General features: G+C 35.0%; 1 pseudogene; it reads right to left on the minus strand.

Moving 5' to 3' along the window:
- Positions 1-37695: 37695 nt before the first annotated feature.
- LOC118543685 (small ribosomal subunit protein uS17-like) lies at positions 37696-45343 on the minus strand (annotated as a pseudogene).
- Between the last annotated feature and the right edge of the window lie 26746 nt (positions 45344-72089).

Below are 72089 nucleotides of genomic sequence, written 5' to 3' on the forward strand. Positions count from 1 at the left end.
ATATATATACATGACTCCATTAATAAAGACATTTTTCCCACATCAAAATTCTAGCTCTAGAACTTTTTTAAGCAATCCAATCAACTAGAGGAAAAAAAATCTTCAGTCCTGCAAGGAAGTCAAGATAAGTAATAATTACCATCAATTATTACTATTGAAAGTTATCCCTAACTTTCTGTTTACAGTACTTGAAGGTTTTATTTTCCTCAACTAATGGTTTTAGTTACTAAAATGCATCGGCTGACGCTGAAAACATTCCTCTAACATGTTGCTTAAAGAAATCATGTGCAATCTCCAGATAAATGCCCATTTTATGTCTAGACAAATGAAAAATACAGATGGATGGATATAACGTTTATCACACAGGGGCCATGCCGAACATTTATAAGGGGCTTTGAGTTCAGACTTTGGATCAAGCAGCTCCTTTATGCTATACATCCTTTTTCAAGGATAAACACAGAATTGAAAGAAGCTCTTCATTATGAAGCTTTCCATTTAAAATCTAAATGATCAGACTGCCTGTGTGCACCATGAATTCACAATTTTATACATCCTGATACCATAGTTAATGTATATACACTGTCTTCTATATCTTTTTGTGTTAAACATATTTGATATATGTATATAAACATTTCAAATATGTTTGGTAATTGTCTTTTTTTCAGTTCTTCATTTTTCTAACATACCTGAAGCCTCTATAAACAAAAGTAACTCAGAAACTGTCAGTCTCTGAGAACCTCAGGTTGATATACACACAAGGAAGAATTCTCGGTCCCATTTAAACTACTAAGAATCTATGAGGCCAGTGAAAAATAAACATGATTTGGGAAGTTACGGCAGCATAAAATCAATAAGCCAATATTGGGGTTAAAATGTGGTTTTAGTGTCCTGTTATTATTTGTCTAGTTTACATATTTTTTCATAACTTGATATCATTTATTCAAGGATAATTGATAGATAAAAGATATATATCTAGCTTCAAATTCACTTCAATAACAAGTTTCTGTTTTTTGAGACAAATTAAAGGAGAAATAAATGATAATATACATTTGATTAGATTCATTGAATCTGAAAAGAAAAAGATGTAGTGGGGGGAAAAAGGAAAGCTCCATTAGAATAAAACTGTTAAACCTTAATCTGAGTCCGTAAAGTCATAAAATCACTAAACAACCAGCCAAATTTACCTGGATTCTAGAGCAGCATTCACAGTCAGGAGTGTGTGTGTGTGTGTGTGTGTGTGTGTTGCACTGTTGCAAACATTACAACAGATATAAAGTTACAGCTGTAATAGAGTTTAATTTTAAGGAAGCCTAAATACAAGTGATTGCTTTCTATTTCAAATTATTGTTATTTCATGAATACAGCCTCCATCCAAATTTTTATTCTCCCATATATTCTGTTTATCAGAGATCTTTCTTTCATTTTTTTTCTAATAGAAAATTCTTCTGTTTCCAGTTGTATTAAGTTCCAACAATGAGCAGCCATTTCACTTCTTTCTTATCTATACCCTTTACAACGTGACTTTGCAGTTCCTCCCCCTGAGAGGTGGAATTTGGTACTCTTCCCCTTAAATCTGGTATGTCCTTGTGATTTTCTTTGTCTAATGGAATGTAGCAGAAATAATGGTGTTCCAGTTCTAAGCCTGCTTTGCTTCCACTCTGCATCTTTGGAGTTCTGACTCCCATGTGAGATTCCTGGGCTAGCCTGCTATATATAAAATGAGAGCCTGATCACAAGAACCACATTGTCCCAATTAACGCAGCTAAGGCTCAAGAAATGTAAGACAGAGGAGTTAAAATCAGTAAAGCCAACCCACAACTGATATGCATCTGACAACAGATAAATGAGAAAAATCCAGCCTCAGCCAGAAAAACCACCAAGCTGAACCCAGCCAGAAAATTCACAGAATCATAACCTAAATAAATCATTAGCTATTAAATTTTGAAATGCTATGTAGTAACAAACTTACACCAAAACCCATATTGAAATGTGTTGACTCAAACGAAAGAATATTCTGCAAATTAATTTTTAATTAGTAAAGTTGAGTATCTTTTCATTTTACTTCAGGGAAGGTAGATAAGATAGGTACAGTTAGAAAATCTGCAAATTATCTCATTTTCCTTGTATTATTACTTCTAGCATTTTTATTTTTACATGATGTTTATATTTACAAAAAATATTCTTATTGTATGCTTAAGCATGAAATGATTCCATTACTTTAGATATAAACCATTGACTATTTTATACAAATTAAGTGAACAAAATATTATTTCATATAAATATTAAAACATTTATATTTATTTTGCATATTTATCATAAAATTCCATTAGTTATATAATTTACCTTTGCTTAGTTGCAAATGGGATTTACAAATAAATGGTATAAATTTAATAAAGCTACATTAAAAATTCAACTGTTGCAAATTGATGCATACATTGTACAATTATTAAGTAACTAACTCCTGTAATGATGTATTGTTTGCTCTAGAAGTGAAATACACTAAAATATAGTTAAAATATAACTTCAGATATAAGGTATTACTCCATTAATCTGTACTACTTTGGAAAACCTAAAATCTAACAAAATAAAACTTACACAACTGAATGAAGTGGCTCTTGTTCTGAAAACTTGGATTTTCTTTCAGAACTTATTTCAGTTACATGAATGTTGGGTAGAACTCACATTATTTAAGTTACCTATGTCATATAAATTATCATATTTTAAATTTTTACTGAGAAACTCTTATTATAGTATATAGATACATAAGTATTGGATTGTATGCATACCTAACTATATGTACACTGAGTTTTTATGTGCAATTTTTAAAAAGAATGGGATATATGATGTTTACAACCTATTCTCTTTAAAATTGCATAGAAACACTGAACTTCATATACTTCCTATAAAAGCAATTTAATTTGGTGTTACATTCATAAATCATCTGGTGTCAAGTATGTAAAAATGTAATGGATTCAAATAATATGGAGAGATATTTGCTTATATTTCAACTTACGCTAAAATTCCTGACCATAGATACTCTTTGAGTGGAGAGATTTCATCATATGTATCCTTTATATTATTGTTTACCTTTTGAAATAGTTTCCTGATTTATAATGTGCATTTCAATTTGTGAAATATTTAATGTCACAAGATGGTGCTTGATTTAGCATGAAGAGGGATATTATAGCATAGAATGAAATCCATAGATCTCTGGGTTTTCAGCCTATACTTTTAAAAAGTTGTGTCCATTTTAAAAATAAACTGAAATCCACTTCGCTATAAGACAGAACATATTTTGTGACTAACATAATGACTTTAACATAAGGACTTTTAGGTTCTATGTGTAATTTTTTGAAAATTAGTATTTTTATTGTATTACACAAATAAAGATATAATGATGGGGTGATAGATAACAATGGAACAATATCACAAAGACTTGTTTTAATCTGAATAAAACCAGAAAATCTGGGAGGGGCGGAGCAAGATGGCGGAGGAGTAGGAGACCTGGATTTCCTCTCCTCTCAGGAATTCAGCTGGATAGGGATCAAGCCATTCTGAACACCTACAAACTCAACAGGAGATCGAAGAAAAGAATAGCAACAACTCTCTGAACAGAAAAGCGACCACTTTCTGGAAGGTAGGACGTGCGGAGAAGTGAATCCGAGGCGATATTCGGGAGGATAGACGGCGGGGGAGGGGCCTCCGTCGGCCGCTTCTGGCAAGTGATAGAGCCGCGGAGCACAAAATCGGAACTTTTAGAAGTCTGCTCCGCTGAGGGACGTCACTCTGGTGGCGAAGTGGGGGGTGGAACCCTCGCGGGACAGTGTGGTCTCAGGACCCTCGGGGTCACAGAAAGACCGGGGATGCCTGAGTGCGGCAGAGCTCCCAGGGATCGGAGCGGGGAAGCCGGCTGCAGAGACGGAGCCCAGGCGCGGGCTCTCAGCTCGGGGTTGTCATAGACCGTGATCCGCGGCACAGTCGGGCCACTGCTCCTCCAGCAGGGACCCAACAAGCGGCAGATCCGGGGAGACTCCCCTTCTTCCCCCGGGAGGAGAGGTGCGGGAGCGCACCGCGGGGATCTGCTGGGTTTGGAGACTCCACCCGGGGTCGGGGGCCAGAGATAGAAAGGCGCGGTCACAGGCCGGGTGAGCACGGAGTGCGGCCGGAGACCGGGGAGACGGGAGTGACTGACGGCTTTTCTCTGGGGGTGCACTGAGGAGCGGGACCCCGAGTTCTCGGCTCCTCCGGGGCGGAGACTGGGAGGCCGCCATTTTCACTCTCAGCCTCCAAAGCTGTACGGAAAGCTGGCAGGGAACAAAAGCTCCGGAGAGCAAACCCGAGCAGATTACTTAGCCCGGACCGGCAAGGGCGGGGCAATTCCGCCTCCGGCAAAGACATTTGGGAACCACGGCAACAGGCCCCTCCCCCAGAAGATCAGCGAGAACAGCCAGCCAAGACCAGGTTTACCGATCAATGAGAACGGCAGAACTCCAGCGCTAGGGGAATACTGCACATAGAATTCATGGCTTTTTTACCATGATTCTTTAGTCTTTCAAAGTTAATTTTTTTTTTTTGAATTTTTCTTTTTCCCTTTTTCAACCAACATCTTATCATCCATTTTTAAAAAACATTCTTATTTTTCTTTTTAAGAGTCATATTCTATCCCTTCAAAGTAGCTACCCTTATTTTTGGTGTATATATATAAGTTGTTCTCTCTTTAAAATTTTGGGATACAGTTTCTTCTAACAGATCAAAATATACCCCAAATCTCTAGTGTATGGCTTTGTTTTAGTCTACTGCCTGATCACATTCTCTCCCTTTTTTTTTCTTTATTTTCTTTTTTAAATCCTCTTCTTTCTTTTTTCAAACAACTTCTTATCAATTCCTTTTATAAAATCTTTTATAATTTTCATCTTTACAGTCATATTCCATCCCTTCATTGTATCAACGCTTATATTTGTACATATATAAGTTTTTCTTTCTTTAAAATTTTGGGAGGCACTTTCTTCTAACAGACCAAAATACACCCAAAATCTAGTGTGTGGCACTGATCTATGTACCAGCCTGATCATATTTGACCATATTCTGTTTTTTTTTTTTGTTTTGTTCTGTTTTTGTTTGTTTTTATCTTTTTCTTTTCTTTTTTTTTTCTTTTTTTTCTTTCTTTCCCTTTCTTTTCCCCTGGTTTCAGGTCTTTTCTGATTTGTTTAGAGTATATTTTCTGGGGACGTTGGTATCCTGTTAGCATTTTGTGCTCTCATTCATCTATTCTCCTCTGGACAAAATGACAAGATGGAAAAAATCACCTCAACAAAAAGAACAAGAGGTAGTACCGACTGCCAGGGACCCACTCAATACGGACAATAGTATGATGTTGGACCTAGAGTTTAGAGTCATGCCTTTAAAGATATTAGCTGGGCTTGAAAAAAAGCATGGAAGTTATTAGAGAAACCCTTTCTGGAGAAATTAAAGAACTAAAATCTAACCAAGTCGAAATCAAAAAGGCTATTAATGAGGTGCAATCAAAAATGGGGGCGCTAACTGGTAGGATAAATGAGGCAGAAGAAAGAATCAGTGATATAGACCAAATGATGGAAAATAAAGAAGCTGAGAGAAAGAGAGATGAACAACTACTGGATCACGAGGGCAGAATTCGAGAGATAAGCGATACCATAAGATGAAACAACATTAAAATAATTGGGATCCCAGAAGAAGAAGAAAGAGAGAAAGAGGCAGAAGGCATATTGGAGCAAATTATAGGAGAGAACTTCCCTAATTTGGAGAAGGAAACAGGCATCAAAATCCAGGAGGCACAGAGAACCCCTCTCAAAATCAACAAACAGGTCAACACCCCGACATCTAATAGTAAAACTTACGAGTCTCAGAGACAAAGAGAAAATCCTGAAAGCAGCTCAGGAGAAGAGCTCTGTAACCTACAATGGTAGAAACATTAGATTGGCAACAGACTTATCCACAGAGACCTGGCAGGCCAGAAAGGACTGGCAGGATATATTCAGAGCACTAAATGAGAAAAATATGCAGCCAAGAATACTAGATCCAGCTAGTCTGTCATTGAAAATAGAAGGAGAGATAAAAAGCTTCCAGGACAAACAAAAACTATAGGAATTTGCAAACACAAAACCAGCCCGACAAGAAATCTTGAAAGGGGTCCTCTAAGCAAAGAGAGAGCCTAAAAGTAACATAGACCAGAAAGGAACACAGACAATATACAGTAACAGTCACCTTACAGGCAATACAATGGCACTAAATTCCTATCTTTCAATAGTTACCTTGAATGTAAATGGGCTAAGTGCCCCAATCAAAAGACACAGGCTATCAGATTGGATTAAAAAACAAGACCCATTGATATGCTGTCCGCAAGAGACTCATTTTAGACCCAAAGATACCCCCAAATTGAAAGTGAGGGGGTAGAAAACCATTTACCATGCTAATGGACACCAAAAGAAAGCTGGGTTGGCAATCCTTATATCAGACAAATTAGATTTTAAACCAAAGACTGTAATAAGAGATGAGGAAGGACACTATATCCTACTTAGAGGGTCTATCCAACAAGAAGATCTAACAATTGTAAATATCTATGTCCCTAACATGGGAGCAGCCAATTATATAAGGCAATTAATAACAAAAGCAAAGAAACACATTGACAACAATACAATAATAGTGGGGGACTTTAACACCCCCCTCACTGAAATGGACAGATCGTCTAAGCAAAAGATCAACAAGGAAATAAGACTTTAAATGACACACTGGACCAAATGGACTTCACAGACATATTCAGAACATTCCATCCCAAAGCAACAGAATACACATTGTTCTCTAGTGCCCATGGAACATTCTTCAGAATAGATCACATCCTAGGTCATAAATCAGGTCTCAACTGGTACCAAAAGATTGGGATCATTCCCTGCCTAGTTTCAGAACACAATGCTTTGAAACTAGAACTCAATCACAAGAGGAAAGTCAGAAAGAATTCAAATACATGGGGGCTAGAGAGCATCCTATTGAAGAATGAATGGGTCAACCAGGAAATTAAAGAAGAATTTAAAAAATTCATGGAAACCAATGACAATGAAAACACAACTATTCAAAATCTTTGGGATACAGCAAAGGCAGTCCGAAGAGGAAAGTATATAGCAATACAAGCCTTTCTCAAGAAACAAGAAAGGTCTCAAGTACACAACCTAACCCTACACCTAAAGGAGCTGGAGAAAGAACAGCAAATAAAGCCTAAACCCAGCAGGAGAAGAGAAATAATAAAGATCAGAGCAGAAATCAGTGAAATAGAAACTAAAAGAACAGTAGAACAGATCAATGAAACTAGGAGCTGGTTCTTTGAAAGAATTAACAAGATTGATAAACCCCTGGCCAGACTTATCAAAAAGAAAAGAGAAATGACCCAAATCAACAAAATCATGAATGAAAGAGGAGAGATCACAACCAACACCAAAGGAATACAAACAATTATAAGAACATATTATGAGCAACTCTATGCCAGCAAATTAGATAATCTGGAAGAAATGGATGCATTCCTAGACATGTATCAAGGACCAAAACTGAACCAGGAAGAAATAGAAAACCTGAACAGACCTATAACCACTAAGGGAATTGAAGCAATCATCAAAAATCTCCCAAAAAACAAAAGCCCAGGGCCAGATGGCTTCCCAGGGGAATTCTACCAAACATTTCAAGAAGAATTAATACCTATTCTTCTGAAACTGTTCCAAAAAATAGAAATGGAAGGAAAACTTCCAAACTCGTTTTATGAGGCCACCATTACTTGATCCCCAAACCAGACAAAGAGCCCATCAAAAAGGAGAATTACAGACCAATATCCTTGATGAACATGGATGCAAAATTTCTCACCAAAATACTAGCCAAATGGATCTAACAGTACATTAAAAGGATTATTCACCACGACCAAGTGGGATTTATCCCTGGCCTGCAATGTTGGTTCGACATCTGCAAATCAATCAACGTGATACAATACATTAACAAAAGAAAGAACAAGAATCATATGATCCTCTCAATGGTTGCAGAAAAAGCATTTAACAAAGTACAGCATCCTTTCTTGATCAAAACTCTTCAGAGTATAGGGATAGAGGGTACATACCTGAATATCATAAAAGCCATCTATGAAAAACCTACAGCGAATATCATTCTCAATGGGGAAAAACTGAGAGCTTTCCCCCTAATGTCAGGAACACGGCAGGGATGTCCACTATCACCACTGCTATTCAACATATTATTAGGAGTCCTAGCCACAGCGATCAGACAGCAAAAAGAAGAAAAGGCATCCGAATCGGAAAAGAAGAAGTCAAACTCTCACTGTTTGCAGTTGATATGATACCTAATGTGGAAAACCGAAAAGACTCCACCCCAAAACTGCTAGAACTCATACAAGAATTCAGTAAAGTGGCAGGATATAAAATCAATGCACAGAAATCAGTGGCATCCCTATACACCAACAACGAGACAGAAGAAAAAGAAATTAAGGAGTCAATCCCATTTACAATTGCACCCAAAACCATAAGATACCTTGGAATCAATCTATCCAAAGAGGCAAAGGATCTGTACTCAGAAAACTATAAAATACTCATGAAAGAAATTGAGGAAGACACAAAGAAATGGAAAAACGTTCCATGCTCATGGATTGGAAGAATAAATAGTGTGAAGATGTCAATGCTCCCCAGAGCATTCAATGCAATCCCCTTCAAAATACCATCCACTTTTTTCAAAGAAATGGAACAAACAATTCTAAAATTTGTATGGAACCAGAAAAGACCCCGCATAGCCTGAGGAATGTTGAAAAAGAAAAGCAAAGCAGGTGGCATCACAATTCCGGCTTCCAGCTCTATTACAAAGCTGTCATCATCAAGACAGTATGGTACTGGCACAAAAACAGACACATAGATCAATGGAACAGAATAGAGAGCCCAGAAATGGACCCTCAACTCTATGGTCAACTAATCTTCGACAAGCAGGAAAGAATGTCCAATGGAAAAAAGACAATCTCTTCAACAAATGGTGTTGGGAAAATTGGACAGCCACATGCAGAAGAATGAAAGTGGACCATTTCCTTACACCACACACAAAAATAGACTCAAAATGGTTGAAAGACTTCAATGTGAGACAGGAGTCCATCAAAATCCTAAAGGAGAACACAGGCAGCAACCTCTTTGACCTCAGCTACAGCAACTTCTTCCTAGAAACATCGCCAAAGTCAAGGGAAGCAAGGGCAAAAACGAAGTATTGGGACTTCATCAAGATAAAAAGCTTTTGCAGTCAACAAAACCAAATGACAACCGACAGAATGGGAGAAGATATTTGCAAATGACATATCAGATAAAGGGCTAGTATCCAAAATCTATAAAGAACTTATCAAACTCAACACCCAAAGAACAAAGAATCCAATCAAGAAATGGGCAAAAGACATGAACAGACATTTTTCCAAAGAAGACATCCATATGACCAAAAGACACATGAAAAAGTGCTCAACATCGCTCGGCATTAGGGAAATCCAAATCAAAACCTCAATGAGATACCACCTCACACCAGTCAGAATGGCTAAAATTAACAAGTCAGGAAAGGACAGATGTTGGCAGGGATGCGGAGAAAGGGGAACCCTCCTACACTGTTGGTAGGAATGCAAGCTGGTGCAGCCACTCTGGAAAACAGTATGGAGATTCCTCAGAAAGTTGAAAATAGAGCTGCCATATGACCCTGCAATTGCACTACTGGGTATTTACCCCAAAGATACAAATGTAGGGATCTGAAGTGGTACATGCACCCCGATGTTTATAGCAGCAATGTCCACAATAGCCAAACTGTGGAAAAAGCCAAGATGTCCATCGACAGATGAATGGATAAAGAAGAGGTGGTATATATATACAATGGAATATTATGCAGCCATCAAAAGGAATGAGATCTTGCCATTTGCAATGACGTGGATGGAACTGGAGGGTGTTATGGTGAGCGAAATAAGTCCATCAGAGAAAGACATGTATCATATGACCTCACTGATATGAGGAATTCTTAATCTCAGGAAACAAACTGAGGGTTGCTGGAGTGGGGGGGCGGGTGGGAGGGGTGGGGGGGCTGGGTGATAGACTTTGGGGAGGGTATGTGCTATGGTGAGTGCTGTGAATTGTGCAAGACTGTTGAATCACAGATCTGTACCTCTGAAACAAATAATGCAATATATGTTAAGAAAAAAAAAGAAAAAGATAGCAGGAGGGGAAGAATGAAGGGGGGGAATCGGAGGGGGAGATGAACCATGAGAGATGATGGACTCTGAAAAACAAGCTGAGGGTTCTAGAGGGGAGGGCGGTGAGATGATGGGTTAGCCTGGTGATGGGTATTAAAGAGGGCACGTTCTGCATGGAGCACTGGGTGTTATATGCAAACAATGAATCATGGAACACTACATCAAAAACTAATGATGTAATGTATGGTGATTAACATAGCAATAAAAAATTAAAAATAAACAGAAAATCTGTATTAGTGAATATCAATGATAAAAGTTTTTGATTTATTCTTGAGAACAATGAGTGCTGTATTTCCCATTTTGGTTTTATGGTATATATTTGTGTATTATATAGATATGAGAAGGTATATTTAAAATATTTGTGATCAATAGCATTTTCCTTAATATGAGCTAAATAAGATGCTGGCATTTATTTTTTTAATTGAGATATCAATGACATATACCATTATATTAATTTTAGGTATACAATATAATGTTTTGATATATGTATATCCTGCAAAATGATTACCACAATAAATTTAATTAACAGCCATCATCACACATAATTATATTTTTTTGTGGTAAGAACTTTTAGGATCTACTTTCTTTTTTTTTTTTTTTTTTTTTAAAGATTTTATTTATTTATTTGACAGAGAGAGCACAAGTAGGCAGAGTGGCAGGCAGATGGAGAGTGAGAAACAGGCTCTCCACTGAGCAGGGAGCCGGATGTGGGGCTCGATCCCAAGACCCCAGGATCATGACCTGAGCCGAAGGCAGCCGCTTAACGGACTGAGCCACCCAGGCGCCCCTAGGATCTACTTTCTTAGCAACTGTTAAATATAGCATTGTTAACAATAGCTACTATATTATACACTACATTCCTAGAACTTATTCATCTTACAAATAGAAGTTTGTACATTTTTGCAGTCTTTCCCCATTCCATCCACCACCACCCCAGTCCCTGCCTCTGGCAACCACCAATCTATTCTCTGTTTGTTTTTTGCTTTGTTTGTTTTGGTTTGGTTTAGAATCCATGTATAAGCGAGATCATACATTATTTGTCTATATTTGTCTGACTTTTTTCACTTAACGTAATGCCCTCAAGTTCTGTGTTGTTGCAAATGGCAAGATTTCTTTCTTTTTTTATGGCTGAACAGTGTATCTCACAACTTCTTTGTCCATTCATATTTGAAAATGCTATATCCTCTTGTTAGATTGACCCCATTTTCATTATATAAAATGACTTTCCTTTTATCTAATTACAGTCTTTGCTGAACTTATTGGTGATTGAAATAATCAAACAAAATTACTTAATTAGGTATAATTAATACAAAAGAATTACAGATTACAATTAGAAAGAACATTATATGATATACCAAAAACATAAATCCCAGAATGCATTATTCCTAATTAGTTTTAATGTCAACTGTATTCCAGGCACATATTTGTTGGTTCACAACCTCAGGAGTTCCCCGGATAAAATTGGATATTTGCCTCCATAAACAGAGGGCAGGGAGAGACTGAAGAAACAGACCACTCCAAATGGGTAGGTGGCAGTTTTAATAAGCAAAGAAATTTAGTTATGATGCTTGTATTGGGTGGCCACAAGATGAGTAGATTTCAGCACCCACTCAAAAGAAACTTAACAGTTTGTACAGAGACCTTACTGGGGTTCAGTCATGTATCTGACCCAATGGTGTCAACAACGCATTACTTTCTTCAGGCTGTTTCCTTGAAATGTCTGTGAGTATGGAAATAGTAGGGTAGAACATATCTTCCAGGGACAGAGGAGGGGGTAAAGAGCCTTAAATTGCCTGGGCTGAGCTCATGGGTCAACACACATTAACAATCACACACACACAAAAACAGAGAGAAACAGAGGGAGAGAAAGGTTAAATCTATATAAAATTTAAATTTTAAAATTTATTCACAATGAAAGAGTAGAACATTGGATATGCATTTTTCTTTATAACGTTCTAACCAAGAGATTAGATATAAATTGATACCTAAAAGGTACCATAATAATCATCTAGTAAAACCATGTCATTTCACAGAATAAATTAATTTACTGTAATAACAGAATCACTATCTAAGATTCTCTGTTGAGGCTCTGGATATAGATACAGATGCTAGTTTTAGGGAAAAAAATCTGTGAATTAATTATTTTATTTACAAATTCTCAATTAACTGTATGAACATTTTTGCACTTAAGTTTTAATGTTATGTTTAAGCCATATGTTTTGCTAGTTTTTAATCTGTAGAAAGAAATATAACTAATATGTATATAACCTAATGATTAAAACGAGGCAAGTGTTAGATGAAACTAAAAGTCACTTGTCTATGTTGATCATCTACAAAGGGATCCTGAAAAGTTAAACATTTCAAAGGACTGCTGCAAGTGAGGGAAACAATGTTAGAGGGTAACAATGAAGAAGGGAAGCCAATGGATATGATGTTTTATGCTGTTAATACAATGCTAAAAATAAATAATGCACTAACATGTGAACAGTTTTAAGCAGACACACTTGTTTAACCAACTGAGCCACCCAGGCATCCTATTTGTTTTTGTTTGTTTGTTTGTTTGTTTTTAAGGATTTTATTTATTTGTAAATAGATACACTTGTAATGATAGTCAAATAACCACCCAGTTAAGTCAAAGATATTGCATAGCATCTTTGCTATTTTTTTACATGATTGATGAAATTTATTGGTGGTGTTAATATTTTTTTAAAAAGAGTGCAGGAGAATGAATCTGAATGATTTGGGAGTCTGAATGGTTTCTCATCATGTTTAAGATTTGAGAGACATAGATATTAGCTGGATCTATAAGCCAAAATTTGTAGCTATCTGCTCTCTGAGTGGTCTGTGTTATGCTGGGTCAATTGATTGATTCATTAAATCAACTGATTTGTGTCAATCAACAAAGATACTAATGGGCAGTACACAAAACAACCAAGTTATTGCTTTTAAAAAGAATGTATTTTAATGGGAGGTACAAGTAATTAAAAGTATACCAGTTGTAAAAAAAAATGTGTACCAATTGTGAAATCTAATTTAATGATACATATTATGAAGATAATGAATAATTTGATAGAAAGTGATGCCAAAGTGGTGCTACTTTAGATGTGATTACCTCTCCAAAGACATGACGTCTGGGTAGAGACCTGAGTGATAGGATGGAGTGAACCTTAAGACTCCCTAAGTAAAATGCGCTGAAGGCAAAGCCTCAATCCAGGGTAGATGTCTCCGGTGGGAGCCCACTCCAAAGTGGACGGAGCCGACTTATCCACAACAAAAGGAAAGGAGTAGGTCAGAGTAAGGGTACCGGACCATGTAGAATCTTAAAGCCAAGCATAGGATTATTTTATTCCAAGAAAGGCTGGAAAACACAAGGAGAGCTGACATTGTGACACGGTTATATGAATATATTACAAGGGTCAATCTGGCTGCTGTCTATAGAATAGAATAGTGGGGTGTAAACATGGAAACAATTTTGACAGTTACAAGGCTATTGAAATGAGTTGATATGACAGACGATGATCATGGAGACTATAATGCAAGCAGTGAAGGTATTGAGAAGCAGGTGTTCCTGGGTATAATTTAGGACAGAGCATACAAGGTATGCTGAGAGATTTGGCTGTGGAGTATGAGAAAATAAATGTCAAAGTGATTCTAAGGACCAAATTTGAGCTAAGAAACTGGAAAAATGAAGTTACCTTTCATGAAGATGTTTAATACTACAGAAGATGGAGATTTGAAGGTAAATATCAAGCTTTATATATGTGAAGTTAGAGGGGCCTTTTGGAAATACTGGAAATGCTATCAGGCAGGGAGTTGGGTATTTGAATTTTTTGTCCAAGAGTATAGTCAGAATAAGAGGTAAAAATTTGGGAGTCATAATAATACATATGATATTTACTAGTTTTACTAGATGCAATGGACATACAATAAAGAGCACATACTTGAAGTGTTCAATTTCATATTCTTGATATATGTATAAATCTGCCAATCTATTCCCGTAATTAAGATGATGAGCATATGCATCAGCCCCTAAGGTTTTCTCATGGCACATTGTAATTCTTCCTTCTCATTAAACATCCTTCAATACACAGGGCAGAGACTCCTTTTTCTCCCCCCAAAAGAATTATTTAGACCAAATAATAGTGCTGAGGTTGAGAAATTCTGGTCTACATTCAAGTGATACTATACGATTTCAAATATAGAATAAGAACCTTACCACAGTGTGCTTCTGTTTTCTCCTTCCAGTCTTTGCTCAGTGTTGTTATACATTTACTTCATATATATTACAAACACTACCTGCAAATGCTATTATTTTTGCCTTAAACATTCAGTTACTTTTTAAAGATCTATAAATAATAATAATAAAATATCTCTGGGCGCCTGGGTGGCTCAGTTGGTTAAGCGACTGCCTTCGGCTCAGGTCATGATCCTGGAGTCCCGGGATCGAGTCCCACATCAGGCTCCCTGCTCAGCAGGGAGTCTGCTCCTCCCTCTCATGCTCTCTGTCTCTCATTCTCTCTCTTGCAAATAAATACAATCTTAAAAAATAATAATAATAAATAAAATAAAATATCTCTAATAGTTTTTAATCATCCTAAGAACTTTGTGTATAGACATTTCCAACTTCATTTAAGGATTTCTCTCTATTACTCTTTTTAGTAATATGATTATGATGTGTCGCAGTGTTGGGTTTCTTTTTCTTTTCTGGTTATCTTTCTTATAGGTACTTGTACTTTTTTGGTTTTTGTTGTTGTTTTGTTTTGTTTTGTTTTTTTCTTTTTTCCTACTCTTGGTTCATATTTTAAACCACATTTGGGAAGAGTTTGGCCATTATACTGAAATAACACTTTTTCTCTTATATCATTTATTCTGGGATCTCAATTACATGTATGGTACACCGCTTGATATCATCCTACAAATCATTGTAACTCTGCTTTTAAAAAAATCTTTATTTTTCTCTGTGCTAAATTTTTAAATAATTTCTATTGTTGTCTGCCAAGTTCACTGATTTACTCTGTCTTATCCATAATAGCTATCAATCTCCTTTGGTGAGATTTTAATTTTAGATATTGTTAATTTTATCTCTAAAATTCTCATTCAGTTCTTTATTTAAACTATAATTCTCTTCATGTTGTGAGGAACATGACAAACATTAGAATGTATTGAAAATATCTATAATAACTTTCAAAAGTTCCTTGTGTGGTAATTCATTATTTCTGTCATTTATGATAGTGTTAGTATTGGCCAATTTTTTAGCTTTGTAAAGAAGGTCTAGATTAGTCGTTACTCCAGAGTGTACTTACTTTTACAACTAGATCAAAACTTTTGGGGTTCTCTCCTGAATGCTCTCGTTGTATGACAGACATTGTCAACTTCAGTAAGTCATATCAGGGGTATGTCTCCCTCAAAAGTGAGACAAGAGCTGATGCTCCTTGAGATGCCCTTCTTTAAGAAAACATGTCTTTCAGCGGTGCCTGGGTGGCCCAGGTGGTTGAGCATCAGACTCTTGATTCAGCTCAGGTCATTATCTCAAGGTTGTGAGATTGGATCAAACCCTGGGTCTGGCTCCATGATCACTGGGGAGTCAGCTTTTCCTTCTCCCTCTGCCCCTCCCCTCGCTCACACATGCTCGCTCTTTCTCTCTCAAACAAATAAATAAATCTTTAAAAATATATTTAAAAAAAGAAACTATGTCTTTCAACAGATGAATGGATGAACAGAACATATTGTAAAATAATATTCACTAATAAATGATCTATTGAGTCACATAACAACATAAATGAATCTTAAATGCATTTTGCTAGGTGAAACAAGCAAGATTGTAGGCTGTACGATTACAGCTATAGGATTCAATTCTTATGAAATTTTAGAAACTGCAAAATTAAAGGATGGAGCACAGAACATGATTGCTCATGGTTGAAGTAGCATGAAGGGCTGACTACAAAGGTGGTTCTGGGGATATTTTAAAGTAATGAAACTGTTCTCTGTGGTGTTGGTACAGCAGACACATTACACGATGAATTTCTCAACATCTGCAGAACTATGTAAGATAAAGGCAAAATTTAATGCATGTAAATTAAAAAAAAAAATCATCCAGAAATTCAGAGGATCCCATGATGAAGTAAAGACTGTGACAAGTGAATCTAACAGCATTATAAATTTAAGATTAACCTCAGTGAACTGATGGGAGAAAAATCAAGCTGACCTAAATAACTTTACAAAACAGTATTTTGACTAGAAACTCCAAGAATAAAAGCCTTAGAATAAACAAAAATAAAAACAAGAACTGTACTTGAACACTATATTGTTGTTGGTAGTTTTGTTTTTCAAAATAATCTGGATTAACATATTGAGATTAATTTACCTGTATTGTTAGACTAAAAGCAAATAAATATATGGAAGAAAGTAGGAATCAGGTTTTTCACTCTCAGAGAAATTGCAAACAGCCAGACTAAAGACAAAAATGAACTTTGTGGTGTTGAATTAGAGCTGGCAACATCAATGTGAATTCATGTTCATGTATATACACATACACACACATAGAATCAGAAAGACAGAGGTAGATGTATACACAAATAAACGTGCACACATATGTGTGTGTCCCTGTCTCTGTGTGTGTGTGAGTTAAGTTGACTCTGTATGCTCACAGTCCCTGGATACCGTGAGACCCTAGCAGTAATGAGAATGCACAAAGCCCAGGATTTGGATTTCTATATACCATTCTCTATTAAAAGGAGCCAGGGCTTCTTTGAGAAATGGGTGAAGCTAGAGCTCAGACAGGGAAACTATGAGATGAGCCTGAACATCATGCAATACTATAAAGTAAGGAAGTGTTAAAAATCAAACTAATGGAGATACATCAAGGTGACACATGAGTCAACCTAAAAGAATACACGAGGGCCAAAATTGGAATAATTTGAGTAATGCAATAGAAAATGCAGTATTGGATTAAAACTTAAATTGTGAAATTAATATCAATCAGTCTAGATTGATATAACTAAATTATTTAGTATGTAAATAAATGGGACAGATAGGAAAGCTTCTTGATATAATAATTCTAAATGATATATTGGTATGTGTTTGTTTCCCTTCTAAAAGATTTGCCTCTTCTCAAACATGGGTTGGCATGAGTGACTTTTTTTCTGAAGATTGCAGTATGAAAATGGGAAAATAGTATCATACAATGGAGAAATTTTGCAAACACTATTCTAACCAAGTGATCAAGGTTAAGTCCATCAGTAATAAGCTATTTTGATACCAACAATTCTGATATTGGACATAATGTGGTGGTAAGGGCACTTCACCTCCGTGACATTCTTCCTCAAAATCCATAACCCAGTGTATTGATGGGGAAAAAAAAAAAAAAAAAACAGACATGCCCAAATTGAGGGACTTTCTATAACTCTTCAAAACTGTCAAAATCATGAAAAAAAAAAAGAAAAGAAAAGAAAGGCTGAAGAACTGTCACTGAACACTAGAGACAGGACACATGACAAGTAGACATAATGTGGCATCTCTGCCTGAATTCTGGTGCAGAAAAGACATTAATAGAAAAACTAGTGAGATCCATACAAAACTTCAAGTTTAGTTGATAGTAATGCAACAACACTAATTTTTAGTTTTGACAAACGTGCTATATGTAAGATGTTACACTAAGAGAAAATGAGTGATATATACATTGAAACTCTTGGTGCTATTTTTAAATCTTTTTGTAAAGCTAAAATTACCCCCAAGTTTTATATGTATAGATATAGATATATATCATGTATGAAAAAGAGAGGGAAAACCTTAGGGACTCCATAATCATGGGCCATAAAGGATTCAAAACTTGAATAAATGAAAATTTCCATGACTGCATCAGAAGAACTTCATCCAACCAATATGCAGGCAGATACAGTGGGAGAAAAATAAAATAGATGCTGTAAGAAGGAAGTTAGGACAATTCAGGGCAGTCTCAGGACACTTTATGAAGTATTACCCTAGCAGCTATGTTTTATGTGAATTAATATTTTTCTACTCTCTTCCTTCCCCCATATACTTTATTTGAAGCTTGTCTTTATTTTGAAAATGGGAATATAACATAATTAAAATCATGCTTAATAATACAGTGTCTGATGCAAATTCATGGTTTCTCTACACTGGGGATAAAAGTTTTTCATTTAGACAAAAGATGAATGGAAAAGAGGCCTGCTGTGCTAAATGGATGTATAGTTCCACAACTATGCTCAACCCTGGGACAACGGAAGGCTCCTGTTGGGTCAGTTTTCTATAGCTTCAAGCAATTGCTCCCTGCTATAGGTTGAATTGTGTCTATCCCCAATTCATATGTCAAAGTCCTAAACCCCCTTACCTCAAACTGTGACTATATTTGGAGCTAAAGTCTTTAAACAGTTAAGATTAAATGAGCTCCTTGGGGTGGGCTCTAATCCAATATGACTGGTGTCTTTATAAAAAGAGATTAAGACACAGACATGCACAGAGGAAAGACCATGTGAAGACACAAGGAAAAGACAACCATCTATAAGCCAAAGAGAGAAGCCTCAAAATGAAATGACCCCTGCCAACACCTGGATCTTGGATTTCTATCCTCCAGAATTATTCGAAAATAACTATCTGTTGTACAAGTTGCCCAGTCTGTTGTAATTTGTTATGGCAGCTCCAGTGAACAATGCACTTGCAAACCTTTCTCTTTTAGACATAATGACCTCTTGCCACTGTTGTTACCTCAGAGATCTTTACCATCCCTTGTTGGTTTCCCTTATCCCTGAAAAAATTGTATAAGTTGCTTTTTTTAAATTTTTTTTATTATTATGTTATGTTAATCACCATGCATCACATCATTAGTTTTTGATGTAGTGTTCCATGAGTCATTGTTTGAGTATAACACCCAGTGCTCCATGCAGAACGTGCCATCTTTAATACCCATCACCAGGCATCACTGAGTTTTTTTAGTGTATTATTTGTTTTCTGTCAGGACCTTTTGGATATGTTACTCTATCACAAAGTGAACAAAGTGAGCAATTCTTTTCTTAAGATACTTTAACTAAAATATATGCCACTTTTCTGGATTATGAGTCACAAAATAGTTTTTAAATAAGTGTTTTCCATGAGACATACCTTTTCAAATTATGAAACTACTGAAAGGGTAAGACAACATTTCTTTGCCAAATGTGTCAACTTTATTTTGAAACTCATTTGGAATCACCATTCCAAGTCAAACATAAGACAATCAGTCTTAGTATTTTGTATTACATCTTGATTTTGAAAAAAAATGATATTATTCACCTGGATTACTTTTTCTATTAAAAAAAATGAGTTCTGCTGTCTTCCAGTGATGATGATTTGTCATCACAGGAGACTGTAAAAGAGAAAATCTTCCAGGAATGTCTAAAAGTAAATTTAAAAGAAGTGTGTCAAAACTATTTTCAGGGAAAATGATGTCACCAGGATGGCATAGGTCATTCTTGACTTTGCTGCCACTTACAGCATAAACAACTAACATCTATTCGAGAATAAGACACCACTGAGAGAAGCTCAGAACACAGGGTTGAGGCCAAAGCATGCCCTTGCACCTAGGAGACCAATAAGACAGACTGCATTAGAAGGGTAAAAGAAATGGCTACACAGCATCATGTGGAGAGATCCCCTCTGAGCCTCCATGTCCCCCAGTGGGAAGATTGAGCCTGGGTGAGGGGCAGCCAGCCTTCCCCAGCATTGTGGGGACTTTATGGGGACCCCCTGCTCTGATCTTACACCACAGGGATAGCAGACAATTCTTTAGGGCTCAGGCAGTGGGAGTCTGGTTGTGACAGAAAAGGGAGAGGAGTCTACAACAAGCAGCAGATGAATCTTGGCAGACCCAGGACATTCCTACAATGCCCAAGTAGTATTCCCAAATAGTTGCTTTGCTCATCTGCAGACCCAAGATGGGGGCACACTCTGGCCAAGAAACTCAGCAAAGTGCAGAATTGCCTGATTTGGATCCTCAAACAGAGAGTTTTCCCAGCCAATATAGTATTAGTGGTAAATAACTCACAACTCCAGTTTAAAAGTTAAAAAAATATATAACAAAAATAACCATAAATATGGGACACCTGAGTGGCTCAGTAGGTTAAGCAGTAAACTCTTGATTTCAGCTCAGGCCATGATCTCAGGGGTGTGGAATCAAGCCCCATGTCAGGCTTGGCACTCAGTAGGGAGTCTGCTTCTCTCCTCTCCCTCTTCCTTTGTCCCTCCCCATGCCCCACACACACTCTCTCTCTCTTTCTCTCAAATAAATAAATCTTTAAAAAATAACCATAACTACAATAACCTGTTATTATTTACACAATATAAAAGACATGTAAATTGTAACAGTAATTACCTAAAATATGAGGAGGAAGAGAAATAAAAATGTAAAGTATACAGGTTCTAAGTTGTTATCAATTTGAAATAGAGTGTGAATAAGTTTCAAATGTTTTATGTAAGTTTCATGATGACCACGAGGGGAAATTCTGTAATAATCACACAAAAAAACACAATAAATAAATCAAAGCATAGTAATACCAAAGGACATCAAAACACGCATGTGCGTGTGTACACACACACACACAAAGACAGCTGAGTAACAAGAACAATGGATCTACAAAACACAAGAAAATAATTAACAAAATGGCAATAGTATGTACTTAACTATCAATAATTAGATTAAATTCTTCAATCAAAGATGTAAAATGGCCCAGTGGATTAAAGAAAATAAGATCCCAAAATATGCTGCCTACAAGAGACTCACTTTAGTTTTATTTTTTTAAAGATTTTATTTATTTATTTGACAGAGAGAGACACAGCGAGAGAAAGAACACAAGCAGGGGGAGTGGGAGAGGGAGAAGCAGGCTTCCCGCAGTCTTTTACAGTCTCCTGTGATGACAAATCATCATCACTGGAAGACAGCAGAACTCATTTTTTTTTAATAGAAAAAGTAATCCAGGTGAATAATATCATTTTTTTTCAAAATCAAGATGTAATACAAAATACTAAGACTGATTGTCTTATGTTTGACTTGGAATGGTGATTCCAAATGAGTTTCAAAATAAAGTTGACACATTTGGCAAAGAAATGTTGTCTTACCCTTTCAGTAGTTTCATAATTTGAAAAGGTATGTCTCATGGAAAACACTTATTTAAAAACTATTTTGTGACTCATAATCCAGAAAAGTGGCATATATTTTAGTTAAAGTATCTTAAGAAAAGAATTGCTCACTTTGTTCACTTTGTGATTTATTTTTTTAATTGTGTATAGCCAAACCCAGGACCCTGGGATCATGACCTGAGCCGAAGGCAGACACTTAACGACTGAGCCACCCAGGCGCCCCTCACTTTAGTTTTAAAGACACATCTTTAAAATGGATAGAAAAAGACATTTGAAATACATAGTAACCCAAAAATTTCAGGAGTAGCTATACTTGCATCAGACAATACAGACTTTAAACTAAAAATGGTAAAGGTGAAAAAGACGGTCATTATATAATGATAAAAATGTCAATATGTAAAAAAAGATCTAACGCTGTAAATATTTATGTGCCCCACATCAGACCATTTAAATATATAAAGCAAAAACTAACACAGCTAAAATGAGAAATAAACATTAATACAATAAGAGTTATGGACTTTAATACCCACTCTCAATGATGGATAGATCATCCAGACAGACAATAACGAAACTGGATTTGCACAGCACTATAGACCAAATGGACCTAAAGGATATATACAGAATATTTTACCCAACAACAGCAGAGTACACATTTTCATATGTACATAAAACATTTTCTAGAATAGACCATATGTTAGTCACAAAACAACTCTTAGTGAGTTCAAGGAGATTGACATCATACCAAGTGTCTTCTCTGATCACAATGGTATGAAATAATACCAATAACCTCAATAACAATACTAAGTTCCTTAATAACAAGAGGAAAACTAGGAAATTCATGAACATATGGAAATTAAACAACATTCTTCTGAACGCTCTTCTAAGAGAGAAGTTCATAGCAATAAGCACCTACATTAAGAAGAAAAAAAGATCCCAAGTAAGCAACCTAACATTATTCTTTGAATAACAAGAAAAAGTAGAACAAACTGAGCCCAAAGTTAGCAGAAGAAGGGTAATAATATAGATTAGAGGAGAAATAATTGAAATAGAGAAGAGAAAAACAATAGAAAATATTAACCAAACTAAGAGTTAGTTCTTTGAAACAATAAACAAAACTGGCAAACCATTAGCCTGACTAACCAAGAGAAAAAGAGAAAAGATCTAAATAAACAAAATTATAAATGAAAAAGAAGACATTATAATAGATACCACAAAAATTCAAAGGATCGTAAGAGGCTACTATGAACAGTTATATGCCAAACAACTGGACAACCTGGAAGACACGGAAAAATTCTTAGAAACACAAAACTTATCAAGACTGAATCAGGAAGAAATGGAAAATCTAAATAGATCAATTACTTTTAAGAATATTGAATTGGTAATAACAAAAATTTCCTAATAAAGAAAAGCCCAGGACTAGATGGCTTCACTGGTGAATTTTACCAACCATTTAAGGAGAATTAACACCAATCTTTAATCTTTCTCAGACTCTTCCAAAGAATTGAAGAGGAGAGAGTACTCCCAAACTCATTCTATGAGGACAGCATTATCTGATACTAAAACCAGAAAAAGGACACTACTTGAAAAGAAAACTGTAGGTCAATATCCCTGTTAAATATAGGTGCAAATTTTTTTCAGTAAAATACTAACAAATCCAATTCAGCAGCAAATTTAAAGGATAATTCACATGATCAAGTGGAATTTACCCCTGGGATGCAAGGATGATTTTAGATATGCAGATCAATCAATGTAATATATCACCTTAATAGACTGAATGAGAAGAATCATATGATCATCTCAATAGATGCAAGAAAAGCATTTGACAATATTCTACATCCACTCATGATAAAACTCAGCAAGTTAGGCATAGAAGGAGCATATCTCAACATAATAAGAGCCATGTATGTCAAACCCACAGCTAAAATTATACTCAATAGCGAAAGGATGAAAACTTTTCCTCTAAGATTAGAAACAAGACAAGAATGTTCACTTTCTCCACTCCTATTCAACATAGTACTGAAGTCCTAGTGAGAGGAATCAGGAAAGAAAAAGAAATAAAAGGTATTGAATTGGAACAAAAAAGTAAAATTGTTACTATCTTCAGATGACATGATTTTACATAGAGAAAATCCTATAGACTCAATCAAAAAACTGCTGGATTTAATCAATGAATTCAATCAAGTTTCAAGATACAAAATTAACATACAAAAATCAGTGGTGTTTCTAAACACTAACAAATTTTCTAAAAAAGAAATCAAGAAATTGATCCTGTTTACAATAGAATAAAAAAATACTTAGGAATAAATTTAACTAAGAAGGTGAAAGAGCTCTATGCTGAAATCCACAAGACATTGATGAAAGAAATTGAGGACAGAAATAGATGGAAGAGTATCCCATGTTCATGGACTGAAAGTATTAATATTGTTCAAATGTTAATACTACTGAAAGCCATTTATAGATTCAATGCAATTCCTATCAAGAATCCAATGTAATTTTTTTTACAGAAGTTAAGAAAACACTCCTAAAATTGATATGAAACCAAAAAAAGATTGTGTATAGCCAAAGACAATCTGAGAAAGAACAAAGCAGGAGGTCTCACACTACCTGATTTCAAGCTATACTATAAACGCATAGTCATCAAAACACTATGGTACTAGCATAAAAACAGACTAATAGAACAGTGGAACAGAACTGAGAGCCCAGAAAGAAACACTAGCATATACAGCCGACTAATATTTGACAAAGGAGCCAAGAATACTCAATGTAGAAAAAACAGTCTCTTCAGCAAATGGTGCTGGGATATTCCTCTATAAAAGAATGAAACTGGACCCAGTTCTTATACTACTTACAAAAATTACCTTGAAATGGACTAAAGACTTAAATATAAGACCTGAAACCATGAAATTTCTAAAAGAAAATATAAGAACAAAGCCTCTTGATATGGGTCTTGGTAATGATTTTTTTTTTTTTTTGGAAATGACACCTAAAGCACAAGCAACAAAATAAAAATAAATAAATAAATAAATAAATAAATAAATAAATAATAAATAAATGGAAGTATATCAAACTAAAAAGCTTCTCCACAGCAAAAGAAACCATCAATGTGGTGAAAAGACAACCTATGGAATGGGAAAAAAATATTTGCAAACCATATATCTGATAAAGGGTTAATATCCAAAGCATATAAGGAACTCATGTAACTCAATAGCAATAGAACAACTCAATTAAAACAAACATGGGCAAAGAAGCTGAGTAAACATTTTTCCAGAGAAGATATGCAAAAGTCCAACAGGTATATGAAAAGATGCTCGACATCATTAATCATTAGGGAAGTGGAAATTAAAACCACAATGAAATATTACCCCTTGCCTGTTAGAATGACCATCATCAAAAAGATAAGAGTTGACAAATGCTGGCATTGATGTGCAGAAAAAGGAATCTTTGTGCACTGTTGGTGGGATTGTAAATTGGTGGAGCCGTTGTGGAAACAATATGGAGGATCCTCAAAAAATTAAAAATGAACTGCCATATGATCCAGCAATTCTATATCCAAAGGTAACAGAAACACTAACTTGAAAAGATATGTACATCTCCAGGTTCACCATGTTCATAGTAGCATTTTTTATAATAGCCAAGACATAGAAGCGGCCTAAGTGTTCATCGATGGTTGGATGAAGAAGTTGTATTATGTATGTACACAATGGAATACCTTTCTGTCATAAAAAATAAGGAAATCCTACTATTTGTAGCAATATTATTGGACCTTAAAGGCATTATACAAAGAGAAATAAGTCAGAGAAAGACAAATACTTTGTGATGTCACTTCTATGTGAAATCTAAAACAACAATAAGAAGAAATTCAAAGAAAAAAGAGATCAAATTTATGGTTATCAGGGACAGGGAGTGGTATGAGGGGGAACTGGAGGAAAGTGGTCAAAAGGTCCAAACTTCCAGTTATAGAATAAGTACTAGGGATATAATGTAGAACATGATGAATATATCTAACACTGCTGTATGGTATAGGGAAGTTGTTAAGAAAGCAAATCCGAAGAGTTCTCATCACAAGAACAAAATTATTTTTTCCTTTATTCTTTTCTTATTTCTTTTCTTTTTATTGTATCTATATGAGAAGATGGATGTTAGCTGAATCTATTATGGCAATCATATTACAATATATATCAATCAAACCATCATGCTATAGGCCTTAAACTTGTACAGTGATGTCTGTCAATTATTTCTCAATAAAACTGAAGAAGCAGATTATATTCATAAAAATGATTTTGGATTAAGTATATTATATACACTGATTATTCTAAAGTACTACTTATTTAAATTTATATGTCAAAAGTTAACTTCTATTATTTATTTTCAGTGTCATCAGAATACATTTTACTCTATGATATATTTATTTTATTTTAATTAAAAAAATTTTTAAGTAGGCTCCATGCCCAACATGGGGCTTGAACTCATGACCCAGAGATCAAGAGTTGGCTGCTCTACCAACTGAGCCCATTAGGCACCCCTATGTTTATTTTAAAGAAACATGGATTAAGTACTTACAAAGCCTGGGGGGAAAAAAAAGAAGTTCTTTCTATTAAAGAGGGCACATATTAAATGGAGCACTGCGTGTTATACACAAACAATGAATCATGGAACACTACATCAAAAACTAATGATGTAATGTATGGTGATTAACATAATAAAATAAAATTTAAAAAATAAAGAAAGGAAAGTAAACCATAATTTTTAAAAAGATTTATTTATTTATTTATTTATTTTAGAGAGAGTAGGGAGCATGAGCAGGGAGAAGAGCAGAGGGAGAGGGAAAGAGAGAATCCCCAAGCAGACTGCCCTCTGAGTGTGGAGCCCCTCACATGGCTTGATCCAAGGACCCTGAGATCACATCCCAAGCTGAAACCAAGAGTCGCCACTCAACCTAGAGAGCCACCCAGGTGCCCCACATAATTAACTTTTTTAATAAATTCAAAATTTGAGAATCCTAGTATTGCCTTATTTAGGCAGCATATTTTTCCCATATTTACATAAAGCATTTCTTATATATAGTATGTTAGACATCTTCAAGCAAATTACTACACTTTTTCACTTGGATCTTGCCAAATATTATGGGTATGTGGACAAGTCTTTGTAATTAACATCATTCAAGCTGATTTATATGCATAGAATATATACTTCTCCTATGGCCCCACATTTAAGATAAGAATACGCACCCCCTGAATCTTGCATAAATATTCACTAGCCATTGTTGCTTCCAATTTTTAGAGAGAAAAAATTATTTCCAATCTTTTTATGAAAGCATTGTTCATCAGGTTGCATTTAAAATGGTACAAAAAAGGGTGCCTGGGTGGCTCAGTCAGTTAAGCGTCTGCCTTTGGCCCAGGTCATGATCTCAGCGTCCTGGGACTGAGCCCCACATCAGGCTCCCTGCTCAGTGGGGAGCCTGCTTCTCCCTCTCCCCTTGCTCCTCCCCTCTGCTCATGCTGTCTGTCTCTCTGTCAAATAAATAAATAAAATCTAAAAAAAAAAAAGGGGTGCAAAAAAATCCATGTCTGTCAATTAGACTAAAATGGATACAGTACATTTCATAGAGAATCAAAAAGACACAGCTGGGGGTGCCTGGGTGGCTCAGATGGTATTTCACATGACTTGATATTGGGGTCATGAGTTGGAGCCCCATGTTGGGTATAGGGATTACTTAAAAATAAAATCTTTAAAAAGAAAAAAAGTAAAAAAAAAAAAAAAAAAGACACAATTGCCCAGATGATTGTAGGACAAATCAGTGAAGCTTAGAACATGTGCTGCAAGTTGTTAAGTGTTTGCTGATATGAAGCCTGCCTTTGATTCCCAGCCATCATTCAGAGGAGTCCTGACCAGTATAAAATTCGCTGTTCATAGATGAACACAAATCACCAGAGACTAGTGTTGTATTTTCAAAAAGCTGACTTTTTTCTCTTGCACCTCTGAAAGATAAGCAGATAATACCATATTCATTTTCAGATTCCAAGAAATAGATTAAATTATTTTGACAATCTTAAGATGATCAACCAAAATTTGTATATGTATATGTATAGGTAATAATGTATACATATATATGTCTGTATATATATGTATAGGTAATATGTATAGGTAATAATGGTATTTATATTGCTTAGCAACCAATAGCTTTCTTGATTCCTGTCTTTAAGTTGTAGAGTTAGAAAGATACTGAAAAAAAAGGAAAAGAGTGAGAGCCAGGGCATCATCTTTACTGAAGATTTCCATGTGGTTGGTTTGTGCAAAGGGGTCACAAACAATTAGTTACACATCAGCCACTCCTAACTCCATTTACAATTTTCTCTGGTCTTTAAATTTAACTCTATTTCACTTCATTCCATCACCTAACAAAAATAGATATGTTTTAGGGAGGTTATAAAAGTCGTCTTTTAGATTTACGCATCCTGGTAAGTATATCTTAATAATATCTACCTGAAAATGTAGCATTAAATTAATTATATCTGAAATGTACTTAGTGTCTGACACATATTAAGAAATAAATATTACCTATCATCATCATCACCACCACCATCATTATCAGAAGAGTAATTTAGTTAGCAAGAGAGAATTATAGACATCTATTTTGCTTCATATTCTAAGTAATGCAGTAACTTATTAACCAACAGCATAATCTAAAATTTGATACTTGAGTGATTTGAGCCCTTGATGTGTGGCTCTTCTTCAGTGGAATTATCAGAGGATGCCCTAGAGAATTCTCTCGATTCCAGCTACCTTTCTCTTTGAACCTAAGTTATCAGTATCCCTATTAACCTTGATGGTTAAGATTAATCACCTCACCCATCAAGATAACTTACTGTTGCCTACTAGTGCAATAAAAACCTTAACTTCCTATTAAAGGAATCAGTATGTGTACACCAATGAAATACTTTTCACTTGGAGAACAAAAATTATAAGCTAAATGATCCCAATAAGCCAGGTTGGGGGAGAGGGGAAGCAGAAATGTGAATCATCAGATGTAATAGTGAAAAATATGATTCCTTTTTCCATCTCTTTTTTCCCCTTTCTCTCTTGTTCCTGTTTTTTGTTCTGTTTTGTTTTGTTTTGTTTTGTTTTTTTAGCTCTACTTTCTAACGGGGAGTAAACACCATCATGTGTTGCTACTTTATACCTTCAAGTCTTCAACTAATCTCTAAATATATTATCACCCAACTGGCTTCAGTACTAAATTTTCAATATGTCATTTTATATAATAAGGGCCAGTGTTCCAATGTGATAGGGAATATGATAAGCCCAATGAAAGACGTTTTTTAAAAAATGTATTTATTATAGAAATAGAAACACTTCTAAAGATTCTGATAGAGATATGAAGATAATATTAAGTATGCCACAAAAATTGGTCAAATCCAGGAACTATCTCAGACAAACCTGGATTTAAAGTCATCCCACCAATGAATACATGGACCTCAACTCATTTTTACAGTAAATTATTGCATAAAATCACTAATTATTTGCCATTTTAAGGTTTTCATGATGTTGTTTAAGACATTAAGCAATCCCAAGTAAGCTCAGACTGACAGTTAAGTAGGAGAAAGAAATCCACATCCCCAAAAACCATTGTTTCAAATATATTATATAATTCCAGATGTAATCAACCTTCATGATGTGTCTGCTTTGCATCCAGAGATCCTCCCTTGCTTTTATTTCTATTCAATGAAAGATGGTCAGATAAGCATACCAAGTGTGTGTGTGTGTGTGTGTGTGTGTGTGTGTGTATGTGTTTTTTATGACTGTGTCTTTTCATCATTTTGGATAAGGTTATTTTACATGCTGTACAATTCAAGGTCAACAGAAATTTTACTGAAATGACAGATACCTAATTTTTATGGAATTAATCTCCTACATTATGCCCCCAATAATTCTTAACAACATGTATTATACCTAATATCCTAGGTTCTCTATATGCTATCAGCAGGAATATATAAGAAATTTATGCCATAATGCCCTATAGGATGTTAGACAATTAAAGCCCTTTTAGTCTAACTTCTGTAATAGAGCCAAATGATGACTACAACCCAATGTGATAAAATGAACATATACTGTTATCTCTGCTTTCTGCTTCTGGTATTCTCTAACTACTGGAATAAGAAGGGAAAAACCCACATTTGGCAGTTTAATTGTTGTTTATCAGATCCTAAGGTTGTATTGATTTGCTCAAGTAAAGAGCACATGTCAGATAAAATCTCTGAATTTGAAACTGCCAATTAATAATCTTAGACTATGCCTCTATCTTCTTCCCAAAACCATCTTACTTCTTTTAAGGGTAAACATAGAATCATATTTTATGTCTTTGATGGTGAAACTAATCTCTGTGATTCCCCAGGTGAAGTAGTATTGCCTTTAGTTTATCATTTTGGGAGACAAAATGCTTCAATTTAGTCCCTCATGTTCAAATGATCATATAAGGATTAGAGCTGATATGAGAATTCTGTCAAGTGCTATAATAAATATATGTTTGCAAAACAGTAAAATAATTTTAGTTGAGATTAAAAGACTTGCTAAGTAAAATATTTATCACTTGACAAAGTAAGCTCCACTCTGAGCAGTGAACCACGGAGGTGTTCAGTTTGCCCAGATGTCATGGTGGGCTCAGAGCCAGGTTCAAATATTTTCTGTAAAGTTAATGTCTAGATAGTTTTGTTTCCTTGTACATATTTATTCTAAAAAAATAGCAGCAATTACATTTGAGGAATTCTAGTAACAAGATTTAGGGAACATGGCTGTGATGTTTTATGAAATGCTTTTTCTCATTTTGCTATCCTGGGAATCCAGAGATTCCAATTGAAATCAGAAAGTCCACTTAATTGAAGTATCTCCTTACAGAGAACAATTAATCTACAATCACTTCTTAAAGACCATGATGGTCTCTCTTCAGTGGTTTTCATAATGACTTGTTGAGTGAATTCACTTCTGGGTCCATTCAGAGGGCATTGTTTGGGGGAACTGAGTCTCTTACACCTGACAAATCTACTCAAAATTTTTATTTCTCTGTGTTCTTAAAGTCTATTCCCTTCATTGTAATCAGGAACTTCTGTCATCTCAAATTTGGTTTTCATGGTCCACTACTAAATCCAAATGTGTCAACTAAATAACAAGAGTGACTATAGACACTCCTATCTGTTTGATCTAGCACACTGAGTGCAGAATATCTGCCAAATACACTCCTATTCATAAATTGAAATCAGACTAAAATTTTGCCCCACCCTAATTTAATACAGCTTTCAGAAACTATGCACAGATATACTTATCATGATTTTGTCCTAAATAATAAAATCTAGAACTAATTTATTTCTTATATGTATTTCTTCTGCTCCTAGGTTTGACTTTGTAATTGATCTACAGAGCATGATCTCATCTAGTTCTGGAGAAAAGAGAGAATATGAGACTGATGCTTGAATATTTCTTTCTCCTTGCAAATTCATTTTGTAGGAGAGGTTGCCAAAGTATCTCCAGAAAGTAGAGGAAGAAATGATTCTGCCAGCTAGTGAGATTCTTCATTATGAGATAACTTTCATGATGGAGTAGTGTTGTTTTCTTCAGTCTAGAGTGTAACACATAATAAACTCAAAAAATTTGTTGAATGAATGAATGAATCTAAACTTTCAAATTGCCCCCCCTCTTATTCAATCACTTTCCAAATGTTACATGGAAAACTAAAAGGATATGAATTCAAGTGAGACAACAGAGGATGCAAAATTTGAATTTTTGGTCTGTTATCTTAGCTTCGTGCCTAAAATAGATAAGACATTCTTTTAGCATGAGCATAGAATGTTTCTGGAATTTAACCCAATCAGAGAATTTAGAAATGTGAAGTTTATATCCTTTTTATTTAAGCAAATTATTTGAAAGAATCATCTGTCCTCTATAGTCTTTGAAATAATTAAATAGAAATACTTATTCGCCATGTCTTTAAGTCATTATCCATTCAATACAAAATAATTGTTGAGCATCCATTCTCTTCCAGGCACTGTTCTAGGCTAGAAGGATACAACAGTGAATAAAGGAGATATCTCTATGCTATGGAGCTAATGTTTTAATACAATGAAACAAATAATAAACAAATTGAGTGAATGTATGACATGTCCAATGCTGATATATGCTATGGAAAGAAAGAAAGTAGATTAAATGGGATAGAGAGTGCTAACAAGGAGTGTGGGTTGCTCCAGAGAGTCCATTTTCCAGGTGATGATAAGGGATCATTTGATGAATTGTTTTATCACTGCACTCCTTAAACTGCCATAAGGCCATCCCTTATTCCTGACTGGATCTTCTCTACTTTTAATCTCCAGTCCAGATTCCTTCTCTCAGATTTGCCCAGATATTCTACTTTTTTGCCTATAGTCACTTTATGTACCAGTTGCTCTATCATTCATGTCTTGTTGTGGAATATAAAGGGAAAAAATACTGTCAAATTCAAGGAAAATAAAAGTATTAGAAAGTATTAGGTAGATCAATGAAAGCCCAAAGTTGTTAGAGAAATAAGAATGTGGTTACACAGTCAGGGATGATACCCAAAATAATAACACAAAATTAGTCCATTGTCAGTCTTTTCACTGCAAAGGTACACTGCAGTTTCTACCAAAACTCCACAGTGGTTGGATGCTAGATACTGCTGAGAAAACTTACTATCGCCACCTCTAAAAATATCACCACTACCACAACCCTTGCAAAAACTGAAATCATTGGATTCTGTTTACATGAGTGGGATGTGTTTATCTCATTTATTCACATTATGACACAACTGTGACTTAGCTTCAAGGAAGCTAAAAATTGCTGGCTCTCTTGGTCGGGGTTTGGTCAGAGGATAGAACTAACCAAGATATTTCAATCTGAAAATTATAAATACAGAGAATTGGAGGCTTACCAAATTGTTTGAAGTGGAGAATGAATGCAAAGTAAGCAGTGCAGTAGAAATGCAGGACCTGTAGGAAGCCACGCAAATGGTTTCAGCTGCCTGATGCAATAAAATGGCTCATTCACAAGGAAGACCCATAAAGCTTGAGTAAAAATATCTCACTGGCTATCTCCCATAGGTCACAAGGTTTCTTTGTATTTTTAACCACTTAATTCAGATATATTTGGTATGTAAAGAGCTACAACTATTTAATATGTACAAGTGATGAGTTTAGACATATGCAAAAACTTGTGAAACCATCACTGCAATCAAGGTAATAGATGTATCCGACACCTCCCAAAGTTTCCTGTGTCTCATTGTGGGTTTTCTTTATTTTGGGGGGAGGGTATGGGGGTTTTTGGTCTATTTTTGTGGTAAGAATACTTACTGGCAGACATTTATAGTAATCTATACTGGGAAATGTCAGTCTTATATCCTACTTCTCCAGTGCTACATCCAATGGCAGAAAATAGTGACACAGTGGTATATTTCTCTAAGAAGCAGTAGTAAACAAATTATTGTAGTAAAATACAAACTATTTTGTAGTAAACAAACTATTGTTCAAGAAAAACCAGTAGTGAGGTCATCTGGGTAGCTCAGTCGGTTAAGCGTCTGCCTTCAGCTCAGGTCATGACCCCAGGGTCCCGGGATTGAGTCCCACATCCTGTTTCCTGCTCCACGGGGAGCCTGCTTCTCCCTCTCCCTCTGCCTATCTCTCTCTCTCCAAAAAGCACAAGAAATTAATGAAGTGATTTTTGCCAAGAAACCTGGAGGTGACCATTGAATCTATTTCCGTAGGAATAATACTATAATAAAGAGGGTCGCAAAGAAGAGTTTTAATGATATAAAATCTGCATAGGCAGAAATAATGTAAAGTCTATGAATAAAGGAACTGTATGCAGAAAACCATGAAATGATGATGAAAAACATTCGTGAAGATCTAAATACATGAAAAATAATTCCTGCATGTGGATTGGAAGCCTCCATATTAGTAAATGTTAATTTTTCCCAACTTTATCCACAAAATGGGGGCAATCCAAATAAAAATCCTAGCAACATAAACTGATTCTAAATTTTACCTGGAACGTAAAAACAAAACAAAACAAAAAAACCTAGAATATCAACACAGTTTTGAAGAAAAAGAGGAGCACTGGAGGACTCACATTACCTGATTTCAAGCCTTACTAGAGGCCACAATAATTGCACCAATGTGGCATTGGCAAAGGGAAAGATACACAGATTTGGGCTATATATAGCCCAGAAATAGATCTACAAGAAATACAGTCAACTGATATTTGACCAAGAAGCAAATTAAAAAAAAAAAAAAAAAAGAAATTAAGGAAACAATTTCATTTACCATTTAAAGTATTAACTTACAAAAATCAGTAGTTTTCTCATATAAAAGCTACAGATAGAAAGATATATCAAAATAAAGGTCTGCTCGCAATTGTCAAAACTATTAACATCTCTAGATATAAACTCAACGTGAAATGAGCTTGATCTATGTGAAGAAATATTTAAAATATTACTCAAAGACCAAAGATGGCATAAACAAATACAATATATATCATGTTCTGCATAGTAATACTCAAAATCATAAAAATGCCATTTCTCCATATGTTTATCCATAAATATATAAAAATTCCAATAAAAATAAAAATGGTATTTTTGTGGGAAGGAGGTGAAACAGCAGATCTGGTTTTAAAGGTCATAAGAAAAAATAAATCCGAATGATCAGCCAAGAACTTACTAAAATATAGAGTAATAGTGATAGGGCAGAGGGGGTTAACCCTACCAGATATTAAAGCATAATATAAAGATGCATAGATCAAAGTCAAAACTCTAGAAATAGTCTCTGCACAATGCTAAGATTTTGTATGTACATTTAAAATCAATGGGAAGAAGAGATGGATGATTTCATAAATTATGATGAGGAAACTAGACTGTCTGTCAGATGGGAAGGGAAGTGTTTTTTTAAATAGAGATGATTTTCAGCTTTTTTTTTTTTGAGAAAATATTCACCATGTATAATTGATAAAGGTAAAACTTATATATGTTATATTTATAAACATATAATTTATATATAATTTATATCACTTCAAGAATTTTTGAGTTCATATATGTTTAAAAGACCATATTACATTATATTTGGCCTAGAAACTGGAAATATTTTAAAGTTTGGACAGAAATGTAATCCTATATTTCAGGATCAGAAATTGAGCAGACTTCTTGCATGATCTGATGTTTGGATAGTTTTTGCCTTTTTCCAGTCTACAAATTCATCAGTTAAGTTGCTTGTATAATTTCCATTTTAGTTATAAATGATGCAGTGACAGAAGGGATATATGACTTCAGTTGGTGAGATGTTTTTCTGAAATACAGTTTGATGATGAAAATTTATTAGCAGTAAATAGTCCTATTGAATGTTAGTCACAATATTTTCTCACCCTAATACTGATTTTTAAAGGTTTTGAAACATTTAATGTTGCTACATAAATGTATTGATCAGACAAATAGGAGTTATAAACCTCTAAATCTTAAAACAATCTATAAAATAATTATAATACTGGTTTTCCTCATTAACTTCTACTTTGACATAGTGTCACTTATTTCTGGTTTGTCTATATGTCAATTTTGGACATAATTAAATAAATTACAATACAAATAAAAACAAATTACAATAGTCTACTAGTTAAAACTACCATGATAAAATTGAGACATTTAAGTAAAAATTAAAAGAAAAAAATGTGTTTCACACATTGAGTGAATTCAGTTAAGTGTTTGTAAAAAAACTACAGAGAAATCACTGATCTTCTAATATAGAAGCAAACACCAGTTAGCTGATAAGACCTAGACATATCAACTAATTGAATCCTAAGCAAGCTCATCTGATCCTAACTAATCTTTACCTGAGCTTACTCAGTACACGCTCAAATTCTTAAATGGTTTCATTTTTAAAGAAGATTTGCAAATTATCATATTGCTAAGGAAATAGAAATTTGATACCTCGGCCATTTTTACCTTAACAAAAGAACCCCTTTTCACATCTTTTTTTTTTTTTTTTTTTTTTTTAAGATTTATTTATTTATTTTAGAGAGAGAGGGTGAGCATAAGTGGGAAGAGAGAGGGAGAGAATCTTCAAGCAGGCTTCACAACGAGAATGGAGCCCGATGCAGGGCTTGATCTCACAATCCATGAGATCATGACCTGAGCAGAAACCAAGAGTCAGACACTTAACCAACTGAGCCTCCCAGGTGCTCCCCCTTTTCACATCTTAATGAAAGGATTCACAAGCCAAAAGTTGGCAAATGCTACATTAGACTGAACTACCACAAGGGTTTTGCTCACAGCTGTGTTCCTAGAGCTTAGCCTAGAGCTTTGAATAAATGTATGAGGAATATATGAATGATTGAAGGAGGGAATGAAGAAATGAAGCTTCACCAACATGACTTGACACACAATAAACTCCAATTAATTACAAATTAATTGACGTAAAAAACAGTAACTTGTCCTAAATAGAATTTTATTATCAGTTACAGAATTTAAAATATTAATGTGTTCCTAATGATTTTCTCTATAGGTCCTAAGTTTGCAGTGTAATAATGAAGCAAATAATGCCCTAAGCTTTGAAAAAATTTGCTGAATAGCTCAAAGCTTATGTTTGACAGCAACAGAGCCAGGACCCAAATTTTCACAATTTATTTTTAATATCCTTTAATGTTTTTAAGGATAATTACTAAGTATTTTGAAAAGAAATTTTATACAGAGGTCATATTATTTCATAAAGTTTCAGTTCGTATCTATTTGTTTTATTGTCTTCATTATCTATTCTTTTCTACTTCCTTTTGTTTTACTATATAAAAAAGCAATTAAAGTTAAAATGCAGACCAACGAGTAACACATTTCTTGCAAACATTGATTCATATTATTGATTAGGTTTCAAGGTCTTCATATATTAAGGAATTAAAAAGTAGAGAAGGAGTTTTTTTTTTTTTTTCTTTATCCCCAGTTATCTTGCATGATGGATACAGTGCCATACTTTATTGATTAAGGAAGGCTATAACAAGAATTCACATTATACTTTGTATTTTAAATAGTCAACCTGAAATTATGTGTTATATGTCTTTGTTATTTACTGAGTTCAGAGACTGGTTATGTTATCAGAGGCTGGTCTGATATATAACACAAAGGCTGGTCCAAAGGGAAAGAAGATGGATATAGACATTTCTGTTAGAAAACAAATTTTCTGAAGCACCATGAATTAGTGACCAGATACTTTTGAATGGGATTGTTTCTTTTTTTTTTAATATCTTATTTATTTCTTTTGAAAGAGAGAGATAGAGGAGGGGCAGAAGCAGAGGGTGAGAGAGAATCTCAAGCAGACTCTGTGCTGAGTGTAAAGCCAGATGCGGGGCTCAGTCCCACAACCCTGAGATCATGACCTGAGGGGAAATCAAGAGTCAGATGCTTGACTGACTGAGCCATCCAGATGCCCCAGGATTCTGTATCTTTCTATTAGGATCTTCTTAATACATGTGGTATGATCTTTAAAATAACAATTATATCTGAAAGAAATTTCCAGAACTTTAGCATGAAAGAGTCAATATAAAGAAAAATAAAGGAAATAAAGTGCCGTAAAACAACTTCCAAACTGTTCATAGAATTCCTTCACTTTTTTTTCTTATAATTAGAAAGCTACAAATTGTATCTAATAGAATTATAAGTCCAAAATCAATGGAAATGCATTGCCATGATTAAGCTAACTGCAATAGTAATTTCAGCTTTGTAAGCCTTATTAGTGACCCTTAATTTTTCATGTGCATATTACTTAAAAACATATTAAATTGTACAAGTATATCAGTGTTATGAAAACAGCTGTTCATGTAAGATTAGACTATGACCCACAAGGAAAGCCATCATAATCAAAAGTTAAAATTGCACTAACTTCTCTTTAATCTTTGTGTTACATTTCTGTTCTTCAGTACTGCATGAACTGTTTATTTCATAGAAATAATTATACTTGCATATGATTTTCATAAGAAAAGTTATTATATATCTTTTTAAAAAAATGGTACCAACCAGATATTACCTGGTAAATTCATTCTCTTTTATGTTTAAGTAGGATTGACTCAAACTTCAAATCCCATTGCAAATGGAAGCCCACATCGATCATCAAGATTTCTGCAGATGCTCAAGGATATTTGTTCTCTTGCTTGCCTTTGCCATTGGATCATTTTTCTATGAATGTTATCTCTGTTTTTATATTTATTTGGAGAGGGATAACTCTATTTTCTTCAGGGGTGTGGGCAGATGTCTCACCTCAGAACTTCTGAAATTGCTTCCTGGTGCTGGTGGCTTTCCAGACTTTGAGCACATTGAATCGTACAGTCTTGTTCAAGGACTGGAATTCTCCCACCGTGACAATGTCCCCAATCTGGACATCCCTGAAGCAGGGCAACAGGTGCACGAACATGTTCTTGTGTGTTTCTTAAACTGGTTGTACTTTTGGATGTAGTGGAGGTAGTCTTGGTGGATAACAAGGAACCTCTGCATCTTTATCTGGTCACCACACCAAACAGAATCCACCCTTGGATGGAGACATCACCAGTACAGGGGCATTTGTTGTTAATATTTGTGCCCTCAATGGCCTCCTTGAGCAACTTGAAGCACAGACCGATGTATTTGTAGAATCAAAGGAGCTTCTCCTCGCCATTTTCTTTAAGGAGGACTCTCTTCTTATTTTTTTTTTTTGTTTGTTTCTTTTACAGAATTTTTTTTTAATTTTTTTATTGTTATGTTAATCCCCATACATTACATCATTAGTTTTAGATATAGTGTTCCATGATTCATTGTTTGTGCATAACACCCAGTGCTCCATGCAGAACGTGCCCTCCTCAATACCCATCACCAGGCTAACCCATCCTCCCAACCCCCTCCCCTCTAGAACCCTCAGTTTGTTTTTCAGAGTCCATTGTCTCTCATGGTTCTTCTCCCCCTCCGATTTCCCCCCCTTCATTCTTCCCCTCCTGCTACATTCTTCTTCTTCTTTTTTTCTTTCTTAACATATATTGCATTATTTGTTTCAGAGGTACAGATCTGAGATTCAACAGTCTTGCACAATTCACAGCGCTTACCAGAACACATACCCTCCCCAGTGTCCATCACCCAGTCACCCCATCCCTCCCACCCCACCCCCCACTCCAGCAACCCTCAGTTTGTTTCCTGAGATTAAGAATTCCTCATATCAGTGAGGTCATATGATACATGTCTTTCTCTGTTTGACTTATTTCGCTCAGCATAATACCCTCCAGTTCCATCCACATCGTTGCAAATGGCAAGATCTTATTCCTTTTGATGGCTGCATAATATTCCATTGTATATATATACCACATCTTCTTTATCCATTCATCTGTTGATGGACATCTTGGCTCTTTCCACAGTTTGGCTATTGTGGACATTGCTGCTATAAACATCGGGGTGCATGTAGCCTTTCGGGTCTCTACTTTTGTATCTTTGGGGTAAATACCCAGTAGTGCAATTGCTGGATCATATGGTAGCTCTATTTTCAACTTTTTGAGGAACCTCCATACTGTTTTCCAGAGTGGCTGCACCAGCTTGCATTCCCACCAACAGTGTAGGAGGGTTCCCCTTTCTCCGCATCCCCGCCAACATCTGTCATATCCTGACTTGTTAATTTTAGCCATTCTGACTGCTGTGAGGTGGTATCTCACTGAGGTTTTGATTTGGATTTCCCTGATGCCGAGCGATATTGAACACTTTTTCATGTGTCTGTTGGCCATTTGGATGTCTTCTTTGGGAAAATGTCGTTCATGTCTTCTGCCCATTTCTTGATTGGATTCTTTGTTCTTTTGGTGTTGAGTTTGATGAGTTCTTTATAGATTTTGGATACTAGCCCTTTATCTGATATGTCATTTGCAAATATCTTCTCCCATTCTGTCAGTTGTCTTTTGGTTTTGTTGACTGTTTCCTTTGCTTTGCAAAAGCTTTTTATCTTGATGAAGTCCCAAGAGTTCATTTTTGCCCTTGCTTCCCTTGCCTTTGGCGATGTTTCTAGGAAGAAGTTGCTGCGGCTGAGGTCGAAGAGGTTGCTGCCTGTGTTCTCCTTTAGGATTTTGATGGACTCCTGTCTCACATTGAGGTCTTTCAACCATTTGGAGTCTATTTTTGTGTGTGGTGTAAGGAAATAGTCCACTTTCATTTTTCTGCAGGTGGCTGTCCAATTTTCCCAACACCATTTGTTGAAGAGACTGTCTTTTTTCCATTGGACATTCTTTCCTGCTTTGTCAAAGATTAGTTGACCATAGAGTTGAGGGTCCATTTCTGGGCTCTCTATTCTGTTCCATTGATCTATGTGTCTGTTTTTGTGCCAGTACCATACTGTCTTGATGATGACAGCTTTGTAGTAGAGCTGGAAGTCTGGAATTGTGATGCCGCCAGCTTTGCTTTTCTTTTTCAACATTCCTCTGGCTATGCGGGGTCTTTTCTGGTTCCATACAAATTTTAGGATTATTTGTTCCATTTCTTTGAAGAAAGTGGATGGTATTTTGATGGGGATTGCATTGAATGTGTAGATTGCTCTAGGTAGGATTGACATCTTCACAATATTTATTCTTCCAATCCATGAGCATGGAACGTTTTTCCATTTCTTTGTGTCTTCCTCAATTTCTTTCATGAGTATTTTATAGTTTTCTGAGTACAGATCCTTTGCCTCTTTGGTTAGATTGATTCCTAGGTATCTTATGGTTTTGGGTGCAATTGTAAATGGGATCGACTCCTTAATTTCTCTTTCTTCTGACTTGTTGTTGGTGTATAGGAATGCCATTGACTTCTGTGCATTGATTTTCTATCCTGCCACTTTACTGAATTCCTGTATGAGTTCTAGCAGTTTTGGGGTGGAGTCTTTGGGATTTTCCACATAAAGTATCATATCATCTGCAAAGAGTGAGAGTTTGACTTCTTCTTTGCCAATTTGGATGCCTTTGATTTCTTTTTGTTGTCTGATTGCTGTGGCTAGGACTTCCAATACTATGTTGAATAGCAGTGGTGATAGTGGACATCCCTGCCGCGTTCCTGACCTTAGGGGGAAAGCTCTCAGTTTTTCCCCATTGAGAATGATATTCGCTGTAGGTTTTTCATAGATGGCTTTTATGATATTGAGGTATGTACCCTCTATCCCTATACTCTGAAGAGTTTTGATCAAGAAAGGATGCTGTACTTTGTCAAATGCTTTTTCTGCATCTATTGAGAGGATCGTATGATTCTTGTTCTTTCTTTTGTTAATGTATTGTATCACGTTGATTGATTTGCGGATGTTGAACCAACCTTGCAGCCCAGGGATAAATCCCACTTGGTCGTGGTGACTAATCCTTTTAATGTACTGTTGGATCCTATTGGCTAGTATTTTGGTGAGAATTTTTGCATCCATGTTCATCAGGGATATTGGTCTGTAATTCTCCTTTTTGATGGGGTCTTTGTCTGGTTTTGGGAGCAAGGTAATGCTGGCCTCATAAAATGAGTTTGGAAGTTTTCCTTCCATTTCTATTTTTTGGAACAGTTTCAGAAGGATAGGTATTAATTCTTCTTTAAATGTTTGGTAGAATTCCCCTGGGAAGCCATCTGGCCCTGGGGTTTTGTGTGTTGGGAGATTTTTGATGACTGCTTCTATTTCCTTAGTGGTTATAGGTCTGTTCAGGTTTTCTATTTCTTCCTGGTTCAGTTTTGGTAGTTGATACATCTCTAGGAATGCATCCATTACTTCCAGGTTATCTAATTTGTTGGCATAGAGTTGCTCATAATATGTTCTTATAATTGTTTGTATTTCTTTGGTGTTGGTTGTGATTTCTCCTCTTTCATTCATGATTTTGTTGATTTGGGTCATTTCTTTTTTCTTTTTGATAAGTCTGGCCAGGGGTTTATCAATCTTGTTAATTCTTTCAAAGAACAAGCTCCTAGTTTTGTTGATCTGTTCTACTGTTCTTTTGGTTTCTATTTCATTGATTTCTGCTCTGATCTTTATTATTTCTCTTCTCCTGCTGGGTTTAGGCTTGATTTGCTGTTCTTTCTCCAGCTCCTTTAGGTGTAGGGTTAGGTTGTGTACTTGAGACCTTTCTTGTTTCTTGAGAAAGGCTTGTATTGCTATATACTTTCCTCTTAGGACTGCCTTTGCTGTATCCCAAAGATTTTGAATAGTTGTGTTTTCATTTTCATTGGTTTCCATGAATTTTTTTAATTCTTCTTTAATTTCCTGGTTGACCCATTCATTCTTCAGTAGGATGCTCTTTAGCCTCCATGTATTTGAGTTCTTTCCGACTTTCCTCTTGTGATTGAGTTCTAGTTTCAAAGCATTGTGGTCTGAAAATAGGCAGGGGATGATCCCAATCTTCTGGTACAGGTTGAGACCTGATTTATGACCTAGGATGTGATCTATTCTGGAGAATGTTCCATGGGCACTAGAGAAGAATGTGTATTCCGTTGCTTTGGGATGGAATGTTCTGAATATGTCTGTGAAGTCCATTTGGTCCAGTGTGTCATTTAAAGTCTTTATTGCCTTGTTGATCTTTTGCTTAGACGATCTGTCCATTTCAGTGAGGGGGGTGTTAAAGTCCCCCACTATTATTGTATTGTTGTCGATGTGTTTCTTTGCTTTTGTTATTAATTGCCTTATATAATTGGATGCTCCCATGTTAGGGGCATAGATATTTACAATTGTTAGATCTTCTTGTTGGATAGACCCTTTAAGTATGATATAGTGTCCTTCCTCATCTCTTATTACAGTCTTTGGTTTAAAATCTAATTTGTCTGATATAAGGATTGCCAATCCAGCTTTCTTTTGGTGTCCATTAGCATGGTAAATGGTTTTCCACCCCCTCACCTTCAATCTGGGGGTGTCTTTGGGTCTAAAATGAGTCTCTTGCAGACAGCATATCGATGGGTCTTGTTTTTTAATCCAATCTGATAGCCTGTGTCTTTTGATTGGGGCATTTAGCCCATTTACATTCAGGGTAACTATTGAAAGATAGGAATTCAGTGCCATTGTATTGCCTGTAAAGTGACTGTTACTGTATATTGTTTGTGTTCCTTTCTGGTCTATGTTGCTTTTAGGCTCTCTCTTTGTTTAGAGGACCCCTTTCAAGATTTCTTGTCGGGCTGGTTTCGTGTTTGCAAATTCCTTTAGTTTTTGTTTGTCCTGGAAGCTTTTTATCTCTCCTTCAATTTTCAATGACAGCCTAGCTCGATATAGTATTCTTGGCTGCATATTTTTCTCATTTAGTGCTCTGAATATGTCCTGCCAGTCCTTTCTGGCCTGCCAGGTCTCTGTGGATAAGTCTGTTGCCAATCTAATGTTTCTACCATTGTAGGTTACATATCTCTTCTCCCGAGCTGCTTTCAGGATTTTCTCTTTGTCTCTGAGACTCGTAAGTTTTATTATTAGATGTCGGGGTGTTGACCTATTTTTATTGATTTTGAGAGGGGTTCTCTGTGCTTCCTGGATTTTGATGCCTGTTTCCTTCCCCAAATTAGGGAAGTTCTCTGCTATAATTTGCTCCATTATACCTTCTGCCCCTCTCTCTCTTTCTTCTTCTTCTGGGATCCCAATTATTCTAATGTTGTTTTGTCTTATGGTATCGTTTATCTCTCGAATTCTGCCCTCGTGGTCCAGTAGTTGTTTATCTCTCTTTTTCTCAGCTTCTTTATTTTCCATCATTTGGTCTTCTATCTCACTGATTCTTTCTTCTGCCTCATTTATCCTAGCAGTTAGCGCCCCCATATTTGATTGCACCTCATTGATAGCCTTTTTGATTTCTACTTGGTTAGATTTTAGTTCTTTTACTTCTCCAGAAGGGGTTTCTCTAATAACTTCCATGTTTTTTTCAAGCCCAGCTAGTATCTTTAAAGTGATGATTCTGAACTCTAGATCTGACATCGTACTAATGTCCATATTGAGTAGGTCCCTGGCAGTCGGTACTACCTCTTGTTCTTTTTGTTGAGGTGATTTTTTCCGTCTTGTCTTTTTGTGCAGAGGAGAATAGATTAATGAGAGAACAAAATGCTAGCAGGGTAACAACGTCCCCAGAAAATATACTCTAAACAAATCAGAAAAGACCTGAAGCAGTGGGAAAAGAAAGGGAAAGAGAGAAAAAAGAAAAGGAAAGAAAAAAAGAACAAAGAAAAAGATAAAGATAAAAACAAACAAAAGCAGAACAAAACAAAACAAAACAAAAACAGAATGTGATCAAATATGATCAGGCTGGTTTATAGATCAGTGCCACACAGTAGATTTTGGGTGTATTTTGGTCTGTTAAAAGAAAGTCCCTCCCAAAATTTTAAAGAAAGAAAAACTTATATATGTACAAAAATAAGGGTTGATATGATGAAGGGATGGAATATGACTGTAAAGATGGAAATTATAAAAAATTTTAAAAAAGGATTTGATAAGTTGTTTGAAAAAAGAAAGAAGAGGATTAAAAAAAAAAAAAGAAAGAAAGAAAAAAGGGAGAGAATGTGATCAGGCAGGGGAGTAGAAAAAAACCATACACTAGAGATTTAGAGTATATTTTGATCTGTTAGAAGAAACTATCTCAAGATTTTAAAGAGAGAACAACTTATATATATATGCCAAAAATATGGGTAACTACTATGAAGGGATAGAATATGACTTTAAAAATGAAAAATAAAAATGTTTTTTTTTTTAAAAAGGGGTTGATAAAATGTTGGTTGAAAAAGGGAAAAAGAAAAATTCAAAAAAAAAAGAAAAAAGGAAAAAAGAAAAAAAGACAGTTAAAAAAAATAATTAACTTTGAAAGACTAAAGAATCATGGCAAAAAAGCCATGGATTCTCTGTGCAGTATTCCCCTAGCGCTGGAGTTCTGCCGTTCTCACTGATCGGTAAACCTGGTCTTGGCTGGCTGTTCTCGCTGATCTTCTGGGGGAGGGGCCTGTTGCCGTGGTTCCCAAATGTCTCTGCCGGAGGCAAAATTGCCCCGCCCTTGCCGGTCCGGGCTAAGTAATCTGCTCGGGTTTGCTCTCCGGAGCTTTTGTTCCCTGCAAGCTTTTCCTACAGCTTTGGAGGCGGACAGTGAAAATGGCGGCCTCCCAGTCTCCGCCCCGGAGGAGCTGAGAACTCGGGGTCCCGCTCCTCAGCGAGCCCCCAGAGAAAAGCCGTCAGTCACTCCCGTCTCCCCGGTCTCCCGCCGCACTCCGTGCTCACCCGGCCTGTGACCGCGCCTTTCTATCTGGCACCCGACCCCGGGTGGAGTCTCCAAACCCAGCAGATCCCCGCGGTGCGCTCCCGCACCGCTCCTCCCGGGGGAAGAAGGTGAGTCTCCCCGGATCTGCCGCTTGTTGGGTCCCTGCTGGAGGAGCAGTGGCCCGACTGTGCCGCGGATCACGGTCTATGACAACCCCGAGCTGAGAGCCCGCGCCTGGGCTCCGTCTCTGCAGCCGGCTTCCCTGCTCCGATACCTGGGAGCTCTGCCGCACTCGGGCACCCCCGGTCTTTCTGTGACCCTGAGGGTCCTGAGACCACACTGTCCCGCGAGGGTTCCACCCCCCACTTCGCCACCAGAGTGACGACCCTCAGCGGAGCAGACTCTAAAAGTCCCGATTCTGTGCTCCGCGGCTCTATCACTTGCCAGAAGCGGCCGACGGAGGCCCCTCCCCCGCCGTCTATCCTCCCGAATATCGCCTCGGATTCACTTCTCCGCACGTCCTACCTTCCAGAAAGTGGTCGCTTTTCTGTTCAGAGAGTTGTTGCTATTCTTTTCTTCGATCTCCTGTTGAGTTTGTAGGTGTTCAGAATGGTTTGATCCCTATCCAGCTGAATTCCTGAGAGGAGACGAAATCCAGGTCTCCTACTCCTCCGCCATCTTGCTCCGCCCCTCTCTCTTCTTATTTCGAAAGATGGATGGCTGCTTTTGGTGAGCCTACTCAGTCTGAATGTTGGCCATTTTCTAGCCACCTGAAAAAAGGATTTTTTTTTATATTATTGATGTAATCCATAATTCAGCTTTTTCATTAATCTCCTCATGTACTATGGCCATTTGCATATTCATCCATTTAGTGACTGTATTAAAGATGGAAGAAGTTATTCAAAATGTGAATAGTTACCCAGAAAATATCAAAAAGGTAAACAATTCATATCTAGAATAGGCAAGAAACTTCCAAATCAATAAGAAAATTATTCATAATCAGATAAATACATATTTTAAAATGTATTTTCATTCTACAGCTATTGGAATAGCAGAGGGCACCTGGGTGGCTCAGTCAGTTGAGCATCCGACTCTTGATTTTGGCTCAGGTTGTGATTTCAGGGTCCTGGGATTGAGCCCCCATCTGACTCCACACACAGTGGGGATTCTGCTTGAAGATTTCTCTCCCTTTCTCTCTTCCCTGCTCTCTCTCTCTTTCTCTCTCCCCCTCGCTCTCAAAGAAATAAATAAATCTTAAAAAATAAAGAATAGCAAAACACAGACACTGGATAATGCAAATACTGTTAAGGATTTGGGATTCAGGAACATATCCTTGATAAAAGAGTAACTAGTAGGAGCAAATTTGCAGAGCAACCTGCGCTGATGAAGTTGCCCACCAATAGGACAGAAAAATTAGTTAAATCAGAGAGAGAGAGACAGAGACAGAAATAGAAAAGTGAAAGGTGAAAGAGAAATTAGGTTCCTTATTCTTATAAAATCACATGGCCACTTGAGGAGAAATTTACTGCAACCCTCCGACCCATATGGTTCTTGGCATCATATCCATCCCCTTCTCCCCAGTCTTTTATCTTTTGTCTCTTTATGTATTGTCTCTTGCACTACACCTCATTGAGATTTCTCAAAATTTCCTGTTAGGAATGGCTTTATCAATCCTCTTCGTTTTTTCTTTTTAATTTTTTAAGAGTCCCTTGGCTTATACTTTTGGTCTCTTATCTTCTGACAGAGTTTACCTGGTACTTTACCAAAGGAAAGTAATTCCTTCTTAAAAATCTCTCAGCTGTCATGAAAATAGAAATTTCACTATTTTTGAGGTTATTTCATGAAAAACATTCTTCCATGCATTACTGGAAAGTTCTCCAAGGAATTAAAGATAGTTACTGTTATTAATATAAAGAAGCTGTAACTCAAAGTACCAAAGTACTGGTTTAAAGTTTAGGTGCATGCCATAGAATTAAAATTTTGTTTTGTTTTTAAACAATTAAAAAAATAAAATGTAATCTATTAAGGAATAACTTTTACAGGACAGGTTGCAATAGAAATATTCATTCTGTTATATCCTATGAGTAGATTTGGGAAACAAATGATAGATTTTATGTATGACTCTGCACTAAACATAATTCAATCAAAAGATTCTAGGGTTCCTTCATAGGTCATCGTCCATTCCTTCCTTTACATTTAATATAAAGAAGGCCACTTAAATTAGCATAAGGACCAGAAGGTCTTCTTCCCTCCTAGACAGGAAAGAAGAGTTAATTAAAAAATATATTCCATAGGCTGCAAAGGTTAAATCACTCAGATACCCAGCCTGGTATCCAGCATTAATCAAGATTCTCAGGAAAGCAATAGAGCTTTTCAAAACTCACCAGGATTTTGAGTCAGCCTTAAAACAGTATCATTTCTTTCTTTTAGATCAGAGCTACTCCAACTTTAATGTACATATCAACCTTTTGTCAGAGTGGAGATTCTGACTGATGTGATCTTAAGTTTTGCATTTCTAACAAGCTCCCAGGTGATGCTGATGCTATTCAGTCCATGGGCCATGCTGTAGAAAAGGCTTTAGCAAAAGCGAGAAAGATACAAATATTAGGTAAATTATAGAGCTCCCTATATGTGCTTAGAGCTCGCTTTAGTTTAAAAATTTGGTCTTCATGCATTTCTGTTCTTAGATAATTAATGTTTTTTTTTTCTTTTTATTTTGACATGATAGATAACACAGGTGGTTGCAAAGGTAGTGCAGAGAGGATTCATGTAAGCTCCCACCAGTTTCTTCCAATGGTTACATTTTACTTAATTATAGTACAAGAGCAAACCAGAAACTTGACATTGGTACAATGTGTCAGTATGTAGTCATAGGTCATGTTTTAACACATGTGCAGATTCATGTAACAACAACTGCAATCATGTTACAGAACTATTCCTTTACCACAAAAATATCCTTTGTGCTATCCCTTTATAGTAAAACCCATTCCCTCCCTCTACCACCCCAAATCCCTTAATACCGCTAACATGTTACTCATCTCCATAATTTTGTCATTTCAAGAACGCTGTATAAATGAATCCTCTCAATTTATTACCTTTGGGGTGATTACCTTTGGGGACTAGTTTATTTCATTCAGAATAATTCTCTGGAGATTTGTCCTAATTGTGTGCCATCAAAAGTTTTTGTTCGTTTTATTTTTTGGTAGTATTCCACGGTATGAATGTACCACAATTTTGTTTTTGTTTTGTTTTGTTTTGTTTTGTTTTACCCTTTTAACTTTTAATATCATTGCTGATATTCTGTCTCGTTATTCTTTTAGTTTTTGAAAGAACTGTTGAAGTCTCCAATTAGAATTTTTTATTTTTCTATTTATTCTTTCAGTCATGTCACTTTTTGTTTCAGCCATTTTTTTTTTTAGTGCTTTACATTTAGGATTGCTTTGTCTTCTTAGTTGGTTGAATTTCTATGTCTCTAGAAAATTTCTTTGCTCTGAAGTCTAATTTGCCAGATATTAATATAACTACTCCTGCTTTCTTTTAATTAATGTTTCAATGGTATATATATTGTTCCATTCTTTCATACTATCTATGTTATCATGTTAAAGTGAATTTCTTGCATACAGCATCTAGGTGGTTCATTTTATTAATGTAGTCTCTCAATCTCTCTCTTCTAATTGGTATGTGAAGATCTTCTACATTTCACACAATTATTTATATGTTAAAATTTAAATCTGACTTTTTTTTCCTGTCCATCCTCTCTGTGTTTTGTTTCTGCTTTATTTTGCCTTCTTTCCTGGGGTTACTTGATTATTCTTTAGAATTCCATTTTTATTATCTATAGTGGTTTTGAGTATCTCTTCTAATGGATTTTCCAGTGGTTGCTGTAGATATTACTATATACATTATATAACTATATATGTGTGTGTATATATATATATATATATTGTTATATATATATATATATAAAGTTATATATATATATATAAAGTTATATATATATATATATAAAGTATATATATACATATATACTTTAGAGTCTAAATGTTAGAATGCCAAATACAATGAAATTTATGTGGAGCAAGAATCATTTCAAGCCAGTGACTATTAATAATTTCAAAAATTATCTAAAAATAACTTATTGTAAGTATCAGTGTTTAGCAACTCTAAATTCTAATTTATTTGGAGTACTTATACTTCACTTTCCCATTACTGTGGTGCTCAGGCAGTTAAAGTGAATTCTGATCCATAATGTCTTAGGGAGTCTTTGCCTTGAGATAGTCTTTAAGATGGAAAGTGTTTTTTTGTTTTTTTAAAGAAGGAAATATTCTACGAGAGTGATTTATAAATCTGTAAATCTTCCCAAGGCCACAGAATGTCATCTATAAGTGACATCTGTCCACTACAAAGAAATCTGAAAGTCTAGTTCCCTATTGTCACTGTTCTTGCTACTGATCTGCTCTAAAATATGCACACTGCTGTTCATTGTTCTATCCAGCTGCATGCCTATTGCTGAGATTGAAAGACCAGATTGACTCATCCACATTTATTACAGCTTGGTTTTATAGCCATAGTCCCTTTCACTCGTTATCACTTTGTGGCAGAAAATACTCCCATTAGTGTAACTCTGGGAACATGTCCCTGCCAGACCAAAGCCCACATCAGCCATGGGCCATTTTGGTGATTCTTTCATTTTAACTCCCTAGCTACAACCAAAAAAGAAAAACAAAACAAAACAAAAAACAGTGAAGTTAATTCTTGCTTTCCTTTCTATAAATACTTCATCAAATCACAGAGGTTGAGAGGCTGATACATGTAAGCTGAAAGAACTGGTACCACTTCTTGTGAGCTCTTATACTTCTAAGAAACAAATCTTTTCCCTTGCCGCTCCCAACTCTTTCCTTCCTCTGAGTTTGGTTTGCACATTTAACTTCAATCTTTTTGCTTTTTTCTTAAAATTTTCCTCCATTTAAATCCAATAAATAATTCATATTACTATATTCATTCATTTTAAAAATAATTCCTCCAGTGAAGACATTACACATTATCAAAGATATGAAAATGAGCACTGACACTTTTCTATTAATAATAAAAAAGAAAATAGTAATTTGCACATTTATAGGCACTTCATATGTCAGGTAGAATTAGATCAGATGAATATATCCTAAAACAGTGTTTCTCAAACTTTAATGTGAGGATGCTGTTAAATGCAAACTCTGTTTTATTAGGTATGACATAGGGCCTCAGACTTTCCATTTCTAGAAACCAGTCAGAGTGATACAATTTGAGTGGCAGGGTCTTAGGAAATTTGAGTTGAATGTATCATCTTTGGGCAATCTATGTTATTATTTTTTTTGATACCTGACTACTTTAATAACAACTCTTGAAAATAATATAGAACAAGTAAAACACAAACCTGGAAGAAGAGTACACTCTGTAAAAAGTAAATAGATATTTATTTTCTTTTTAACTGTATCACCACCATTATTCCTTCATTTTACTTTTTAATTAATTCCATACAACTTGAATTAAGAATTCATTGTTTTGGAAAAAAAAAAGAAAGAATTCACATTTTGGCTACTTGGAATATGTCTCTCTGAAAATGACCAATGTGACAGTTTGATTGTTTAAGTAATATTCTCTTGAAGGATTTCTCTGAAATATATTATTTAAATTTTGCAACAGATATAGATATGTTTTAATATATTTTAAATACTTGATGTGTGCTAACTTAAAAAAAAGACCAGATTATTTTGTGTAAAGATACATTATTGAAATTCAATTTTCTTTAGACCATTCAAGGATCCATTTTCTTATTTTTCCTAATAAGCTATTAGTTTTAGATCATTTATCACTTATTTTAATAATTTCTATAATTTTGTTCATAATATTGAATTGCATTGAAAAAATATAATTATCTGTATAAAGGTTTCTTTTTAAAGCAAACTTCAGATTTCCTAATGGTACTGCAGCCTTAATTATACTTCAAAAATGACAAGACCACATAGAAATACTTATAAAACATACTGAATATTCTTTTGTAGTCTATTGATCCAACGGAGAAAATTGTTCTTTGTACTAAATATTTCTGCATCTTGCTAAAAGTAGAAACAGATACTGGCTCATTGAAAAAATATATCTTTAGGGGCACCTGGGTGGCTCAATCAGTTGAGAGGCCAACTCTTGATTTCAGCTCAGGTCATGATTTCAGGGTCCTGGGCTCGAGCCCCACATTGGGCTCCCCACTCAGCAGGGGTCTGCTTGAGGATTTTCTTTCTCCCTCTCCCCTTACCCCTCCCCCTGCTAGAACTCTCTCTCTCTCTCTCCAAAATAGATAAATATGTATTAAAATATATCTGTATATGTCTTTAAAATCATTTGCAAGATCCAAGTTACATAAGAATTTAGCTTCTATACAGAAACCAAAATTAACCGCCAACTCTAAAATTTTGCATGGCACATAATTCTCAGATAGCTTGTACCCTTTCTAAGCTGATTTTTACTGCTATACTAGCCACTTTCAATATCAACCAGGCAGCAAAGGTTTACTCATCTTTTATCTCTAGTAATTATACTCCAAATACCCCCCAGGGTGGTGGATTGATGAAATACAGTTACACAGTAGTAAATTTTTAAATAGAGACACTTAAATGGTGCGCTTTGGGAAGCTTTCCATTAATTTCATGTAAAACTTTGCAATCCATTGTCTTTTATTTCCTTTGGTTACCACAAGGGTCAGAGATACAACTTTAGTGTAAATACAGTTTTCTTAGTTCATTCTGATATTCAAGTATAGTTACCCTCTTAAAAATTGTTCAAGCAAAAGAAATTGTTCAAGCATAATGTAAATAGTCAAGAATAATGCCACAGTTTTCTAGCCCTTATTATATAATGGTGACTTGATGGACATTAGAATTTTGTTGCAGTTTCAAATAATAAAGAAGCTAGTAGTTTCTTATTAAAGAAATTCCATTATTCTAGGTATTTCTGGAGATTTTCTTTGGGAAATAATTGCAAGGCCATTGAAAAGCAACATGGGAAGTTAATCTCATTAATTTATAGTTTCAACTCATCTGACTTCAGATATTTTGACCCAACTTACTCACCATTTTAACTCCCATATTCTAAAAGAAATAGTAACCGTGAGTGTTAATTTTCCTATACCTATCTACATACAGACATTAAACTAAAAGCATCAGGTCATAAGTCTAAGAGGTTAGGTGAAGCTCAAAATCCAGAGGCACATCTGAAGAGTTCATGTAAGTCAGAATTCAAGATTTTATGAGTATGAAATAGGAATCTAAAGAAGACAAATTCACCAGTTGTTATAATTAAGATGACTAGAGTCCATAACACTAGGATTGCCTCATCTAATATAACCCAGGCTTATTGACATCCTGCTGTTTTTTCGTATTGTGTAATCCATCTCCTTGAACTGCTCTCCATTTTTGATTATACAAATGCTTTATCTTATTCATGAGTGACTGAATTGTCACTACTTCCTCTAGGGAGTCTGATCGATATTAAAATATTATCTCTTTGGTCAAATGTTACAATCAGTATGCCATTATATAATAAATGTTGCCTAAAAATATGTATTAACTTACTTCTTACAATTGGATTTTATATTGATTGTTTTTCAAATACTCATAGCGTGGAGAAGTAGAAGTAGGCACATGCTGGGTGTAATCAAAATGGTAATTGATATTTTGTAGAAATCAGCAGCTGACACTGGCTGACTCTGCGGCCCAACTGCCTGGGTTTGAGTTCCAACTTTATCATGCTCTCGGTGTTAAACCTTACCTGTCTGTGGTTGGTTCCTGTGTCAGTACAAATGAGAGTAGTCTTACCTCTTAGGTCTGTTGTTATGGTAAATGAGCTAATATATTCAAGAACTTATGCCAGTGAGCAAAAAATAATAAATAATCAGAAAATGGTAGCTATTATTATTTAACAATAACATTTGTGTTGATGACATTTTCATGCTGTTGAAAGTTGTTGCTTACTTTATATATGCAAACAATTACTAAGTGATTTATTTTTAAGATTCTGAGATATTACTTGCAATCATCTGAATAATAATTTTGTTCTAAATAGTAAATGATAAAATATCCAAATAATGCCCTAGCATTTTGGTTCAGACTCACTTCACTTCAAAATACCCTAAATTGATTTCCTCAATAAGTCCTCTTTATTTAGAGAATATCAGTTTTATTTGAGTTCTACGAACTCATTCTCTGTAATTCATATACAATGATTAGGACTAGTATCTTGTTCCTAAGCATCACTGGTCTGTTGCCAGATTACCCTTCTACAACACAAAATTGAAGAAAAAAAAAAAAAAGTTTAATGAATCAGTGATTCAGTAGCACTCTTGGAGAGAGGGTAATTATTGACATATACTTTCATCATCCATGGGATAATTAAAGGCAAATTGATTGTGGTCTCAGGTAAGAGTTACCAAGGTACTCACATCTGAATTCACACTTAGGAAAGCTCTTGTACCTTTGACTTTAGATTTGCATACACTTCCACAGAGTAACCAATGCAAAGTATAACAGTTGATGGTGTGGAAGTGCACAGTCTCTTTGTGCCTTATTAAATATATGAGCAGGCTAAGTAGATTATAAACCTAAGGTTAGATATTTGAAGGAAACTGTGTAGTCGGTTGGCTGTTACATGCAGAATTTCAGAAATTATGGCGTATCTTAATCCAGTGTGTTTGTCTGTTTGCTTGTTGTTTTCCAAACTAGAATTCCCTTAACTCAAAGAGGAGGGAAAATACTTTAAAAAGAAATAACTATGTATGACTCAGCTATAGATTATCATAAAAATAAACAATGATGCAGAATGGGAAGAGGTGTTAATCAATACATAAGGGATGTACTGTGCAGTATGATTGTTTGAGCAACCCAAATGATTGATAGAAATAGGTGAAACACTGCTTTGTGTTTGGCTGAAACCAAAAACAAAAAAAAAGAGAGAGAAACATTGTGACTGGGGAATAATGACTTTTCCAGATTCTATAAAATAATAGTATAATTTAAGAAAACATATAATGTCCCCCGCCTATATTTATAATGCACTATAGACACTATTTTGACAAAACTGGAATGTATAACTACTATCTATTCCAAAGTAGTCAAATCATTCTTTATTTGTGTTAATCCTTTTTAAAGAAGTCTAATATGTAATATATGTATATTTTAAAAATGATTACATAACTAGAAAAATGGTATTTAGTGGGCACTATTCCCTAGCAATAAGTTATGTAAATTATAAAGTAATTGTATATACTTGTAAGTATAACTTTATATATTTAGCTTAATACTTTATATAGTAGGACTCTGTGTAAATATCTACATATAATCAAAACTAGCTTAGTGAGGTGTCAGGTTGAAGAACTAGATAGCACACTGCTGTATGTGAGAAATTAAAACCTCAAACTAAAATCCGATTCTGTGTATTGTGAACACTAGCTAACCAATTAAAATTTCACAAGCATATCATCTCTGAACTACAGAAGTTTCCTTATCTATTAAAAAAAGGGACTAATAATAAGTTGAACAATCTAAAACTACCATTTTGTATGTCAAAATGAACAAACACCAACAAATTCACATATTCTAAACCTTAACTTTCCATTTTTTTGAGGATATAAAATTGATACATTAGTAGTTTTCAAATGTTAGTTTTTATTCAGATCAGCATTGCTGTAATAGTAAAAGACTATAAACAACTCAAAGTCTGTCAGAGGAAATTGTCCAATTAAATTATGATACAAAACTATGCCTTAAGATAACAATAATAATAAATACAGTATTAAATAAAAAGAGAAAGTAAAATGTAGGGCTTTTTTTTTACATTTTGTGTTATAAGGGAGTAAAAATAAATATATATATATTCATATTTTTCCTTTTTTGATATTAAAAAAAAAAAAAAAAACCTCTGGAAGCATGAAGTTTCTGTATGGGGAGGAATGATAACTTATTCCAAGATGTGCAAGAGGAATTTGTTATCTTTTCTTTATGGCTCTTTCTTTTTACCTAGTCTTTTATCACACTCTAATTGTATTAACAGTAATACAACTTTTCCTGATTTGTGTTTAGTATGTTAGACTTTCCTTTAATCTTCTAAGTTCTTCTAATATTCAGATTTCCAAAACTGCAGTACATTCCAGAACTCATGCTAACCTCCCTCAATGGCTCATCCTATTCCAAGATGCAACAGAAAAGGTAGTAGCCCAGTTTACTTCTTAACTTTTTATCCATTTGAATTCTTTCAAATTCCTCTCTTTTGCTTTTTTGCCCCTTGTACATCGATATCAAACTTTTCAAGAGAGAAACACTCATTGGGAGTATCTCATTAACATTTAAGGAAGCATCTACAATGAGAGGTGTCAAACCCCATCCATGTGTGCAGGTCCTTATCAATGCCCTGTCTACAGATTCTTGCTTTGGCTCAAATATCAACCCATAGAACAGTAAATTGTGACCATTATAGCATGGACACATTACATCAGACATGCCACACCTATACAGAAAAATTCACCTGTGAATATTTGGCCAAATTGGACATATATTTGGACATAGGCTCTGAACATAGCAAAATCTCAGTTTCTGTGAATATCAATTACTTATACAAACACTAAACTTACCTCATACAGTCTATATTAATTTTCCCACAGTTTGAGTGACAATCACATGGACCTTCAAGACAGTGATAAACCATTTATTGATGAGGATGTTTTGAAGGGTTTGAACAGAATAATGGCGTAACGTGATTTACTTTTTTTAAATGAACATCTGGTTTCTCCGTTGAGAACACAGTTGGAGGGGGAGAAATGGAATTGAGAGCACTGGTGATAAATTTCTTCCCAACAGAGAACATATAGGAAGCAGACTGACCTAAATTGTTTACTTACTGACTAGGTTGATATTTGTTCTCAAAATTGAGATTTGGAATATGACAGGAGGAGAGAAGTTTTGATAGTGTTTATGAGGTAAATTTGGACTGTCCCTAGGACATCCAAATTGTATTATAGTAATAATATTTTGCTACACTAGACAGAGGACTCAGATGAAGATATAAATTTAGGTATCACCACAGATTAAAAACATATTCATAAGTATTCTTTTTAAAATATACTTTTATTCCTAATATAAATAAAATTTAAATCATCTTTTAAATACTATCATTTTAAAACAAAGACTTCCTTTACCTTATTCACCAATTTAAAGCCCAATTCTGATCAGATTAGACCATCATGATTGTGGGAACACTCATGTGGTATTATTGGTGAATTGGTTGAGTGTGGACTGACATGAGACTGATAATCTAGGGGCCACAGTTTGGGGAGAGGGACCCACACTTTCATTGGCATTACCTCCAGGAGCCCCACCAGCTTCTTACTGTGAAGATTCAAGACAATTCCCTCATAGATCTGGTTAGGGAAAGGGAAAAACAATCATTGTGAAATATATCCACCACCTTCCTAATTATAAGGGGCTAGTCTCCAGGGAAAAAGAGTTTTCCAGACCCTTATACCAGCTGAAGGAAGGGCACACTCTTCCTCTCAAGTTCCCTCTTATCTTTCTATCTCCCCTAAAGGATGATAATAATAGAATCAATAGGGGTCTGGACTTCAAGGAAATAGATTGAAAATGCAGTAGTCAGAGAAGGGAGTAGGGGTATGGTGGGAAAAACTACACCACTGGAGAAATAGTTGTGAGGATCATAGCCAAGAGACACAGTCTCCCCAAAAGACTGAGATTTAATCACAGAACTATACAACATCCCAACACACCTTATTACCATACCAACAGGGTCCCAGTATATTAACAGTAAATTATAGCTGAAAGAGCTCTATGATGCAGACTTTATATGAGGAAGTGATAAAAAAGAATACTAGAAAAATTTGAAGCCTCTGGCACTCACAGCTACAGCAAATGAATTACAGCCCAACTCATAGCCAGAATAACATAGAATTTCACACCACAGACCTATTTACATGAGTTCCTTTAACCCAAATATTATGTCTTTCAAAGAAAAAAAAAACACAATTATAAGGCATGCTAAGTGAAAAAAAAAAAAAAAAAAAGATAGTGTGAAGAGCCTAAGTATGCATCAGAACAAAACTCGGATATGACACAGATTTTGGAACTGCTAGACAGGGATTAAAAATAACTATAATTAACATGTTAAAAAAGCTAATGGAAAAAATTAGACAACATTCAAGAACAGATGGGCAATATAAGCCAAAAGATGGAAACGCTAAGACTGAGTAAAACAAATTCTAGGTATAAAAAATACTATAATGGTAACAGAAAATGACTTTGATGAGATCGTCAGTAGACTGGACAAGGCAAAGGAAAGAGTCAGTGAGCTTGAAGGTCGGTTAATAGAAAATTTACAAACTGAATGCAAAGGGAACAGAGAATGGAGGGGCAGAGGACAAAACAAAAAACAAAAAACAAAAAACAACCAATATTCAAGAACTATGGGACAATTTCAAAAGTAGTGAACATATGTGTAATTTAGAGAAGTAGAGTATGGAGAATACATATTTGAAATAATAATGATGAAGTCTTTCCAGAATTAATGACAGACATCAAATCACAGATTCAGGGAGTTCAAAGAACACCAGTCAGGAGATATGTAAAAAATAGACACAAAAAATTAGGAGTATCATGTTCAAATGTAAAAAATAAAACAACAAAACAAAGCAAAAATATGAAGAAAAATTCTTTAAAGAAGCCAGAGAAAAGGTATAGAAGAATAAAGGTAAGAACGATAGCCACCTTTTCATCCAAAAGCATAAAAGCAGATGAGTGGAGTGAAATAAAGTATATAAAAAAAGAAAAACCCCACCAGCCTAGAATTCTGTATCTAGCAAAATAATCTACCAATATTTAAAGAGAAATACTTTCTCTGTTAAACAAAAACAGAGGGCATTCACTGACAGCAGACCTTTCCTGCAAGAAATGTTAAAAGCTCCTCTGATATAAAGAAAATAATATATGCCTGAAACTTGGATCTACATAAATAAAAGAGAAGTATCAGGGAATGAATAAATGAAGGTAAAATAAAAATTGTTATGTCTTAATCCTAAATGATCTAAAAGAGAAGTGTTGAAAGTAGTAACAATATAGTGGGTAAATACACCATGTGGATAAGTGGAATGAGTGAAAACAACGTCATAAAGGACAAAAGAGAGGAATTGGGAGTACTCAGATATGAGGTACCTAGAGTACACATAAAGTGTTATAAAGGTATTTGAAGGTCCACTTAGATGAGTTAAAAATGCATATTTAAATACTGTATCAATTGATACAGGAAAAAAAAATCAGTTGACAGACCCTTTAAATGTTCACAAACTATAAGGAACACCCTCAACCTAATAAAAGGCAGCAACAAAAAACACACAGCTAAGATCCTCCTTAATGAAAGATTGAATGCTTCCACTGAATTCAGGAATCAGACAAGGATGTCTGTTCTCATCATTTTGATTTATCATTGAGTTGGAAAGTATAACCAGTGAAATTAGACAAGAAAAAAGTAATGAAAGGCAGCAAGATTGGGAAGGAAGAAATAAAAACTGTTTCTATTCATAGGTGACATGATCATGTATATAGAATATCCTAAGGAATTCACTTAAAGAAACTATTAGAATTAATAAACCACCTAAGCAAATTTACAGCATACAAAGCCAATTGTACAAAAATCAGTAGTATTGTATATACTAGTGATGAACATTCCCAAATGAAATTAAGAAAATCATTTCATTTATTATGGCACCAAAAAGAATAAAATACTTAGGTATAAATTCCAAAATAAGCTTAAGACTATACAGTGAAACACAAAATATTGTTTAAAAATGATAATGAAAATAATCTAAATTTAATTTTTTATTTTTTTAAATTTTATTTTATTGTTATGTTAGTCACCACACAATACATCATTAGTTTTTGATGTAGTGATCCATGCTTCATTGTTTTCGTATAACACCTGGTGCTCCATGCAGTACATACCCTCCTTAATACCCATCACCAGGCTAACCCATCCCCCTACCCCCCTCCCCTCTAAAACCCTCAGTTTGTTTCTCAGAGTCCATAGTCTCATGGTTCATCTCTCCCTCCAATTTCCCGCCCCTTCGTTTTTCCCTTCCTTCTTCTAATGTCCTCCATGCTATTCCTTATGTTCCACAAATAAGTGAAACCATATGATAATTGACTTTCTCTGCTTGACTTACTTCACTTAGCATAATCTCCTCCAGTCCCATCCATGTTAATGTAAAAGTTGGGTATTCATCCTTTCTGATAGCTGATTAGTATTCCATTGTCTATATGGATCACATCTTCTTTATCCATCTGTTGAAGGGCATCTCGGCTCTTTCCACAGTTTGGCTATTGCGGACATTGCTGCTATGAACATTGGGGTGCATATGGCCCTTCTTTTCACTACATTTGTATCTTTGGGGTAAATACCAAGTAGTACAATTGCTGGGTCATAGGGTAGCTCTATTTTTAATTTTTTGAGGCACCTCCACACTGTTTTCCAAAGTGGCTGTACCAACTTGCATTCCCACCAACAGTGTAAGAGGGTTCCCCTTTCTCCACAACCTCTCCAACATTTGTTGTTTCTTGCCTTGTCAATTTTTGCGAGAATTTAAATTTTAAAATCCTATGTTCATGGATCAGAAGAATGTTTAAAAGGCAATGCTTTCAAGTTGATGTATAGATTGAGCACAATCCTTATCAAAATCTCATATGGAAATGCAAGGAACCTTGAAGAGCCCAAACAATCATGGAAACAAAAAAACAAAATTGCAGAATTGACACTTCCAAATTTCAAAGTTTACACCATAGTATTATGGCACCAGGATACGTATGTAGATCAATGAATTAAAATTAAGAGTCTAGAAATATATCCTCATGTTTATGGTCAATTGACCATAATTCAACATCAGTGCTAAGACAATTCAGTGGTGAAAAACTATCTTTTCAACAAATTGTGCTGGGACAATTAGATTTCCAAATGTAAAAGAGTGAAGTAAGACCGCTACTTCTCACCATATATATAAAAATTAACTCCAAATGGATCAGAGTTTAAACGTAAGGGCTAAAACTACAAAACTCCTAGAAGAAAACAGAGAAGTAAGTCTTCATATGTTAGTTTAAGCAATGTTTTATTAGATATAACACCAGAAGCACAAACAACAAAAGAAAATGAGTAGATAAATCCAACTACATCAAAATAAAAATATTTTGTGTTGTAAATAATACCATCAAGAAAATGAAAAGACAACCCATATATTGGGAAAAAATATTGCAAATCATATATTTGAAAAGGAGCTTGCATCAAGAATATATAAATAACTTTTAAGACACAATAATAAAACGACAAATAAAGACAGTCAAGAGATTTTAATCGACATTCCTTAAATGGAGAAACGCAAATGGATAACGTGCATATGAGAAAATGTTCCACATCATTAGTAATTAGCAAAACAAAAATAAAACCACAAATGAATCCTCATATATTATTGGTGGGAATACAGTTTGGCAATTCCACAAAATGATAAATACTGCTTTACCTTATGACCCAGCAATCCCACTTCTAGATTGTATTAGTGTCCTAGGGCTACTATTGAAAAACTACCACAAATTGGATGATTTACAACAATAGAATGCATTCCTTCACAGTGTGGCAGCCCGAAGTCTGGAATCAAGATTTCAGTAGTGTAACAGTTCCTCTGAAGTCTGTAGGGGAGATTCCTTCCTTGCCTCTCCCAGCTATAGTTGTCTTCAGGCATTCCTCAGCATGACTCCAATCTCTTCCTCCCTCTTCATGGTTTTTTCCTCTACATCTGAAATCTTCCTCTACCTTTCTCATATAAGTCCACCTGTTTTTGAATTTAAGACCCACCAGATAATCCCGATTATTTTATCTCATAATCCTTAACTAATTATATCTACAAATACTCTTTTCCCAGACAAAATGCTATTTGCAGGTTAGGGCATGGATATATCATTTTGGGAGTCACCATAAGGACACTTGTCATGGCCTTAAGGGATCAGACAAATAATTCCAGATAACCTCATCTCAGGATCTTTAACCTAATTACATCTGCAAAATCCATTTTACAAATAGGATCCTATTTACAGTTTCCAGAGGGTAAGACAGACATATCATTTTCGGGACAACCATTTAATCTACTACGTATTTATATATGCAAGAGAAATGAAAACACACTAAAACAAAAACTTATGAAATGTTCGAAATAATCAAACATTAGAAACAACCCAAATGTCCATCAGCTGATAAATGGGTAAATAAAATATTGTAGGTCCATACAATGGAATATTATTCAATTAAAAGGATTGGAGTACTGATAAAATGCTACTACATGGATGAACCTTGAAAATATGCTAAGTGAAATAAGTAACAGGATTCTATATAATATATGATTCTATTTATATGAAAAAATCCAAAATAGGCAAATATATAAAGATAGAAAGTAGATTAGTGGTTTCCTAGGGCCTGGCCTTGTCAATGGGCATGGGATGACTGCTAATGGATATTAGCTTTTTTTTTTAGGGTTATCTAAAATTAGATTGTGTGGAGAGTATTACATAATCCTGTGAATACACAATACAAATTGAATTGTATAATTTAAATGGGTGAACTGTATAATACGTTAATTATATTTCAATAAAGCTGTTAAAAAACAGAATGGATGCTCTAGAATCAGAATAGTGTGGCCAAATTATTATACATCTCCAAAAATCTTTAGCATCATCTGAATAATTGGAGTGATACTCTTATTCAAATTAACTCTACAAATAACACATGATAAAGATATAGAGAGAGCACTGAGAGAAGTAGCTAGTATATAACGCACAATTATTAGTAATCAGAGAGATCTCTTAACTTTGCATATATGGTCTCATAGTTGAAATTTTCCATAAAAAGAAAAAAAAAACTCTGAGAAATATCAGATTAATATTTGAATGAACTTGTGGCAGAGTATAACATAAAATTAGCAAACGTGAGGATGTTAGGGTCTCTAGTTACAAATCCATTGTGCTATGCATCATTGTCTATTTGTTCACTTAAATGAAAAAGTAAAATTAAAGACTAGAGAAGATCAATATGGGGGAATCACACAAAAACAAAAGATAGTAGCAAAATGCATTGGAATGACACTGGGTAGAAATGCAGAGACCAGAGTCAGCCATATCCAAGACTTTAAATGTTATCCTAAATGTAAAAATTATCTGCAAAGGAGCATATTTCAGAGAAATATTTTCTGTCATCAAGATCTGCAGAAAACACTCTTGACTAATTAAAAAAGGTATAGAAAATGGAGTCAATGACCATGATATAAATAAATCTGAGTTGATAAGGGGATATAGAAAATAAGAGGAAGAAACCTGTTCAGAGGTTTAAAAAAAGTGTTGAACAAATGCATGTATGTGTATTGTATGTTTATTTCTGAAAAATATATATAGTCAAATCGATTAGGCATACTATATGTTTTAAAGGATCTGTAAAATAGATCCTAAGAGAATTAACTAGAAGAGCCCTTTGATGATGTTTAAAGTTGAGATGATGGTTTAACTCAGTGCTGTCCAACACTGGCTAAACAATAAATCATTTCTGGAACTTTCAAAAGTATAAAACCATGACAAATTTATTAAATCAAAATTTCTGGAGGTTGGTCATGGATATATAGGAATTTTATTTTTTAGTTTAAGTTTTTGTTTTTGTTTTTGTTTTTGTTCTCCAAGTGACTCTAAAATCCATCAGGTTTGAGAACTACTGATTTAAGTAATCCAAATGGTAGAGGGATTATATAAAGATTAATTAACAAAAATTGATAAAAATGGAAGCTATAATGGCTTACATAGCACATATTTTAAGGTAATATTTTCCTTTATACAAAATAATATTTCAGAATTAGAATGAGTGTAAATAAATGAATAAATATTCAGTGTATCTTTTCTAAGTATTCAAAATAGTTTGTTTATTTGGTAGATGCAATGAAATCAATAGCAGTTACAATCAGAAATCTAGGAAGTGATTTTTCTGGAATTGATTCTAAAATATTTGCAACTCAGTAGTGTATCTTTGTTTTAACCAATTCATTAAAAAATCAGATTAATTAATTTTTATTTTATTTCATTTCACTTTTTTAGAGAGAGAGAGTGAGCACATGAGTGGGGAGGGGGACGAGGGGGGTGGGCCAGAGGGAGAGAGAGAATCTTAAGCAGGCTCCATGCCCAGCATGGAGTCCAACTCAGGGCTCGATCTTCAGACCCTGAGATCATGACCTGAGCCAAAATCAAGAGTCAGGCATTTAACCTACTGAACCACCCAGGCACCCCCAGATTAGTTTAAATATTATAATTCCTTAATGACTAGGAAGAAAAAATTGGAATCTTTTGGAATGTCCTCATCATTTTGATATTGGTAATCAGGTAAAAAAATTGGCAAACTTTAGTAAAGTTACTGATTATGGGGAAAAATATAGCATTAATAAAATGCATTGGGCGAAATGGTAAATACTATTATACTGGTCTATGTTCCTCCCTATTGAATATTTGCAGATTCAGCAGCCATTCTTTTGTGCATATTATTAAAAATTATTCTATTAGCAAATAATAGAAACTGAACTCAAATAGCTTTAGCAAAATGAAATATTATCTTAGGTACTGAATACCCACATAGTTACAAGATCAAAGAAAGAACTCAGATTCAATCTGGTTTTGTTGGGGGGTGGGGGTGCTTCCATGCCTATCTCTCATTTCCACTTTCATTTTGCCGAGAAGTTCTCTCACTAAATGATTCAAAGTGTAGTTTTGCAACATCAGCTAACAAAAAAAAAGATTCTTTCTCCCAGTGTTTATAGTCATTCTGGAATTTTTTTATTTTCTGCTACTTGGCCATTTGTCTATCCCTTGTGAAGATTGGTTCGATAGATATATAGATAGACACACCACATGCCCATTGCTGTGTTTTCTGTAACTAGAATAAAGAGGTTGGGAAAATTTATATGCAGAGGAAAAACAAAACAAAACAAAACAAAACCGCCACAGTTCACTCTACAATGATTAAGAAAATAGTGTAAGTATTGAGTTAACCATCTCTCCATTTTATCAATAACCCATCTTGAAAAATCAATGCCCATTTCTTCCTTTTTGAATTATGTTACTATAAACAATAAATCTGTATTTCCCCTAAAGGCTCAGCAATGTTGAGTGCTGCACAATATTAAATGTATTTTATATTGTGAGGTACCAAATAGAAACTACTGATGAGTTAGTCAGATAATAATAATTCTTCTTTTCCCTTAAATCAGTAGTTTTCAAACTTGCCTCTAATAAGTTCCCAGGTGTTGATGAAGATGCTGGTCTGGAGGTCACAGTTTAATACCTATTACCCCTATCCCTGCAATCTATATAAATATATTAAGAAATGTTCCTATTCATACATTTTTCAACCTATGTACATCATGTTTATCAGGAAATATATTAAAATAATTTATGATGAATAAATAGTGATTAAAATCTTACAGACGATCACAAAGAATTCATGAAATGTTGAGGTTAGATCAAAGCACTATAAATAATATAAAATCCAACTCAAATTGGCATCAACAAAAACTAATTTTACTGATTCAAGTATTAAAAAGGTCCAGGGATAGTGTTGGCTTTAGTCAGAAATAAATCTAATGACTCAAATAATGTCACCAAGGTCGGAGTTTTTCCTTTTTCTACACTTCTGCTCTGCGAGTTTTTTCTCAGGTAATGATGAATGCCTTTCTCTTGCCTAACGAATACTGGCAGCTCCAGGCACTTCTCCGGTGGCCAAAAGAGTGGTAGAAGTCATAACCTCTCCTTTTTAACCAAAGAGTGCAAGAGAATAGAACACTTATCTTATTTTTCACTGACTATAGCATACCTTGGTTATCAGGTCCATCCACAGAGACTAAGAGGATAGAATATACCAACTCACTTAAGGAAATCAAAGACCACCTCTGTGGCCAAAGGTGGGAAAGTTTCTCTTCAAACATAATGAGTCAAGAGTCAGAGAATTACTTCCTCTAGAAGAAAATTGAGATACCAGTGTATCAGAAGAAGTGTCATTACTGTGACTAAAGATTGAAGAGGAAAGAAACAGATGTCTACTATGTTATTTAATTAATATCAGTTACATCATCTTTATGGTTAGATATATAGAATCCTATATACATTTTAACATATTGTTATATATGAAAAGGAGGAAAAAACAAGTTGGTAAATTGAACTTGCAGTTATATTCTATTTTAATTTGTTATTATTAAGGGAGTGATTCTCAAAGTTCAGTGAGTTTTATGAATAACCTTAAAATTTTATAAATATGCAGATTTTTTGGTTTGTACACCAAATATTCTTATTCACAGGAATAGAATGGTTATTCATTTCTTTATTTTTAAGAAATACCACAAATAACTTCCCCAATAACATGCAGTGTTAAAAATGTTTTAAATTTAATATTCATCTTTAAGTTCAGAACTTTAAATGCAAAATTCAGGTGAAGTAACGTGCTACACATGTTAGACTGTTTTTATTGTAAGGGAGTGAAGACAAACTCAAATTCATAGAACAAAAAAGGAATTTTTAGACTTATGGGAAGAGGATTAAAATAATCTCAGTTGGATCATTATCTTCTCAGGTTATTTGTGGACTCCCACTGCTTTAGACTCCCTACTCTCAGCCTTAAATGACTAAAGTCTCTGAACTTACAATTTTACCCACCAAATCCATGGAAGGGAGAGAAAAATGCAATTTAGCAGCAACTCCAACAAATGTTTCCAATATGTCTTTGATTCTTACTAGGCAATTTGCCTATCCCTGAATCAAAAATACTTGCTGGAAGAATGAAGTATATTGAATGACCAATCAGAAGGGTACTGTTAATTTACTTCAACTGCACAGATTGGATTGGGGAGACGTGATATCTCAAATGAAATGAAGGCTTTTCTTAGAAGAATGGGGAAATGGATTTTGTGAACAAAGTCAACTTGATGGAGTGTAACATGATATATTTATTTTCTTTTGCTGACTTTAAAAATTACCACAACCTTAGAGGCTTACATCAACACAAATTTATTATCTCACTGTTCTATAGATCAGAATTCTGACATGGGTTTCACTGAGCTAAAGTCAAGGTGTTGATAGGCCTGTATTTCTTTCTGAAAGCTTTGGGGCAGGGGTTCTGCTTCCTTGCTTATTCAGTGGTTGGCAGAATTCAGTTGTTTGTTGCTCTAAGACTAAGGTCTTCTTTTCCCTGCTGGCTCTCACCTAAGAGCTGTTTCTAGCTTCTAGAGCCTGCCCTCATTTCTTTCTCCATCTTCCAAGCCAACAACAGAGTTGAATCTCTTCCACTCTTTGCATCCTTCTGCATTTTTTCCTATCTTTTCTCTCCCTGACTTTACCTGGGAAAGATTGTCTTCCTTTAAAGACTCATCAGATGGGGCGCCTGAGTGGCTCAGTTGGTTGAGCGTCCAACTCTTAATTTCTGCTCAGGTTGTGATCTCAGGGTCCTAAGAGCAGGGTTGTCAGATCAAGCCCTGAGTCTGGACTCCATCTTGGATGTGGAGGCGGCTTGGGATTCTCTCTCTCCCTCTCCTCTCCCCTGCTCTGGCATGCATGCTCTCCAGAATGCTCTCTCTCTCTCAAATAAATAAATAAATAAATAAATAAAATGTTTAAAAGTAAATAAATAAAGACTCATTAGATAAGCCAGATAAGTCTCTCCATCTTAAGATGTCTACTTTAATCACACCTGCAAAGTTCCTTTTCCATGCAATGTAACATAATCACAGGTTTTGGAAATTTTTTTGTTTTTTTTTTTTTTGTGGAGGGGATCATCATTCAAGCTACCACACACTGAATGTTGTTATAAATTGAATCTCTATACTTCCTTTTTGCAATATTGTTTTTGTTAACTCTATAAACATAATTTTGAGGTTTATTGTTAAGTCAGGAACTATGAAGATTTTACTACTTGCAAGCTAACAAGTACCTTGTCAAAACACTAAATATATATATTTATAATATATAAATTTACAATAATAAATATATTATGTTATGTTATATTATAAATATATTACATATAATGTATATAACAAATACATCATATTATACATAATATATAAATATATAATAATACTTATTATAAATTTAAAAATGATAAATTTATGATTTTTAAATTTATAAGTACATAGTTTATAATATACTACATATTTAAATATATATACTCTGTTAACACACATAAAAGAATATAAATGTGTGTGTGTTACAGGGAGACACAAAATTATTGGAACAAAAAAATAGGTCTTTTTTTTTAAAGATTTTTATTTATTTATTTGACAGAGAGAGACACAGCGAGAGAGGGAACACAAGCAGGGGGAGTGGGAGAGGGAGAAGCGGGCTTCCCGCAGAGCAGGGATCCCGATGCGGGGCTCGATCCCAGGACCCTGGGATCATGACCTGAGCCGAAGACAGCCGCTTAACGACTGAGCCACCAGGCGCCCCTAGGCCTTTTTTTACTCACAGCAAAACAGCAGCCTGATTTGATTTTGCTGTGATGACGGTTGGACATCACGTATACCTGCAGTGGAGTATACACAGTAGAGTAACCTCAAAATTAGCATTGCTGAGCTTTTATGGGGCTTCGGGCATATCTCCCCAATCTTCCCTCCAGAGATATAGATTACACCGTGCTCTTAAATATAAGACTCTCCTGTGGGGCAGAAAAAGGCAGGTGTCTTAGATTTATTACAATGGAATGTAAGCAAATGTCTCTAAAGAGTAGGAAGACAGGACTTGATCTTTAATACCATGGGATGCCTCCCAGGGATCCATCTCTAAATCTTTCTGTGAGGGAGGATACACTAACATTTGCTTCTAAGGCCTATCTGCTACTCATACATCTTTTGCTCAGAATGCCCAGAGCATGCAAAACACCCTAAGTCTATGAAGGATTTGTTTCCCACCACTGATGGTCTCATTTTAATAATTCTCTATATGAATCAAAACCAGAGTATTCAAAATTTCAAACACAAATAAAACTTTGAGTGGAGGAAGGGTTTTCTCTTGGATAAAATATAGCTAGCTTAGAAGTTGACAACTACCATGTCTTTGAAATCATAATTAGTAATTCAATATGTATGTTAGACATGTATATTAGACATGTATGAATTGGGCTATCTCTAGCTACATTCTGTACAACGAAGTTCAGAATGGATCACATACTGCAGTTTTCACTATATGGCAGTGAAAATAAGAGTGGTGTAAGTTAAAGTCAGCCAACACTCAGGATATTTGAATTTGCCAAGACTTTTTGACCTAACCAATTATTAAATCTTCAAATCACCAGTTAACTCTTCTGGAAAATTAATAAGTCTTCAAATCATCAGTTAATTCTTCTGGAAAATTATAATGTATAATGGAACTTCCATTTCTGTGATTTAGTTGTGAAACATCAAGTCAAAAATATTTATTTAAAAACATAATCTATGTATATTTAAATTTATGCTTTAAAAATTATCTATAAAGATATCCTCAGCCTATTTTAGACCTTGTCTCATCTCTTATAAAATGTGAAATCAAAAGTAATTTCTAATCTTTGCAACCTAAGAACAGAAATATTTTCCACCCATTGTAAAGTGGTTTCTTACATCTTCTTTTATGTTGTCAAAAATGAAGTATAAAGATGTTAACATTGAATTTACTCTGAATAATACCTCAATTGTTTTTGCTCTGTGATCTCAAAGCTTTTTGCTTTATCTCAGATTTTATCATTATCTGCAAAACATTCCTACCTTTTTTTGAAGTCTAGAAATATTGTTTGTTTCATTTTAATTGAGCAGATTCAAATTCTTATTATTTTTTATGCACTGTTTTCACTCCCTTTCAAAAAAACAAATATAGTGGCTGCTTCTGCAAAAACTTTGGGCAAAGGAACAATAAAATACAGTAAACTAACAGAAGGAACCAGCAGCTTTTCACATTTAAATATACTATTTATTCCACACATTGAAATGGCATCTCATTTTTCAGTGAGTCCCAGAAGAGCAGGCATATACAACTCCATCAAAGCACATGAATCAATAGACTAAACAAGTTACACTGGAGCAGTTTATACATCAAAACCACTTGTCTATTTCTTTGAGCAGTATTATCAAAATCAATATATCCCCCAATCTACAGCTATTCCCCAAACTACTCTTTCATATTACATATTCAAACAGCTGTAAACAAATTAATAAATTGCTCTGGACTTTTGTTTTCTCTCCTCCTGAATTTTAATTGATTCGTATCGCTGGAAAATCCATGCAGGCTTGTTATCTTGGCTCTTTTTTCCCCGTCTTCTGGCATGAAGATGAATACAGTGAATAACAGCTTCAGCCTCACACTTCACTAACCACTTGTAGTTTTGATGTTAAACTCAAAGAGAGTACTTCTGTTAAACATTTAGTATGTAATTTTCTTCTATCACTGAAACACAAAGCAAAAGAGTTTTCTTATCCAGACCATAGTGATGAGTCCTATAATGCCAGTGAAGCACAAAATGTACAGATGCCATTAGAAGGCATCCAATCTATGCCAGCTAATAACGTAGTGATTAGATAACTGACATCTGCAAAAACTAGAATATGCAAGAATGCTTAATTACTAAATCTCCTACTTGCATTTTATATTAAGGGAATTACCCTATTGAATTCCTTCTTCTTTTTATTGTTTTTGTGTTCTTTATCAGGGCTGTGTTTTGTGTTCTTATAGTGAAGTGATATTATTTAAGTTTGCAATAGTATACCTAGAGAACAAAAGTCAACCAACCCAACAGTTTGACTGTATTTAATCCTTGGTTGCTGTTAAAAATAATTAAGTTGATTTCAGATGAGGCTTGGATTTGATACAATCCTAGATATAAAATTATTGATATTGTTTGGTAGTAGAAAAGAGAGCATAAAAGGCACAGGTTTTGGAATTTAGGTGCAACCTAGCTGTTAACCTGGCCATGTCATGGGGCTGGTGGTGGCTCTAGGTTGTGCAACTGGTAAGTGTTGATAATGATACATACCTCTTCTGGTTATTTTCAAGGTTAAAGCTGAGATGTTACAATGTATTATGCATAATATCCAACAAAATATTTTTTCTGTATATCCTCAGCCCACTGTATTTATTTGCTTAAGTAATCGACAGCATCATAGCTCTTTTGTGATAAGCATTGAATGGACAGGAATCTCAGGGAATTTGTCAGACAGGGTCACACAATGTCCAGTGAAAACCACTTCAGTCATTTCTTTACTTGTGTGAGGTCAGAAATACAATATGACCACTCTGTCCTAACAAAAATGAAAATGTAAATATTGGTTTGCTTCGGACCTTAATAAATTGTACTTTTGGGATTTATATCTGAGAGGTAATTCCAGGGTTATGAACAGGTGATACAGGGAATCAAAGCAAATAAACTATACCTCCACTTTTAAAATCTTTAATAAAGAAGACAGTGCAATGGATTGAATGTGTCTCCTCTCCAAATTCATATGTTTAAATCCTAACCCCTGATGTGATGGTATTAAGAGGTGAGGCCTTTGGGAAGTAATGAGGTCACGAGGGTGGCACCTTCATGAATGAGATTAGTGCCCTTATAACAGAGATCCCAGAGAGACCTCTTGTTCCTTTTCTCACATCCTGTGAGAACACAACAAGAAGATGGCCGTCCGGAACCAGGAAGAGGGCTCTCATCAAATACTGAATCAGCTGGTACCTTCACATTGGCCTTCCTAACCTCCAGAACTATGAGAAATAAATGCTTGTTGTTTAAGCCACACAGTCTGAGACACACAGTCTGAGATTGCCAAAATAAAACCTCAACAGTAACTGTACTTGTTTTCTCTTACTCCTGTAACAAATTGTTAAACTGAATTGTTTAAAACAGCACAAATTCATTATCTCACAGTTCTGGAGGTTCAAAGTCTGACACTGGTCTCACTGGGTAAAAATCTCAGTGCTGGCAAGACTGCTTTTCTTCTTTATAAAGAACTGACTTCAGTTCTTAGTGGTTGTAGGACAGAGGTCTCCGTTTCCTTGCTGGCTGTCAGCCCGTGATTAATCTTTGGTTATAGGGGGCTAAATTTCTGTCTCATGATTTCCATGATCTCCTAAGGGCTCTTTCCAGTTCTTACGTGGGGGTCCCCAAGGTCACTAAGCCAACAAGGGTGCATTAAGTCCCTCTCATGCTACAAATCTCTGACTCCAGCTGAAGAAAGTTCTATGCATTTAAGGGATCAAGAAATTAGAGTTAAGTCAGATAAACCAGGATAATCTTATTTTAAGGTTGGTCCTCTTAACTACATGTAAAGTCCCCTTTGTTATGTAAAATAATACATTCATGGGTTCCAGAGATTAGGGTGTATACATCTCGCCTTATGGGTGGCGGGGGGGCTTTATGAAGCCTATTTTGGTAACCATCTTTCAAATTGGCTTTAAAAACTCCACAGTGTCATGATAATACTTTTCTGTTACATCAAATTGTTTAAATCTAGATCCTGTTTTTCTGTCATCTGATAAATAAGGAGGCATTGGCTGACCTCTCCACCTCTGCTTCTTTCTTTGGGCAGAGGAGGTGAACATCATACTTGCTGCACACAGTGGGAGGAGTAAATGAGGAAGTGTATTTGCCCTCTCAATAGCTGGCATAAAGTAGGTACCCAGAAACTGTCCCCTGCTATACTTGTTCACGAGGCAACCATTCTCTGCATATTTTAGCGTTGGAGTATTAAACCCTTGTTAAATTCACAAATCTGTGAAGTCGATGTTATTTCTGCCCACTTTTCCGGGTTATCCTGCTACTGAAGAGGAAGCAGAAGTTACTGATTCTAAATTGGTGCTACTTTCATCAAACCAAAATACATTTTACTGCTTTGAATGGAGATCAACGTTTTGTCCGATGTTATAATCCAACTCCTCCAAGTATAACTCACGTGCTTCTCAATTGTAGGAAAAAAAATGTAATATTTCTCAGCCTAGAGCTGTCTGGAAATGGACCGATAACTACAAAGTGCTGAAAGAAAAAATGCTAATACTCTACCTGGCAATGCTATACCTGGTAATTTCTTAATTTAGTTCAGAAATTAAGGATAAAGACTTACCTAAACAAAAGTTGTAAGAGTTCATCATCACTAGACCTGCACTATAAGAATTGCTAAAGAAGTTGAAAAAAAAAAAAAAAGAATTACTAAGGAAGTTTTTCAAGTTGAAACAAAAACACAAAACATATAAAAGTATAAAACTCACTGTAAAGGTAAGAATATAGTCAAAACTCTAATATTGCAATGGTGGTGAAAAAAATCACTTTTAATTCTAATATAAAAGTTAAAATATAAAAGTATTAAAAATATCTCTAGGTATAATAATTTATTAAAAGTTACAAAATATATAAAATATGTAAA

The sequence above is a fragment of the Halichoerus grypus genome, chromosome 3 (genome assembly GCF_964656455.1).
Source record: "Halichoerus grypus chromosome 3, mHalGry1.hap1.1, whole genome shotgun sequence".
Lineage (NCBI taxonomy): Eukaryota > Metazoa > Chordata > Mammalia > Carnivora > Phocidae > Halichoerus > Halichoerus grypus.